Source organism: Taudactylus pleione, unplaced genomic scaffold, assembly GCF_031769625.1.
Source record: "Taudactylus pleione unplaced genomic scaffold, aTauple2 ptg000611l, whole genome shotgun sequence".
Lineage (NCBI taxonomy): Eukaryota > Metazoa > Chordata > Amphibia > Anura > Myobatrachidae > Taudactylus > Taudactylus pleione.
In genome coordinates, this window is record NW_028285013.1 from 3,001,416 (window position 1) to 3,073,504 (window position 72,089).

At 45.8% G+C, this 72,089-nt stretch overlaps 1 protein-coding gene across 1 annotated transcript; it reads right to left on the bottom strand.

Annotated features, from left to right (window-relative positions):
• Positions 1 to 1,247: 1,247 nt before the first annotated feature.
• On the bottom strand, positions 1,248 to 47,097 carry KDM3A (lysine demethylase 3A). The gene is made up of 27 exons (XM_088454273.1): positions 46,905 to 47,097; positions 45,668 to 45,846; positions 36,966 to 37,121; positions 34,621 to 34,731; positions 32,989 to 33,091; positions 32,457 to 32,581; positions 32,242 to 32,311; positions 31,506 to 31,585; positions 31,273 to 31,428; positions 30,929 to 31,089; positions 30,274 to 30,803; positions 28,336 to 28,537; positions 23,226 to 23,440; positions 22,974 to 23,126; positions 22,622 to 22,720; positions 22,381 to 22,508; positions 22,127 to 22,292; positions 21,784 to 21,953; positions 19,927 to 20,163; positions 18,749 to 18,920; positions 6,054 to 6,144; positions 5,297 to 5,427; positions 4,889 to 5,008; positions 4,658 to 4,797; positions 3,492 to 3,668; positions 3,143 to 3,277; positions 1,248 to 2,110 (listed from the first exon to the last, which is right to left on the bottom strand). The coding sequence occupies exons 2-27, from the start codon at positions 45,836 to 45,838 to the stop codon at positions 2,030 to 2,032; spliced, it is 4,080 nt and encodes a 1,359-aa protein (XP_088310399.1). The 5' UTR covers positions 45,839 to 45,846; positions 46,905 to 47,097; the 3' UTR covers positions 1,248 to 2,029.
• Between the last annotated feature and the right edge of the window lie 24,992 nt (positions 47,098 to 72,089).

Genomic DNA, 72,089 nt, shown 5'->3' on the forward strand with positions numbered 1-72,089 from the left:
TACCAACTTCAAGTCCTTGGTGGTCTAGTGGACGCGCAGGGTATGAGGGCCTGCCGCCACAGCCAGCACCTCCAGTCTGTCCCCAGAGACCGAAGGCACGGACTGCTAATACAAGGATCACCGCAAGCGGTGATCCGCTCTTACCTGTCCCCGCATGTCCGGCAGCAGTCCTGGGAGTCCCTCAGGGCCCGGCTAGCACAGGCCCCGGGGCCCTGCCGAGATTCCAAGATCTGTACTGGCGTCGCGGCCCGGCGGGGTGACGGAACAGCACGCAAACGTCCTATGGAAAGTCTGCCGCTGTCCGCTCTGAAGAGTGAAAAAGTGTAAAAAACTGATAAACTCATTCAATAAAATCAGCTTTGGGGCTGCTAATCAGCCCCTCTGCGCAAAACAGTGACTCGACACCAACTAGAACTGAGGTGCCTCTGGCTCGGGGTATAGAGGGCGGTTCCAGTGCATCCTGGGAGCAAAGCTTTTAACTGCGTATTGCCTGGGGATCCAGATATACCCCAAGATCTTTCTGTGGAGCCTATGGACCGTATTGCTAGCATAATTTAATGTCACTAAAGTGGTTTTAATTGCGAATTTCCACCATCATAAAAGCACCTGTAATCCCCAAAACAATTGACCCCTGCTTAGAGCACCCCCAGAACCTTATTCACTAGTTTGTGAACTTGTCCCCCCACTTTGTTTTTTCACCCCCATATTCAAAGTTCTTTTTTGGGGCGTTCCTCACTTTTTTTTAAGGTTTTTTTATGCAGTTATCCTTTAGGTGGCTGTCCCAAGAGTTCCGAGAGGTTTCTCCACCTTTGCACCCCAAAATAAAAATTTTGCACTTATCTCCTGCTATTCAGAGGCAAATGTTTTTCGTCTATTACAATGCATTGACTTTCCACGTATGCAAAAAGCGGATGGAACTGAATACGGAGATAAGTTCCCGTCTGGCGAAAAGTCGCAATCGGCGATACTTTCGCGGATCTCTGTTTTTTGCTAATTGAACACGGCCCTTTGTCTATGAAATCAGAGAAGTATCCATCCCCCCAACCTGTTGCAAAGGGGTGAAAACATGGTGGATTGGTCTGTACCCAACTAATACACCAGAATGTTTCATTTAAATTATTTTTAAATAGTGGCTTAGAATTGTGCTCTTAAAGTTTCCGCTAACAAACAGAGCAATGACACGCAACAGAAAAATAATGCATTTACATAATAAAAATAAATAAATTAAAAAAGGAATAATTCACAAATACGAACACAAATTACAGTTTATTATTTTTTTTTCCAAGTACTTAAGTACTAATAAAAAAAATACAAGTGAACTCAAAGACCAGTTATCTAACTGGGGCTTTTGTCTCCCCCCTCCCCTCCCTTATGGTCAAAGTAACAAACCAAAACAAATTTTAATTAAATTAAAGTCATACAAGTCAACAAAAAAAAAATTTTTTTAAATCAATGCATTTAATTACAGAATTCCAGGCACATCAGTGCTAGTTCTAAATCATTGTAAAATTATAAGATCCTGCTTATTTACATTTTACTTTCAGCATACATTCCAGTAATGCTTCATGGCTACAAGAGCTTTTATTTATTTTATAAAATAATAAAAAAAAACAAAAAGAAAAAAAACAACACATCCTTTTTTGTTACCTCCTTATGAGCTCAAAATATTAAGAAAAAATTTTGAAGGATATTTAAATCAGATTTACAGGATGTTTTTGGAGTGTTCCAAGAACAAGAGGTATTCTTTTGTACAGTCTAAAAAAAGTGTTTTGGTTTTTCAAACAAACGGTATATTTTCTAGTATGGCACCTCTGTAACGAGAGGAGTTTGTAGTAGGACAACGCAGCTCCAGGGAACTGAAACGCCATCGGGGTCTTCGCCATCTGCTAACCATCCCGGGGATTGTAAACATCTCCTAAAAGCGCATATTGGGTACGTGCTGTACGAGGTAATGTTCATCGAACTAGTGATGGATGCGGATAAGCTGCCAGAAGAAGTCCACCCAATGTATGGTGCCCAAGCTTCAGCGTTAAACCTTCCCAAGGCTGGCTTCATTTGCTTTCAGTATTGCAATTGCATCTTTAACAGCGTGATAGATGACGTTCTTCACCTGGAGGGTGACAATGGGCACAGTTAGATTACACAATAACAACATTAAAGCATATTGTAGTTATTGTCTGCTCACGGTGTGAGTGGAGCTAATATTCGCAAATGTAAAAGTGCAACAGAATAGGCCAGGTTTTATGGATATCCATGCTTGAGCCCAGATGGTTAAATCAAATTGACTGAGGTACTAATTAAAGGGGGGGGGGGGGGGGGGGTTCCGCAAGAATCGCAATTGCAAAGCTGCACGCAGGCAACTTTGCAATTACGTCCATGCTATTATGGCAAATGCAAGAGGTGTAGGACAGCCCTGCTGCATTTCAGATCCCAGCACTGCGATCATCAGTGGCCGATGTTCGCGATGATGGACGGCGCTGTGCCGCTGAGAAAGCCTGAGCTTACTCAGGCTGGCCGGCTTACGAAATCAGGACAGAGTCGGTTGACACAGTCCCTGGGCTAGCCACTCTCGGAAGACGGGGTGTACACATCTCCGTTTCCGGGGGCAGCAGCCACCCTCGCAGCGATCCTTAAATGTCTACAGAGGCATCGAAGGATCTGCATGCAACTACGCAGAACCCATTCTGTACACTTGTAGAATGGGTCCTGTGCACACACACATTCACAACAAATCGGGAACCTGCGATCAGCAGTGCACTACTGAATCAAGCCCTTAAGTCAGCTGTGCTCAAGCATGGATATCCTCAACACCTGGACTGTAATAGTGGAGATTGGGAACCTCTGCTAATGTCCTTACATACAAGCTTATTATCATAGCTATGGCAAGCCGCAGAGAGGCGGATTTCTGTACACCTGATATATCCATCTATACAGCAGATCTACAGTCATAACGGAAAGGAGAATAAATCTGTCTGGATTTTTAAAACACCAGCAGCAGTAATATTATACGCCTAGTAAAAAGCCCCACTACCACAAAAGAAGCCCAAGACAAAGGCCCTTGCCTGAATTCCCAGACACTGATCAGCCAAACACACAAGCAGCGGCCATAGGTGTAACACATTCCCCTGTAGGCAGTAGGTACCTGCAGCTTGTCCTCGTGGTTAGTGTGTGTATGGGAGAGATAGCGGAATTCCTGAGTAAGCCAGAAACAGTGCTTCACATGCTCCGGGGAAACAAAGTCCTCGGCCACCTTTATGCAGCTGTAAAGGTTGTGGACCTAATTTAAAAGAAAGAAAAAAAAAAAAAAAAAAAGTCATCAAAGTATCAAGTATGCAGCCGATATTTGGAACAAGAATGTGTACGTGCATAGCAAAACTTCAGAGAGAGAAACAATCAGCCCCCTCCCCTCCAACACAACAAGGGCACATTCCGTTTGCAAGTGTCATTGGAGAGAAAGCTTTATTAACGCTGGCGGTGCCATGGTCTTATACCTGGTGGGGGGCTCCGGCTGGGATGAAGACAGCATCTCCCAAAAACTGTACGATGGCCCAGCCCTGAACTCCGTGCTCCTGGAGCAGCCGCTTCCTCAACGTGTTGTCCAGATACCAACTCTGATCGTGGATGGGATCGTGGTCAGGAGGGTTCTCGTGGCCTTGTTCCTCCGCTATCTGTAGCAACACAGGACAGGAACTTACAGCTGACGCATCATAAGCGGTCTCAGGAATATCTGAAGGGGACTCCCGTTATCTCTTGGTAAATAACTCATTTCTCTGGCACTTCTGCTGGGGGCAGTGTTAAGCATTTGTGCCTTTACAGAATTCATCAAGTACTTAGTATTTGGACCAATATAAACTTCTAGAATTTTCCACCCGTCACTTGCTGGGTTACTATTTACCATCCCCCTCCCTCTCTGTGTTCCCAATTCCATAACCTCTCCTCACCCCTCTCTGTCTCTCATATCTGTGTGCGTGTCCCTCCCTCATACGTCTCTCTACAATCTTTCGCTCTTCTGTTCCCTACCAGACTCTCATTGTCTCTTCACCCCCATCTCGCTTTCATCTTTGTCCCTCCTGTTCCCTATCCGTGTTCCTCACGTCCCCTCCTTCCCCAGATCTCACTCCCTCATGCCCTTCCCCCCCCCCCCCCCCACGTGTGTCTCGCATCTCTGCAGCTATTGCACGGTCCCCTCAATGCATGTGAGCAGGAAGACCGGACCTCATTCCATCCCGTCGTTAGCAGACACCAGGAGCTCTGGTGGAACCGGGTGCCTCCACCTCAGCTCCATCGCACAAGTGCTAGTTGGACATTAAGCTCCATATATTGAGGTGAAATTTGTATAACTTTACTTCACAGCTCAGTCTTATATCAAACATTAATCAGGGGGGGGGGGGGGGGAGCTCAATTCTTTATGGTGGCAGCTTTGAATAAGATGATGATGAGCCAGGAGGAAGCATGCTGCCTCCATAGTATCGGTCTGAGGGGTCTACAAACGGGCCTGGTTACAATTTATCTATGGATGCAGGACAAACGTTCCTTTCTCACAACACCGATCAGCCACAATGTAACAGAGGGAACGTAAAATCGGCCGTACGCCCTCTCCACACCTGGTCGCCCATCACCACACAGCTGTGCGTTACTGCTCGGCATTGTAAGTTACCTTTTTCAAGAACTGTCGGATTTTCTCCGTGTCCTTTGCCGCGAAGATGTGCCACAAGGCGCCAGGCTTCTCCTTGAATTCCACAAATCGCTTTATGGTCAGCTCATCTGCGTCGCCATCTTGTACAGTCTTCAGCACCTCTGTTTGCAGATGAAAGAGTGGTTGTCGTCATTGGTGGGACAATATAAAAGGTAGTGCGAAAATATAAGAGACAGGGGGAATAGAGCATACCTATCTCCTGATCCCCCTCATCCTGTGGTATGCCCACATAGACCATTACATTGGCGGCATCAGACACATCCAAATGGAGATTTGTTGTCCCATATTTCCGATCCTCTGGAGTAATTAACCCTGTTGAAAATGGACAAATATTTCAAACATTATTACCATCAAATGCTTCTCCCTTGTAGCTATAGAACGCATTCATGGGGTACCGATCATGTAACTACAGTCCCGCTCTCACATGCAAAAACGGCACTACGATCTCGTATCCAATTTATCATCCTTAGAGCGCCATTATTTACATGCCATGATCGCCCCATGGCAATCTAAGCAAAGAGAGACGCCACTAGACGAGCTGAATCTTTAGCTGCTGCTCTGATACAGAATTAAAACATACAAAAGCCTAATCCTACTTACCATAAGCATTATACATTTTGGGTCCCAGATCAGGGCGGACGAAGTAAGAAGGAAGCCGAGAAGCCAGGTTTAACTTGCCCTCCCTCCTGGTGTATTCAGGCAGCGGGATATTGTTCATTAGGTCATCAAATCTGTCAGGAAGCCAACAAAACCATCACTAACTAATGCTGGGTACACGCGGGACGATCTGTTCAGCGAACGATCTCCCTTGAAATTCCTGGTGTGCTGGATGAACGATATTCTTCATCCACACACCTACAATTTTAACCAACGATGAACGACCAACGATCATTTTTCCATATAGAAATTTAACTATATGGCCTGCATGCATGCCCGATGGATGAGAGTTATCGTTCAGCGGGAGTGCGCATCGTTGGTCGTTCATTGCATACAGATGGAACGTTATATCATTGAACGATATCATTACCGTTCAAATCGTAATGATATATCGTTCCGTGTGCAAAGACAGAATACAGAAGAGAATAAGGGAGTGCAGATGTTGCCAAAGCAACCAATCAGATTCTACTTAACATTGAACTAGCACCTTCTAAAAGATAATAGCTAGAATCTGATTGGTTGCTATGGGAAACATCACGTCTAAAAACGATCACTTTAGTAAATATACTGTATAGCCCAAATACTTATAAATGTATGCTATTGTAAATAAATCCTTCTGCAAATAAAAAGGTGGACTAGCCTTTAAACCATGCAATTGAAAAATGAAAGTATACCGCAGGAAAAATAAAATAAACCCTACCGTGACAGCATCATATCTCTGAAGTCCTCCCCAGGAGGCCAATCCTTCAGTTTCAGCACCATTGCCTCCCCAGCATCAGTTTTAAGGCGTCCTGAAACAAGAAAAGAAAAACCCTGACTGTAGTAGCAGCACTACAACACTAGTTATAAGCGGCAGCCACTAGATAAAGCAAGCTCTATGTTAAGGTGGGTACACACTGGGCGATTAAAGTGGACGACTGAACGATAACGATATCGTTCAGTCGTCCACTTTATCGTCCATTTTTATCACAAAAACGATGAACGATAACGACGATGCGCGTTCCCGCGGGTCGTTCAGTTAACATGCAGGCCAACCTGATGATGTCGTCAGGTTGCTGCATGTTGGGGAATGGGGGAAGAGAGCCCGGCGCTGAACGATAATCGTTAAATGATATCGTTCAGCAGGTGTGCTCATTGTCATGAATGACATTGGGCACACCCTGCCGGGGACACACTAGACGATATCGCTCATGGAGCATATAGTCTAGTGTGTACGCACCTTAAATCTAGGACCACTTACTCAACAGCCAAAAAACATTAGCAACACTGTTTCTACTTCAGGGTCCATAGGGGGTCCACAGGGTTGACCTTGGGGATATAGCTGGATCAGGATCCATGGGCACCACACAGTTAAGCTTTTAGCTCCCAGGATGCACTTGGGTCCTCATCTATATCCCGCCCCCGAGCCACAGGCACCTCAGTGTAAGCTGGTGCCCGGCTGGAGTCGGTCACCGCGCAGGGGGGCTGCAGGAGCAGCCCCCAGAAGCTTTTTATTTATTTTAGTTTCTCTTTTTACTACAGACGGCAACGAAGGGCTGTCTGTACAGACGCCCACGCTGCCGCTCTGATCCCCGACTGGCGCCGCGACGCCAGTACTGATCTGGGGATCGCGGCGGGAGGACAAAGTCCGTACTAGCCGGACTCTGTCTACCTCCCAGGACTGCTGCCGGAGTCGCCGGGGATTCAGGTAAGCCGCGCGTCGCTGGCTAGCGGCGGCGCGCGGAATACCTTAAATGCAGTCCTTTAGCCTCCGGTCCTGGGGACAGACCGGAGGCTGCTGGCAGTGGCGGCGGGCCCCCCCATAACCCGTGGGACCACTAGACCACCAGGGATAACCGGCAAGCGGGAAGCCAGCATCCCTGGGGTTAATGGCCAGCCAGGGGAGGAAGCCTTCCCTGTTCAGCGGCTCCTCCCCTCAGCTCAGCGCGCTTTTCAGCCTGCATGTCTAGCGTCCCTGAGCTGCAGTTCACTCGGCCACTCCTCCTCTGAGGTCTCTGGCGGCCATTTTTTTCTACATGTGGCAGCGCAGATCCCTCAGGGAGCACGCGGACCGGTCCCCCTGTGTACCTCTCCCCTGTTAGGACGGCGTACACAGCACTATAGCCCTCCCAGACACTGAATCTGGGCGGTTGAGTGTAGTGTAAAGGTGCAGTGAGTATTTCTACTTCAGGGTCCATAGGGGTCCACAGGGTGACCTTGGGGTATAGCTGGATCCTGGATCCTCGGGCACCACGGAGTTAAAGCTTTTAGCTGCTCCCAGGATGCACTTGGGTCCAACCTCCCCTATACCCCGCCCCCGAGCCACAGGCACCTCAGTTTTAGATGGTGCCCGGCCGGAGTCGGGTCACCCTGCGGGGGGGGCTGCAGGAGCAGCCCCCTAAAGCTTTTTATTTAACTAGGTTAAATTTATTTTTACACTAGTTTTATTCTCCAGAGCGGCAGCGCTGGGCTGTCTGTACAGACGCCCAGGCTGCCGCTCCTTCTCCCTGCTGGCGCCGCGACGCCAGCACTGAACTGGGGATCGCGGCGGGGGAAGCCAGAGTCTGTACTAGCCGGACTCTGGTTTCCCCCGGGACTGCTGCCGGAAGACGCCGGGGAGATCAGGTAAGCCGCGCACCGCTGATTAGCGGCGGTGCGCGGGTTCCTTTTAAATGCAGTCCCATGCCCCCGGTCTAGGGGACAGACCGGGGGCGCTAGCGGTGGCGGCGGGCCCCCCCTCCAGCGGAGGCATACCCCGCCAGACCACTAGACCACCAGGGTTAATATCGCGGCAAGCGGGATGCCGGCAACCCGGGGGTTAATATGCTAGCCAGGGGAGGAAGCCTTCCCTGTCTAGCGGCTCCTCCCCTCAGCTCAGCGCGCCTTTCAGCTCGGAGTCTGGCGTCGCTGAGCTGCAGATACACGGCCACTCCTCCTCTGAGGTCTCCAGCGGCCATTTTCTCTGTGGCAGCGTGGATACTCTCAGGGAGCACGCGGACCGGTCCCCTTGTGTACCTCTCCCCCGACGAGGACAGTGTACACAGCGCTATAGCCCTCCCAGACACTGAATCTGGGAGGTTGATTGTAGTGGAAAGGTGCAGTGAGTATATCTTCCTGCATGGTATGTGACTTTTGCTAGTGCTGCCTGTCTGTGTCTTTTTTCTACTTACTGTCAGCCTGTACCTATCCCTTTCCTTCTCCTACAAGCCCTACAGGTGTGCGGGGGAAGGGTATTTCTACTGACCTCACCTATATAGATCACGTATTTGTGAGGTCCGTCACATACAGTTGTGTGCTACACGGTGCCATATTGTGGGCTGTTGTTCAGCACACTGGTGAGTGCGCACGTTTTCTTCCTAAGTCATGTCTGAGGAGGAGATTGAGCACTCCGGGGCTCCGGTATTGTTCTCCTGCAGGCGCTGTTCTGCAGGAGTGGATAGGGAGGATTTGTCACAGGACGGCCTGTGCGGACGGTGCCAGGCGGTCCCTGGTACGTCTAAACCTCCCATTTCGCAGGAACCACCATGGGCGATGTTTTCCCAGGTGCTGGTGTCCATCGCGGACCGTCTGTCGGTCCCGACTGCCGCCCCTACTAGGGCGTTGCCCCAGCCTGCCATCCCCCATTCCCCGGGTGTCCCACAATTATTGCAGACTCCCCCGGGGTCTCAGCCTGTTGGTCCCTATGCGGGGTTGCCAATGTATATTCAGTCCACCCCTGTGGCACAGCCGGCTGTGGTGCCGTTTCAGGCTCCTGTGACAGCTCCTCCACCCTGGGTGGATGCGCTTTCCCACACTGTCCAAGATTTGGCGGCAGCATCTTCGGCTTTTCAGTCGATGTTGCGCAGTGACGTGCCCTCCAGGGCATCTAAACGCACAGTTATGGCGCAGGCTGCGCATTTTTCGGACTCTGAGGGGTCCTCGGATGATGGTGAGGTACAGGATGACTCAGCCTCAGATGCCTCAGTCCAGGAGGTAGACACTAAGTCTTCCATCAATGTGCGGGCTCTGGTTAAGGCGGTGCGGGCTATTCTTCTGATTGAGGATGAGGCACCCGCTCCCAAGTCAAGGTATCCTAGTTTTAAAAAGGCTAAGGTTACTTCTACAGCGTTCCCCTTGTCTGATCAGTTGACTGATCACATGGCGGTGGCCTGGCAGACGCCCAGTAAGCGTTTCCTGCCACAGAAACGCTTGGCGTCCAATTATCCATTCCCGGAAGCGCATTGTAAGAAATGGGAAACTCCGCCTGCAGTCGATTCCCATGTAACACGCCAGGAGTGCTACTTTGCCATTGCTGTCTATATCCTCGCTGAAGGATCCTACGGACAGGAAGGTGGAGACTTGTCTAAAGTCTATTTATTCTCTCTCAGGGGCTGTAGCCCGGCCGTCCATGGCCATCTCCTGGGTGGGCCAACGCCTTGGAGGACACGTTTACGGATGAATCTCCGGACGTCCAGAGGGCGTTGTTAGGACAGATGAGAGATGCCGCCTCCTACATTGGAGAAGCATCTTTGGATGCTAGCCTGTTGACCTCTAGGGTTTCGTCGGCAGCAGTGTCTGCTCGTAGATCCTTGTGGTTGCGGTCTTGGAGAGCGGACGCGGATTCAAAGAAAGGCTTGGAGGCCTTACTTTTTAATGGGGAATTACTATTTGGTCCGGACCTGGACAAAATAGTAGATACCCTGGCAAAATCCAAGTCAGCCTTCCTCCCTTCAGCTACTACACCTGCTAAGGTCCGGAGCTCGGCGTTTCGTTCCTTTCGGGTTCAGGGCAAGGCAAAGGGTCAGTCCTTCCCGAGGCAGTCCGCACCCAAGACCGCCTCAAAGCCAAAGAAGCAAGCCTGGAGTGCTAGGCGCCCTTCTTCCAAGCCAGAAGATAAGCCTTCTGCGTGATGGGACGGGCCTCCCTCTGGGGGACCCCAGAGTGGGAGGCCGACTTCTTCAATTCGCCCAGTGCTGGCACAATACCACCACGGATGCCTGGGTGCGAGAAGTGGTCTCCCAGGGGTACTCCCTGTCTTTTCGGCACAGGCCGCCTTGCCAGTTTTTTTGCACAAGTCCTTCTCAGGACAAAACCAAGGCCTTGCAGGTTCAGGAAGCCATAGAGGCCTTGCTGACGGTGGGGGTCATTATACCCGTACCACAGTCTCAACGTGGGATGGGGTATTACTCTACGCTGTTTCTGGTGCAGAAACCCAATGGCTCTCATCGCCCCATCCTCAATTTGAAGTCCCTGAACAGGTTTCTCAGGGTTCCCAAATTCAGGATGGAAACTTTGCGTTCCATCATACTGGCGATGGAACCGGGGGATTATATGGTCTCCCTGGATATCCAGGACGCCTACCTCCATGTGCCTATAGCAACATCGCACCAACGGTTTCTGCGGTTTGCTATTCTCCACAACCACTACCAATTCAGGGCTCTACCCTTTGGTCTCTCCACGGCACCAAGGGTATTTACCAAGGTGATGGCGGTCATGGCGGCTCACCTTCGGAGCCAGGGGATACGGTTGCTACCGTATCTAGACGACCTCCTCTTGCTGGCAAGCTCCCCGGAGGTACTGCTCCAGCATCTCCACCTGACGGTCGCTTGTCTACAGGCGCACGGCTGGTTGATCAACTGGAAGAAATCCTCCCTCATCCCATCACAACGGATGGTTCATTTGGGGGCCCTGCTGGACTCTCGTCAGCAACGGATTTTTCTGACTCCAGAGAAGGTCTCCTCCTTACAGCTGCGGATTCACAGTTGTCTGAGCAGTGGCAGAGTGTCGGTGCACTCAGCGATGAGAGTTTTGGGGTCCATGGTGTCGGCATTCGACATGGTGGAGTTTGCCCAGTTCCATTCCAGGCCCCTGCAGGGGCTGATTCTTTCAGAATGGAACGGATTGCCACACAGGATCCGCTCTCAGATGCTGGTGTTGTCCTCGGAGGTGCGTCTGTCCCTAGCCTGGTGGCTGCAGACAGCGCATCTCCTGGAGGGGCGCCCCTTTTGGATCCCGGAATGGGTTCTGCTCACGACAGATGCCAGTCTCCGGGGTTGGGAGGCGGTGACAGGCTCCTTGTCACTTCAGGGTCGTTGGTCGGCGGAGGAAGCGATTCTTCCCATCAACATCCTGGAACTGCGGGCAGTATACAGAGCCCTGCAGTCGTCCGGCACCGCTCTTCACGGAAGGGCCGTTCAGGTGCAGTCAGACAACGCCACCACGGTGGCGTACATCAATCACCAGGGAGGGACTCGCAGTCGAGCTGCGATGTCGGAGGTGTCCCGCGTCCTGGCTTGGGCGGAGCGCTATCTTCCAGCTCTCTCGGCAGTTTTCATCCCAGGAGTCCTCAATTGGGAGGCAGACTTCCTCAGCCGTTACGATGTGCATCCCGGGGAATGGTCGCTTCATCCAGAGGTATTCCAACTACTCGTGGACAAGTGGGGGCTGCCAGAACTGGACCTGATGGCGTCCCGTTACAATCACAAGCTGCCTGTGTACGGGTCAAGGACAAGGGACGCAGGCGCAAGTCTGATAGACGCGCTGTCGGTGAAATGGCCGTTTCAACTGGCTTACTTGTTCCCTCCGATATCTCTGCTGCCTCGGGTCCTGCGCAAGTTCAAACAGGACGGAGGCACACTGATCCTGGTGGCCCCAGCGTGGCCCAGAAGGCCGTGGTACTCCGATCTGCGGAGCCTGTCCATCGACGCTCCGTACCTCCTACCTCAACGGCGGGACCTGTTGTCTCAGGGGCCCTGTCTTCACCCGGATCTGGGTCGACTATCTTTGACGGCGTGGCTCTTGAGACAGCCGTCCTGAGGTCTCGGGGCTTTTCTAGCTCCGTTATTACCACCATGCTGAGGGCGCGCAAGCCTGCTTCCGCGAGGATCTATCACAGAGTGTGGCACACTTACTTTCAGTGGTGCGAGGCCAGAAACTATGATCCCCAGGTGTTCCGAGTTTCGCGTATTCTGGCTTTCCTTCAGTCCGGTTTGGACTTAGGATTACGTCTTTCTTCACTGAAGGTACACGTGTCTGGTCTGTCGGTGTGGTTCCAGCGCAGGATCGCTGCTATGCCGGACGTACACACCTTTTTCCAGGGTGTTTTGAGAATCCAGCCTCCCTTTGTGCCACCTGTGGCCCCGTGGGATTTGGCGGTGGTTCTTAGGGCCTTACAGGGTCCTCCTTTTGAGCCCTTGGAGTCAGTGGAGCTCAAGTGGCTAACTTTTAAAACTGTTTTCCTCTTGGCAATTGCTTCTGCCAGGAGGGTTTCAGATTTGGGGGCGCTTTCTTGTCGTCCCCCTTTTCTGATTTTTCATCAGGACAGAGCGGTGCTTCGCACTCGTCCTGATTTCCTGCCTAAGGTGGTTTCCAGGTTCCACATTAATCAGGAAATTGTTGTACCAGCCTTTCAGTCACCTGATCTTTCGGCTGGGGAGACTTCCTTAGACGTTGTCCGGGCACTCCAGGTTTATGTGGACCGGACTAGTTCTGTGAGGAAGTCGGATTCTTTGTTTATCCTCTTTGGTTTTCACAAGAGGGGTTGGCCTGCCAACAAACAGACTCTAGCCCGTTGGCTTCGTTCTGTTATTATTGAGGCTTATATGCAGGAGGGTTTACCTGTTCCAGCCTCTGTTAAGGCTCATTCCACTCGGTCCGTGGGCCCTTCTTGGGCTGCTAGCCGTGGCGCCTCTGCTGTTCAGCTCTGTAAGGCGGCCACCTGGTCTTCCATTCAGACCTTTTTGAGGTTCTATGCGTTTGACACCTTTGCCTCTCAGGATGCATCCTTTGGGCGCCGGGTTCTCCTATCAGCACAGGAGCGTCCCCGCCCTTAGTTGGACTGCTTTGGGACATCCCCAAGGTCACCCTGTGGACCCCTATGGACCCTGAAGTAGAAAACAAGAGATATGGTAAGAACTTACCTTTGTTATCTCTGTTTCTACGAAGTCCATAGGGTCCACAGGGCACCCGCCCTGACGCACCTGGCTTCATATGGGCTCTGTGACTGGTCACCGGTTTTCCGTCTCCCATTTCTGTGAGTATGGTTCTTGTGTGTTCCAGTCTTCCTTCTCTCTGTTTCGTCTCCTCCTCCGGCCTGGGCTGCTTACCAACTGAGGTGCCTGTGGCTCGGGGGCGGGGTATAGGGGAGGTTGGACCCAAGTGCATCCTGGGAGCAGCTAAAAGCTTTAACTCCGTGGTGCCCGAGGATCCAGCTATACCCCAAGGTCACCCTGTGGACCCTATGGACTTCGTAGAAACAGAGATAACAAAGGTAAGTTCTTACCATATCTCTTGTTATCTTCCTGCATGGTATGTGACTTTTGCTAGTGCTGCTGTCTGTATTTTTCTCTTATTACTGTCAGCTTATATCTATCTCTTTCCTTCTTCCTTAGCCCTACAGGTGTGGAGGAGGGGCTTTTCTACTAACCTCACATATATAAATCAAGTATTTGTGAGGTCTGTCACATACAGTTGTGTGCTACACAGTGCCATATTCAGGACTGTTGTTCAACACACAGGGAAGTGCAGTTCTTTTTTCCTCTATTGCCATATATATTTTGTCTGTACATTATATTTGGTCATGTCTGAGGGTGAAGTTGAGCACTCCGGGACTCCAGTGTTGTTTTCCTGCAGGCGCTGCTCTGCGGGATCACATAGGGAAGAGGCATCTCTGGATGGCCTTTATGAGCGGTGTCAGTTGACTCCTGGTCAATCCAGACCCCCTACGACACAGGAGCCACCATGGGCTATGTTTTCACAGGTGCTGGTGTCTCTGGCGGACCGCCTTGCGGCTCCGTCTGCTGTCCCTACGAGGACTCTGTCCCAGCCTACCATTTCCCATTACCAGTGTACCCCGCAATTATTGCAGAGTTCCTCTGGGTCACAGACTGTGGACCCTTATTCAGGATTGCCTATCTATTTTCAGGCCACTCCTGCTACACAACAGTCTGTGGTGCCTTTCCAGACCAATGTGGCAGCTCCTCCACCATGGGTGGATGTGCTCTCCAGTTCAGTCCAGAGTCTGGCAGCTGCATCTTCGACTTTTCAGTCGATGCTGCACAATGACAGGTCTGCAGGGGCGTCTAAGCGTGCACATAAGTTGCATGCGGCGCAGATTTCGGACACTGAGGGGTCCTCAGATGAGGGTGATGTCCAGGACGACTCCGACTCGTACACCTCGGCTCAGGAGTTGGAATCTCGGTCGTCTATTAATGTACGAGCTCTGGTTAGGGCGGTGCGTGCCATTCTCCTAATAGAGGATGAGGCACCTGATCCTAAGTAGATATTCCCTAGTTTAAAAAAAAACAAAAACTAAAAGGTGACTTCGGCGGTATTCCCCCTATCTGATCAATTAACGGATCATATGGCGGTGGCTTGGCAGACACCCAGTAAGAGATTTGTGCCTCAAAAGAGGTTGGCTTCCAATTATCCATTCCCGGAGGCGCATTGTAGGAAGTGGGTAGCTCCACCGGCGGTGGATTCCCATGTCACACGCCTTATTAGGAGTGCTACGCTGCCAATACCGTCAGTTTCCTCGTTAAAGGATCCCACGGACAGAAAGGTTGAGGCTTGCCTTAAGTCTATTTATTCCCTCTCGGTAGCAATTGCTCGCCCGTCCATGGCCATTTCCTGGGTGGCTAAGGCCATTGAGGGTTGGGCCAATACCTTAGGGGACACTTTTCCTGAGGATACTCAGGAAGTCCAGAGGGCATTACTAGGACAGATGAGTGATGCGGCTTCTTATATTGGAGAAGCTTCCTTGGACGCTAGTCTGCTAACCTTTAGGGTGTCAGCTGCGGCTGTGCATGCCCGCCGCTCCTTATGGCTGAGGTCCTGGAGAGCAGACGCTGATTCAAACAAGGGCCTGGAGGCCTTACCTTTTAATGGGGAATTACTTTTTGGTCCAGACTTGGATAGGATCGTGGATAGACTGGCTAGGTCCAAGAAACAAGCTTAGAGTGCCAGGCGTCCCTCTTCCAAACAGGAAGATAAGCCTTCCGTCTGATGGGACGGGCCTCCGTCTGGGGGATCCCAGAGGGGAGGCCGACTTCTTCAATTCGCCCAGAGCTGGTTCAATACCACCACCGATGCCTGGGTGCGAGAAGTAGTCTCCCAGGGGTACGCCCTGTCTTTTCGGCGCAGACCGCCTCACCAGTTTTTCTGCACGAGTCCTTCTCAGGACATAGCCAAGGCTATGCTGATCAGGGAAGCTATAGACTCCTTGCTGACTGCAGGGGTCATTGTACCTGTTCCACAATCTCAGCATGGGATGGGGTACTATTCTGCTGTTTCTGGTACAGAAACCCAATGGCTCCCATCGACCAGTTCTAAATTTAAAGTCTCTGAACAGGTTTCTCAGGATTCCCAGGTTCAGAATGGAAACCTTGTGTTCCATAATTCTGGCTATGGAACCAGGGGATTACATGGTCTCCCTGGATATCCAGGGCGCTTACCTCCATGTGCCGATAGCAACGTCACATCAGAGGTGTCTGCGGTTCGCTCTGTTGCACCGTCACTACCAGTTCCGGGCTCTCCACAGCGCCGAGGGTGTTCACCAAGGTGATGGCAGTTATGGCTGCCCACCTTCGGAACCAGGGGGTACGGTTGTTAGCGTATCTGGACGACCTCCTATTGCTGGCAAGCTCTCCGGAGGTTCTGCTGCAACATCTCCAACTGACGGTGGCTTGTCTGCAGATGCACGGGTGGTTAATAAATTGGAGGAAGTCATCCCTGATCCCATCTCAGCAGATGGTCCATCTGGGGGCCCTCCTAGACTCTCATCAGCAGCGGATCTTTCTAACTCCAGAAAAGGTATCTTCCCTACAGTTGCGGATACGCAGTTGCCTGGATTGTGCCAGTCTTTCGGTACACTCGGCAATGAGAGTGCTGGGTTCCATGGTGTCGGCATTCGACATGGTGGAATTTGCCCAGTTTCACTCCAGGCCTCTGCAGAGGCTGATTCTAGCAAACTGGATTGGGTTGCCTCACCGGATCCGGTCACAGACGCTGGTGCTATCTCCGGATGTACGACAGTCCCTGAATTGGTGGCTTTAAACAGCTCACCTCCTCGAGGTTCGCCCCTTTTGGATCCCGGACTGGGTTCGGCTCACGACAGATGCCAGTCTTCGGGGTTGGGGGGCGGTGACAGGCTCCTTGTCACTTCAGGGTCGTTGGACAGCGGAGGAAGCGGCTCTCCCCATCAATGTTCTGGAACTAAGAGCCGTGTACAGGGCTCTGCAGTCGGCCGGCACCACTCTTCACGGAAGGGCAGTGCAAGTGCAGTCAGACAACGCCACCACGGTGGCGTACATCAATCACCAGGGAGGAACTCGCAGCCGGGCTGCGATGGCAGAAGTGTCTCACATCCTAACCTGGGCGGAGTGCCACTTTCCAGCGATCTCGGCAGTCTTCATTCCCGGAATCCTCAATTGGGAGGCAGACTTCCTCAGCCGTTACGACGTGCATCCAGGGGAATGGTCGCTTCATCCAGAGGTATTCCAACTACTCATGGACAAGTAGGGACTGCCGGAGATGGACTTGATGGCCTCTCGTCACAATCACAAGTTGCCCGTGTACAGGTCAAGGACAAGGGACGACGGCGCCAGTCTGGTGGACGCTCTGTAGGTCAGATGGACGTTTCAGCTGGCATATCTGTTTCCTCCGACATCCCTTCTGCCTTGGGTCCTGCGCAAGTTCTAGCAGGACGGAGGCACTCTGGTACTGGTGGCCCCAGCGTGGCCAAGACGTCCGTGGTACTCCAACCTACAGAGTCTGTCCATCGACGTTCCGTACCTTCCTCCTCAGCGGCAGGACTTGTTGTCTCAGGGGCCCTACCTTTACCCGGATCTGGGTCGTCTGTCTTTGACGGCGTGGCTCTTGAGACGGCCGTCTTAAGGTCCCGGGGCTTTTCTAGTTCCGTTATTTCTACCATGCTGAGGGCACGCAAGCCTGCTTCTGCAAGGATTTACCATAGAGTGTGGCACACGTACTTTCAGTGGTGCGAGTCCAGAAACTTATGATCCTCAGGTATTCAGAGTTTCAAGGATTCTGGCTTTTCTTCAGTCGGGTTTGGACTTAGGTTTACGCCTTTCCTCTCTGAAGGTGCACGTGTCTGCTTTATCGGTTTGGTACCAACGTAGAATTGCTATGTTACCGGACGTACAGACTTTTTTCCAGGGTGTTCTCAGGATTCAGCCACCCTTTGTGCCTCCGGTGGCACCGTGGGATTTGGCGGTGGTTCTTTGAGTTCTGCAAGGTCCTCCCTTTGAGCCTCTTGAGTCAGTTGACCTCAAATGGTTAACGCTTAAAACTGTTTCTCCTGGCTATTGCTTCAGCAAGGAGGGTTTCCGAGTTGGGGGCACTTTCATGTAGTCCCCCCTTCTTAATTATTTTCTCCAGGACAGAGCAGTGCTTCGCACTCGTCCTGAGTGTTTACCTAAGGTTGTCTCTAAGTTCCATATCAATCAGGAACTGGTGGTCCCAGCCTTTCCGTCCCCTGATCTTACAGCAGGGGAGACTTCGTTGGACATTGTCCGTGCTCTCAGAGTTTATGTTGATCGGACTGCTTCTGTTCGAAAGTCCGACTCCTTGTTTGTCCTCTTTGGTTTTCATAAGAGGGGTTGGCCTGCCAACAACCAGACTTTGGCCCGTTGGTTTTGTTCTGTTATTAGGAAGGCTTAGATACGAGAGCATTTACCTGTTCCAGCCTCTGTTAAGGCTCATTCCACTCGTTCTGTGGGCCCTTCTTGGGCTGCTAAACGTGGTGCCTCAGCTGTTCAGCTGTGTAAGGCAGCCACTTGGTCTTCAGTTCAAACGTTGCTAAGATTTTATGCGTTTGACACCTTTGCCTCTCAGGATGCATCCTTCGGGCGCAGGATTCTCCTTTCTGCACAGGAGCGTCCCCGCCCTTAGTTGAACTGCTTTGGGACATCCCCAAGGTCAACCCTGTGGACCCCCTATGGACCCTGAAGTAGAAAACAAGAGATATGGTAAGAACTTACCTTTGTTATCTCTGTTTCTACGAAGTCCATAGGGTCCACAGGGCGCCCGCCCTGACGCACCTGGCTTCTAATGGGCTGTGTTGCTGGTCACCGGTATTTCCGTCTCCTTTTTCTGTGAGTATGGTTTCTTGTGTGTTCCAGTCTTCCTTCTCTCTGTTCCATATTCTCCTCCGGCCTAGGCTGCTTACCAACTGAGGTGCCTGTGGCTCGGGGGCGGGATATAGAGGAGGACCCAAGTGCATCCTGGGAGCTAAAAGCTCAACTGTGTGGTGCCCATGGATCCTGATCCAGCTATATCCCCAAGGTCAACCCTGTGGACCCTATGGACTTCGTAGAAACAGATAACAAAGGTAAGTTCTTACCATATCTCGTTTTCAGCATTAATAACACAATTCCCATTGCTACTGGAATATAGAGAATGCACCAAAATCCTACATACTGGATATGTCTTCGAAGCCGTCCCAGAAATCCCCAACAGTGGCTCCCGTGATGATGTCATTAGTTCTGCAGTTCACCAGGTCAACCTCCTGGTCCCCGAACTCTCTCCTGAAAGATTCCGGCCTCCACAGCTCACTATTCAACTTATTGTGCACACCGGAAACCATGACGGGCTGGAGGGGAGGAGAAAATAACGTTAATAAAGTGTTTTATGCGTTGAGACAAATGGCTGTTCTGCGTCCAGTTCCATCTTCTGGCTTTCCACGTCCAGTAAATGTAGAACGGGTGTGATATAAGAGATAGACAGTAATTAGACAATCACCAGATGTTAGAAAGTCAATAGTTAGACACAGAAGTCAGACACACTAAAGTTAGACATGTAAAAAGTTCGACAGGTACAAAAGTTCGATATGAAAATGGTTGACAATTATAGTTTGTTTTTTCTTCACCCTAATCCTCCCTCCTGGTGCCTAATCATCTGGGTAAGTGCCTAACCCTAACCCTCCAGTAAGTGCCTAACCCTAACCCTCCAGTAAGTGCCTAACCCTAACTGCGGGAGCAAGTGCCTAACCCTCCAGTAAGTGCCTAACCCTAACTGCGGGAGTAAGTGCCTAACCCAAAAATGTCGAACTTTTGTACCTATCGACCTTTTTATATGTCTAACTTTAATGTGTTTGACTTTTGTCCCTAACTACTGACTGTCTAATATCTGTCTGATTACTGTCTATCTATAGTACGGAACCCATGTAGAATAAAGCACAGTCAGTGTCAGACTGGGGCATGAAGGGCTCACCAGGGGAATGCAGTTGTACGGGCCCAGGCTTATGGGGTGTGTTGTCACCACCCATTATGATTGGCAGGAGGGAGAATCTTGGTGTAGGCTCTATAGAAGCGTACAAAGCACCCATGTTGATCAGTGATCCTGCTCCACCAGGTAAAGGACCCTCTATCAGAGTAACAAATAATGTGAGTACACAACGTAGAGGCAGGACGGGGCCCTCAGGCAGTGTGGCCCGGTGCATTTCCCCTGTACCCCTATGGACCAGTCTGACCCTGTGCACATGGTATGGCATGAAAAATTGTCACGTTATTTCTGAGACATAACTACAACACACTAATTATAAAGGTCAAACACACACAGACAGATACGCACAGCAGAAAAGTAACATGCAAATTTACCTGTCCCTGTTTCCAGCACTCCCGGAACACGTTCCAGTTGCTCTTATTGCTGGGATCTTGTAGACAGAGTAATCTATTGTCACAGAGCCAGTAGTGCGGTGTATTGAACCCCATTAGGCTGGGCTGCACAGCAAGTCCTTCTGGTTTTCTGACTTGGTCACTAATGGGCTTTGTTTGTACTAACGAAGCAAAGATGTCATCAAGCAGCTTCGGCGTGCTCTTCTCACTGCTCTCTTGCTGCAGAAAAGGAAGAGATCACCGGATAAGCAGGTTCCAAAGCATTTTCAGAAGTACTAAGTATGTGAAGAAAGTGGAAACTTAGAATTCCACAGGGGTGGCGCAGGATCTGTGGGGCATAGAGGCTCCCCCAAGAGATTGGCACTTTTTTTTTCCTTTAAATAATAAACTGACGGGGGCTCATCCACCTCTCTCTCCCCTAGCCTGCCTGGAGTCAGTGGTTCTAAGTGGCTACATGAGCAGGACGCTGCCTCTACAGCCAAGCCTCACAAATGCCAGACGCACCTCTACAGCTAGGCCTCCAGGCGCCAGGGCCCAGCCATGGACTGTGTCTCGAATTCTCTTACAGGAGGAAACTAAATTAAGACTGAGGATTCCTTGTACTTGGATGAGGACTCCTGGTGGCAAGGGGTAGACAACTTGGTGCAAGCTATATTGCAGGCCCTTAGCATTCAATACCATGAGGGGGGCCTGTTACTTTATCTTCTTGAACAATGATAAGTCTGAAGTAACAAGTCCATTTATGTTCCTTCCTTTCTTCAGCTAGAAGAATTCATTTGTGGCATGGGCCAAATCTGACAAGGACCTACAGGTGTTACATAGACCCCAACGCAGCTGCTCTTAGAGACAGGAAATTGCAAAGCCATTAAGTCTATATTTATTGTGGCTGAGTCCCGTCTTAGACCCATCCCAGTACTGACTCTGGGCCTGATTCAGAGCCGGACGCTCTGACCAGAGCACTCGCTCTGAATCAAGGCCCTCCTACCTAAAAATGGAGTGGCCTCTTGGACGCTCGCATAGCTGTGGGTTACCACCCACAGATTATGCGAGCGTCCATGATGATGGTCGCGATGGTCAAGACCATCGCGACCATCGAGCTTGCGACGAGACCCTGCGGTAGAGTCACGTGGCCGCAAGCTTTGGAGTGATTTTGGCTCTATCAGAGCCAAAATCACTCCCACTGACATCACTAGTGATGTCAGTGGGGCCGGACCCAGACGGTAGGCGTTCCCATGGGAACGCCTCCGTCTGGCAGCCACGACCCCGACATGCCCACCAAAGGGAGCGTGCTGTCAGTCACCATCGACAGCACGCCCCCTAGCGTTAGCTTGGCTGTCGCTATTCGGGTCTCGTGCATGCGCACGACGGAGCTCCCTCTGTCGTGCGCATGCGGGCACCATCGACCCGCTTGCGAGCGTCCTACGCTCGAGAGCGGGTCTGAATTAGGCCCACTGTTTAACAAACAGTTTGAGGATCTGCATCTGGGAGACACCCAAGTATCTGGGAGATGTGATATGGAGACTAAAGTTTACCAGCCTCAGGTGTGGCTGTGCACGCCAGATACTATTGGGTAAGGCCTGGGAAGCTGAGGAAGAGTCTGGGGGTTCGACTCCCTACCTTTTACAGGTAAGGTCTCTCTCAGCCCTAAAATGTATTAAACTATTAGTCAGGCCACAAGTGGTCCTTGTTGTGCCTAATCTCCTGGCTGAGCCGCGATACCCCATGATTCCAGCGTCACCAAATTTAAATGAATGAGAAAGAATCATAAAAGCGCAAGAATAGTGATGAGTAAATCACGAATAAAGGAGTAAACAAGACCAGGACAAGCAGGATCCCCACCTTGGTGCTGGAAGAATTGAGAAGGTTCCGTAAAAACCCAGAGCTGTTACTACTCATAGGTGACAGAATGGAGCTGCTGAACGTCTGTAGGCTGGAGGCAGGCTTCCCGAAGGTGGCAAAAGAGGGCAGTGCTTTACTTTCTGTTTTCAAGGCAGATGTGAAGAGGTTATCTGTAGGACGCACGGAATCAATAAGACGACTTAGGGAGGGCGTACTAAACAGCATTTAAAACGGACTAAAAAGGGTCCATACACAAAAAGAAGGTCAGTGTACTTTAGCTTACAAACGCCTATAGAGCATTTCATATTCTAGGCTGATGCCAGATCACAGAATATACATTTACCTTTGTTTTCCTTGTTCACATTAGTGTTAGGCATGTTCGTTAGCCAACTTAAAGGGCCGGAGCCTAAAGGCGAGGGCGTTTTACTAGCAGCAGATAAGGAATCCTGCGCAGGAACCTTATTTGGCTGCAGAAGGGTTCCGTTGGCCGATTCAGGGCTTGAAGAACTCTGTAAACAGAACAGTAGTAAGTAAACCCCACATTTAGCAGCGAAGTATAGTATAATATAATATATATACGCAGACACATATACATACCTGTTTCACCTCTTCTTTCACAGTTGGTTTGGATAAAGGCCTTTGGTGCTTGCTGGAACACTGACAATTTGATTTTATTCCCCACCTTCCTCTAACAGCGTGAACAACGTCACAAACGTCATACAGGGCTGCGAGAGAGACAGAGGAAGACTTAAGACATACTGAGACAGGGAAGGTGGGGGGTTACACACAAAATAAAGGTGCAATGCAGAAGAACGATAAACATGGAGTAACGAATTACCTTTTCCCGGGACAATTTGCGTTGGCATGAGATTTTCAGGCTCATGTAACTGTCCCTTAACACACTTTAACCAGGAGAAAGATTCATTTCCTTCATTACCTATTAAACAAGACAACAATCATTCCTCAACATACCTACTGCCCACCGCTCATATGGAGAGAAATAATAAAATCGCCTACACAGAAAATCCATGCTATATATAGGCATACCATGCTATCCCTTTAAACCAGGACACTCAGGAATTACACAGGTTCCCTGGTTTAATCAGCCGCAGAGCCTGTGTGATTCATGAGTCCAGGTTTAAAAGGGACAGTGTGGTAAATATGTATCATATAGAAGACGTCTCACTTACCATTGCTCATGCTCTTCTTTTTCATCCGATAGCAGTCTACACACACGCCAAAGCCACATTTGGGACACACCCAGTGGAGATTAAAGATGGTGGTGTCACAAACATCGCACATTTCTCGCACCCCCCGCACAGCGCGCTTCCAGCCCACTTGTTCTGCAGCGGAGAGATGGACTTTAGTCATTTGGCAAACAAGAAGAAAAAACAAAAAAACAGACTGCGGGTGGCGATAGACCACCGTCCGGAGGCACTTACTTTGTGGGTCCAAAGAAGCCATCAGTTCCTTTTCAGACATGACGAGCTTGCAGAAGTGGTCCCCGATATTTGCCAGAATGTACTTGGCCGTGTCTAGGTCCAGCCCCACAACGTTGTTCACTAACGGCAGCCACAGGTTTATTGCTTCAGCGTCATATTTATTAGGCGTCAGGAAGCCTCCTTCCCGCAGTATTCCATGCCTGTTAAAGTGTAATCTGCAAACGAGAGACTTGTATTATTCATCACATGCAAGGTCTACGAATCAATCTATAGTTACAGCAAAAAAAAAAAAAAAAAATTTATAAAGCAGATTCTTAAAATGGAATGTTTACAAGTCAGTTTCTGGATAATCCTATGGCGTCTCTACAAAGGATTCTATGCAAAGAACCATCTGACAAAAACTAGAATCTTTGGATGCAAAAACATTGAACCTGTAAACCTTATGTGGCCGGCGGGGCTTTCTCTGCCAGCTGGTACAGACTGGTGTAGGCCTGTCTTCTTGAGCAACCCTAGCGGGCTTACTTCAACACCTGGGCTGTAGGGATTACCCTCTCACCATCAGTGTATGCCTGTTGCAGACTCATCCATTGCGCTGTAGGAAGGTAAATTGCTGATAAAACCAGGCCCCTACAATGGGCTCAACCTCAGGAAAGCCAGAAAACGGAAGAGTGTTTGCTGGTAACTTATGACTACCAGATAAGCGCCAGAGGCAGGCGACTTTGGAAGCAGTAACATGTTGATAAACGCAAATAAAATGTCTTTAAAAAGACAAAATTATTCCCAACTATAGGTATTGGGAATAAGCAGCATACAGGTGTTATAAAGAAGTCAAATGTAAAAAAAACTCTAAATGGTCCAGAGGATAAACAGAGCCCCTTTAAGCTGGGTGCACACTACACAATATATTGGACGATTTGTCGTTTTGAGGCGAATCGGGACAAATCGTCCAGTGTGTATGCACTATTGCGCGCTCCCATGTGTTATTCATTGCATCTTCAGATCTGAAGATCCATTGGCATGGATGCTGGAGGGGAATGATATATCAGGTGGTCGTACACCAGATCGTGCAGGGTGTACGGACCGTCCAATATATATCGTACCATCGCTGGTTATACACATTGTCTAGTGTGTACCCGCCTTTACATACAGTAAAGGAAAAAAACAAATAAAAATACAGAAGGGGTAATCCAGCCCGTCCCATAACCAATCCAGCTAAATCAATGCACAGCATTCAGCTGTATTTAACATTGTTGCCAGTGAACGGGAGGGAATGTTCTCCCATAGACAGCATGGGGAGAAAGTCCAACTCTACAATACTTGAAGTAGAGAACGTGTGGTGCGTTCTCTACTTCATCCGCCTAGACTACTTCCAGAGTTGGGGCAGCAGTCTCCCTGAGACTGAAGTTGGGGTCCCTGGGACTTCAGTGTTACAATTAGCTGGTTTAAACTGCCAGCACCTCCCAAGTTTATTCAAACTCAGGAGGCTGAAGGGGAAGATCCTCCAGCAGCTCACTCACACCCCTTTTATACTGAAATCCCGAATCTTACCCGGGATATCGGATTGAGTTTCCAACCAGGATCAGACCCGGGACAAAACAAGAGATATGGTAAGAACTTACCTTTGTTATCTCTGTTTCTACGAAGTCCATAGGGTCCACAGGGTTGACCTTGGGGTATAGCTGGATCTGGATCCATGGGCACCACACAGTTAAAGCTTTAGCTGCTCCCAGGATGCACTTGGGTCCGTCCTCCTCTATACCCCGCCCCTGAGCCACAGCACCTCAGTTGGTAAGCAGCCAAGGCCGGAGGAGGAGACTAAACAGAGAAAAGGAAGACTGGAACACACAAGAAACCATACTCACAGAAATGGGAGACGGAAAACCGGTGACCAGCCACACAGCCCATTTCAAGCCAGGTGCGTCAGACCAGACGGCCTCACAAATAACGGAACGAAGCCAACGGGCTAATGTTTGTTTGTTGGCAGGCCAACCCCTCTTGTGAAAACCAAAGAGGATAAACAAGGAATCAGACTTCCTAACTGAAGCCATCCGGTCCACATAGATTCTAAGTGCCCGGACCACATCTAAGGAAGTCTCACCAGCTGAAAGATCAGGGGACTGAAAAGCTGGCACAAGTTCCTAGTTAATGTGGAACTTCGAGCACCGCTCTGTCCTGGTGAAAAATCAGGAAAGGAGGGCGACAGGAAAGCGCGCCAAATTCAGACACCCTCCTGGCCGAAGCAAAATGTCAGCCACTCGAGCTCCACCGACTCAAGAGGCTCAAACGGAGGACCTTGCAGGACCCATAGAACCACCAAGTCCCAAGGAGCCACAAAGGGAGGCTGGATCCTGAGAACACCTTGGAAAAAGGTGTGAACATCCGGCAGTATTGCAATCCACTGTTGAAACCACACGGACAAGGCGGACACATGAACCTTCAGAGATGCAAGGCGTAAGCAGAGGTCCAATCCTGATTGAAGAAATTCCACGATCCTAGAAACTCGGAACACCTGAGGATCATAATGTCTGGACTCACACCACTGAAAGTAAGTGTGCCACACCCTGTGATAAATCCGTGCTGAAGCAGGCTTGCGTGCCCTGAGCATGGTACCAATAACCGAACTGGAGAAGCCCCGAGACCTCAAGACGGCTGTCTCAAGAGCCACGCCGTCAAAGACAGCCGACCCAGATCCGGGTAAAGGCAGGGCCCTTGAGACAACAGGTCATGACGCTGAGGAAGAAGGTACGGAGCATCAATGGAGAGGCTCCTGAGATCGGAGTACCAAGGACGTCTGGGCCACGCCGGAGCCACCAGCACGAGCGTGCCGCCGTCCTGCTTGAATTTCCGCAGAACCCGAGGAAGTAGGGATGTCGGAGGAAACAGATACGCCAGGTGAAACGTGCATTTCACCGACAGCGCGTCCACCAGACTTGCGCCTGCGTCTCTTGTCCTTGACCCGTAAACGGGCAACTTGTGATTGTGACGGGAGGCCATCAAGTCCAGCTCCGGCAGTCCCCACCTGTCCACGAGTAGCTGAAACACCTCTGGGTGAAGCGACCATTCCCCGGGATCCACGTCGTGACGGCTGAGGAAGTCCGCTTCCCAATTGAGGACTCCGGGGATGAAGACCGCTGAGATAGCTGGAATGTGACACTCCGCCCAAATGAGGATTCGAGACACCTCCGACATCTCTGCCCGACTGCGAGTTCCTCCTTGGTGGTTGATATACGCCACCGTGGTGGCGTTGTCGGACTGCACCTGTACCGCCCTTCCGTGAAGAGCGGGACCGGACGACTGCAGGGCCCTGTATACTGCCCGCAGTTCCAGGATGTTGATGGGGAGAGGTGCTTCTTCCGCAGACCAACGACCCTGGAGACACAATGAGCCGGTCACTGCCCCCCAACCCCGGAGACTGGCATCCGTCGTGAGCAGGACCCAGTCCGGGATTCAAAAGGGGCGCCCCTCGACCAGATGAGCTGTCTGAAGCCACCAAGCCAAAGATTGCCGAACGTCAGGAGACAACACCAGCACCTGAGAGCGGATCCGGTGAGGTAACCCGTTCCATTCCGATAGAATCAGCCCCTGCAGGGGCCGGGAATGGAACTGGGCAAATTCCACCATGTCGACACCATGGACCCCAGAACTCTCATAGCCGTATGGACCGACAGGCGGCAACGGCTCAGGCAACTGCGTATCCGCAGCTGTAGGGAGGCGACCTTCTCCGGAGTCAGGAAGATCCTTTGCTGACGCGAATCCAGCAGGGCTCCCAAATGAACCATCTGCTGTGATGGAATCAGGGAGGACTTTTTCCAATTTATCAACCACCCGTGTGCTTGCAGGCAAGCGATCGTCAGGTGGAGATGTTGAAGCAGTACCTCCGAGGAGGTCACCAGCAACAGGAGGTCGTCCAGATACGGCAGCAGCCGTACATTCTGGTTCCGAAGATGTGCGGCCATGACCGCCATAATCTTCGTGAACACCCTCGGTGCCATGGAGAGACCAAAGGGTAGCGCCCGGAACTGATAGTGGTGTTGAAGGATAGCGAACCTCAGATACCGCTGGTGCGAAGGTGCTATCGGAACATGGAGGTAGGCGTCCTGGATATCCAGGGACACCATGTAATCCCCCGGTTCCATCGCCAGAATGATGGAACGTAACGTTTCCATCCTGAACTTGGGAACTCTGAGGAATTTGTTCAAAGACTTCAAGCTGAGGATAGGGCGATGAGAACCATTGGGTTTCTGCACCAGAAACAGAGACGAATAATACCCCGTCCCTCGATTGAGGAACGGGAACAATGACCCCTGCTTTCAGCAAGGACTCTATAGCCTCCTGGATCTGTAACGCCTTGGTCTTGTCCTGAGAAGGACTCGTGCAGAAAAACTGGTGGGGCGGTCTGTGCCGAAAAGACAGGGCGTACCCCTGGGAGACCACTTCTCGAATCCAGGCACCTGTGGTCAACTTGCAAACTACCAGAGTTGGATTCCCGATGGATCCATTTACACAGACAAAAATCCCGGGTTGATGTGTGTTCACGTGCATCAAGCCAGGATTTTCAGGTCGGGGTAAAAGGGGTATAATCGTAGCTGTCTGCTTTATTCAGTAGCAATCATCATTTTTCACCAAGGATGTGGGGACCACCATGAAGAACAATCAGCGCTTTGTTACACAGGGATGGGGTCCAGAGCAACCAACAACCTGTCGTGGGCTACAGTTTATCCTAGCGTCGTCATAGGGTGTACCCAGCTCGAGTTTGTCCCTTCTTTACCTAGAATCATCGCACCCTCCCCTTCATTTTCTTATGCAATGTGTAGTATAATATGTAACATGGCACCAGCATACAATAAATCTGCACTCTCTTACGTTAAGTGGCTCACAAGGGCCAATAATTTTTTCCCTCGTCCCTGAAGACATTTTAATACTAATTTTCTACCCCAATCTGGAGTTTACATTTCAACTCAAATAATTGTTAAAAGTAAACTATTGCAAAATACACTTAAATATAAGGGAGGAAGGGGAGAGGGAAGAGAGCCTAGGGTTTCAACTTTAATTAAAAGTATGTTCCTTATTTCTATTTTCTGCAGAGTTGTTGTTCTCGGACTGAGCTCACCTCCGGAAGTGGAAAAAGCGGCAGAAGACTGCAGAATCTCGCTGTTCTTTGCTCCGCCCAAAGCGGTCCAGGCGACATTCTCTGCACTTGTGAAGGTGAGGAGCAATGTCATTACAGGATCCATCCTGCACAAAGCAGTCCCCGCTGGATAGCAGCCTTTTCAGATTCTGTGGGTCCATCAGTATAGATCTGGGGTATGTAACTAGAGAGACAGAAAATTCCAGTTCTGTATCAGTAACAATATAAAACACAGCCAGGTACAAGAGGCACACACAAATGTAACCACACCATTCTGTAACTCGGATAAAGTTTCACATTAATGACAGATATGCTTACTTTAGATCAAAGCAAGCAACGTGGCTGCTCGGCAACTGCTTACCTGGAGCTCTGTGAGGTCCACGGTGTGCTCACAGATCTGGTAGAAATGTCCCTGCACATCGTAAAGGTCAGGTTTCCCCACCCTAGTACATCTGGCAAATCACAGATTCCACCTCGCTATAGTTTGTTTTGTACCATAGGAGGACCTAAAGATAATTACCATAGAAGGACCTAAAGATCAGAGTCCTTTTAATATTGTTTTTCAAGGCCTTAACATCCAATAAGTGGAGATCTCTACCTCAATAGATAAATGGTAGCCTAGTTTAGGCATCACAATATCCTGTGACTGACAATGGAAATGGTCAGAAAGGAAGCAATTTTTAAGTGATAAACTTCAACTACGATATCTTAAGTTGTTCTAAGGGAGGGTTGTTGAAATGCAATGAATACTAAAGTGGAGGATAGAAGCATGATCAAAAACGCAACAGTAAAAACGTAAAATAAGTTCTGTGCTTCCATTAGAAATGAACCTTCTTCTGGGAGAAAACCGCGTAGAAACATAAACCTTACCAGAGAAAAGAAGGCTAAAAAGGGAAAAATGTCAGTAACTTCATCTTCGCTCATCAACTGACATAAGTTGTCCAGTCCCTATGATAAAAAACGGGCCAGCTTGGAGCATGGTCCCCGCCACACTGATAAAAAAAAACAAAAAAACTTTCCTAAGGATCATAGCTTTGACTACCATGCTAATACCCAATGGTAAAAGGTTGCAGAGTTAACAAAATGTATGTATACCATGGCGGGGTTGACCAAGATACAAGGTAGCATCACCAGCAGAGGCAACAGGTGAATCAGTTGAATGATCTACAATTAGGGCATCTACATACAGATTCGTGGTTCCTTTGCGCAGAAACGCTCCACTCTGCGGTTAAACTGGGAAGCCATATCTACATCAACTCTCTGCAATCTGTTGGGAGAAGTCCTTGATTTCATTGGCTTCCCAGTGGTCAACCTCTGGTATGAACACGGCCAATATGGCCGGAACATTTTGTCCCGGAAACTTTTTTTTTTGTTCCACCTGATTGACAAAAGAGGACGTAGTGGCATTGTCTGGTGGACTCGAGTTATCACTGCAACGGTGTGGTTCTAATCCAAGAGAATATCTGAAGCTTGGCTTCCACCCTGAAACAGGCAGTGACTAATGACAGCACACCGGTCTTCATAGCTGGTGTCTCATGAAAATTGACGGAACAGGCAAAGGCAGAACTCCCTGTTAAGTCAGTCGTCTGGGTTACCAGAGGAGAGACTAAGGTGTTCTTGGTGGAAGACTGATCCGGTTATGTGGAGAAAGGACTGTACTATTTGTCCCACTATGAGACCATGGGTATAGGTGGAACAGGAGGAGTCTGGGCACCAATTAGTTAAGCTTCTTCTCCCAGCAGCCCCGGCTCCTTTCCCCCTACCTTTGCTCAGAAAGGCCAGTTTAATCTGGTGCCCTGCAGGAGCAAGGCACATTTCTAGAGACTGCTACAGCTAGGCTTTTTCTCTTCATTTTATTTTTTCTCTATTTAATCTTTAAATCAGTTTACAGAGATGCAATACTGCAGAATGTGTGCTTACCCCCTTCACTTTTACTGGGACTCTTGGATGGAATGGCTACTTTATTGGGCTTGTCAACATCCATACTTTGAGGCTTGCTTTTGATTTCATTGGCGACCAAGGCTTTAGTGGCCACAGGTTTAGTCTCCACCGCCGGAGTCGTGCTGAACACAAGAGGGCTGTGAGCAGGTGGCCGCGTCAGGTTTTTGAAAGCCTCCGAGCCGCCAAGGCGTGGCGAATCAGTCACGGAGAGGGTGTTTTTTTCAGGGAAACGCTCCACTGAAAACTCAAAGCCCTTTGGGAAGACAGTTGAAGGTTTTGTAAAGGCTGCAAAGAGGTTTTCGGCTTTAAATCCATTTTCGCCGTTGGTTTGGTTGCTCCAGGATGAAAAACCTGCGCCCGATGACAAGGAGGACTTTTCTGCCATCCCAAATCCTAGCATTTTATTGCCTTGTGACATTGCAGCACTGAGAAACAAGTTTTCTTCACTATGCGATTCACCGTTCAGAAGAGAAGAAGAGGTTTCGCTTGGTAAGTTCTGGGTACATTTCCTGCACGGAAAGAAGTAAAAATAAGATAAATGCACTCTACATTTTCATTGAACATTTACAGCAAAACAAAGTGCATTATAAACCCTTAATAATTAACTGTATATTTTCCCTTTAACTGTCCTCACCCTGGAGGTGTTGCAGCACCAAAGCTTGGCGGAGAGTTTGCCTGTGGCGGTGTGGCATGGGAAGTCTGGCATTGGCTGGTGGGTGTTGTAGCCGTACATCCTAGCAATGCTTCTCCAAATCCAACCGGGACAGACTGCTTGGACACCAGACTTGGAGCCACCTACAAAAGTGAAATGTAAGTTATGCTACAGGCAAAGGAATAAAATCAAAGCTTTCATTAGAATTGCAAATAAGTGCTAAGTTTAGCATAACTGTCAGGTAAGCAGGACACGTTTCATTTTGTACTATTGTAAACACAAACATTCCAAATTCTCCTACAGACAGCTGGAAACGGTCTACTCACTGCTTGATCGGCTTTTGTACTCTCCAGAGGTGGCTTCATAATACTCAGAAGGGGGTTCCCTGAGGATTTGGGGTTGTCCACTACCACCAATGTCTTCCCATCATCTCTGGAATATGTAATGAAGCTCGGCTTCTGAATGTTCTCCTTTGCAGGAACCTAACGGAGGCAGTATATGTAAGTAACGCACAGATATTCATACAGTCAGATTAAAGCTTAAATAAGAAGCTTTTGACCTGTTCAACTTTGTTCTGCTTTGCTGCCGATTTCAATGGGACGTTCGCACTCGGCCGTTTCTGGGGCTTTTTGATCCTTACTGAAATAGTTAGCAATGGTTAATGCGGGAATAGATTGTCCTTTTAACAAATGCAATGTTACAAAGTAGAGAACTTTCAGCAGTATCACTACATTTATTGAGATGCAGCCAGGGCACTGGTGCCTGGCTTGAAAGGGCACCCCATGATCAGATGCGAGTTCCACGTGACTGCCCAGGTACCTTAAGGGTCCCATACATCTGCAATGGATTGCCCCAATTCCCTTTTCCAGGGAAATCCAATATGTTGGACAATCTCGAAAAAATGCTGAGTTTCCAGACGGATTGCCGATCAATGTTCGCGGATTGCCATCAAATCAGGGAATGGAGGCGCTGGTGTATGGCCCGTAATACATTGCTATACAGTTTTGTATTACAATTGACTAAGGACCATGCAGCCAGTTGGATCACTGAGGGGGAGAAAACCATCCAAAGAGGACAAGGGGGAGGTACCAATCAGATTCTAACCATCCATTTACAGAATGTACTAAATGAAAGCTATAATCTGATTGGTTACTATGGGGCACCACCTCCATCTGACGCCGTACCATCTAGCGAGACAGATAAGACGCAAGGGAATTCTAGGCGCAATATTCATACAAAGATCACATTTAGCCGCCTCTGGTACTTTATAAGTGCCAAATAAAAACAATTCTTACCTTTATCAGCGTAGTTGTGCACAATTTCCACATTTATGAGAGCTGGGTCAATAATCTTTAAATCGGGGACCTGAAAAATAAATACAAAAACAGTGTGTCCAGAGCAGTCATGAATGAGATCGGGAATCAAAAACAGCTATAAGAAAAAAAAACAAAATAACACAGACTATATAAAACATCGGTAGCAGGATGGAGAGCACTTCGCAGATATTCACCTGTTCGCATTTAATCTGCAGAGTCCGGGTATTGCTGTTGGCATTCACCACAGATGCATTGAACCACTGGTATCCTTCGCTCATACTGTACACCTTTATAGAGGTACCAACTAAATTTTTGGCACCTTCAGAAAGGAAATAAAATAAAATAAATAAATAGAGACCTGCTGCACTTCTATCAATACACACAAACAGCACAGATTACACGTGACAATAATACACAATCATAAATTCAAAATACAAGAAGACTAAAACACGACCCGAAAGTCTTCTATCCGTACTGAACTACCCAGCATCAAAGTCTTGGTCAGGTAACATTAATGGATGCTACCCACCCAATATCATGCAGGCAGCCCATACAGAGTATGATTTATTGGGGCTATAGGAGAAACAGAGGATACATCTAGGAACATCGTATGGAAGTGCATCCCTGAATTTCTGGAAATCAGTCTAATATTTTTTCTTCACAACCCAGAAATGCACACTTTGCATGCCGGAACCGCGCCAACACTACGCAACATGTGGGGCTCACCTTGCAGTACGCGGCTCTCATCCACATTCTTCCTGATGAGTTCCTGGAAGGATTTATTGAAGGTTTTGTTTCCCTGCATAAACTGCTTTAAGCTCTCACGGTCCTGCAATACAAGTACAGGAAATCACTCAGCAGGTTGTGGCTGGGCAGCCTGGGCAGAGAGGGTGCCCGCTACAGACAGGTTACCAGACAGCAGCTATGCCTTCCCTATTCATTAAATGGAAAAGCATTAAGAATGCCAGCCCTAAAGCTAGATCTAGGAATTTATTTTACCTCGTCCCACTGAACACTATAGGATCACTGCATTACCTGAAACCAGGCAATAAAGGCTAGATTCACTAAGTGGAGGCTGAAGCTGTTTCGACCCCAAAAATAGAACCGCATTAATACTTTGATTTCATGTTATTACAGTTTTAAATTCAGTGGTAAAACCCGCAGAGAATTAGCGGCTTACAAAAGCAGTCGGTTAGTAAACACGAGCCAAATGGTACTGTAATAGCACATTGCTGCAGTCCTACCCTCAAGAATAGCACGACTTGGAAATGATTAAATACCAAGCTATAAGTGAACATATGTGCCAAAATACTATAACCCTTAGACTCAATATTTAGCATTTAATGGCATGTCGTAAAACAAATGAACACTGCATTCGTATCTTAATTCATCTGTCATGCACTGACCCGATCAGAACGCTTCCCATACGAGCTGCCCAATGCATGAAAACGGGACGTGCACAGGAAGGACTCGGTAGACTGTACACACTGCGCAATGGGACAGCACGGATGGTGTAATGGTTAGCACAACTACCTCACAGCGCTGAGGTCTCAGGCCCTATCTGTGTGGAGTTTGTATATTCTCCCTGTGCTTGCGTGGGTTCTCTCTGGGTACTCCAGTTTCCTCCCACATCACAAAAATTCACTCGTAGGATAATTGGCTCCAAAGAAAAAAAAATAATGAACCCTCATGTGTGCACCCATGTGGTAGGGGATGTAGATTGTAAGCTACACTGGGGTAGGGACTGATATGAATGGGATTCTCTTTGAAGCACTGCAGAATAACCCTCAAACCAATTCTGGACTGTCTACGGTTTAATTTATCTTTGTGCATAATGATAGGATTCAAAAAAAAAAAAAAAAAACACCCTTTGCAGATAGCAAAGCAGAGATTTGGGGGTAGATTTACTAAAGTGCAGGTTTATAGAAGTGGAGGTGTTCCCCATAGCAACCAGATTTTACTTACCATAGCACCTTCTAATCTAGAATCTAATTGGTTGCTATGGACAACATCTCCACTTCTTTGAACCCACAAAAGCACAGTCACATCACAGGTGCTTTGTAATGCATAGCATAATAATATATGAGAAGTGTTCAGAGATTTTTAGTTTTAAATACAAAGTAAGTCCTTTTTAAAGGAGGGAACAGATAACACTATCCAGGGCACAGTGGAGAGAGGGGAATTCAGCAGCTATATCTGAGCCTCCAGGCTGCAGTCTGCCCTCTCCTCCTCCCCTACTGCTGCCATACAGCCGGTGAGCAGGAAAACGCCAAATCAGGTTCTCTTTATAGATGTTCGGTAAATGATGTAGATAAAATGGTGCTTAATCTGGGAACAAAAACGACAAAAAGGAATTACCTGCACAGGCTCCACGACATCTGTATTCATAAAGACCTTGTTTTTGTCCCCAAGAAACTGTATGCATGTGAAGAGATCCATAGAGACTTTGCTCACCAATATTTTATATTGCTGTGTGCAAAAGAGGAAATACGACAAATATACAAAGTTATTTTAAAATGTAATGAGAAACACCACAGGTGTCAACAAGCACAGAGCTACATGCACAGAACAACACTAATGGAGCATACACACGGTCAGATTTGTCAGATGAACGACTGAACGATTAAACGATTTGAACGATTTTACCAAAGTTTTGAACGATTGAACGATTTTTGACTGCATTAAAATGAATGGAATCGTCCAAGTCTGACTGCAAACCCATCAGATGTCAGATATCGTTATCTGACAAACGGGAACGTGCATCGTTGATCGTCCATCGTTCAGGCATGTCAGATATGAACGATTTTCCTTCAGATATGAACGACTGAACGATTTTTAAATCGTTATCGTTCATATCTGAAGGAAAAATCTGACCGTGTGTATGCACCATTAGGGATCGATTAAATTAATGCCGGTTACACACTAGACCAGGGGTAGCCAACCCTGTTCCTCGAGAGCTACCAATAGTGCATGTTTTCCAGTTCTCCTCACAGAGGCCATGATTCAGAGCCGGACACTCTGACAGAGCGCCCTCTCTGAATCAGGGCCGGCCTATTTTTTTTAATTTTTTTAACGGCCTCTTGGCCACTCGCATAGCTGTAGGTGACCACCCACAGCTATAGCAAGCGGCCAGGAAGATGGTCGCGATGGTCAAGACCATCGGGCTTGCGACGAGACCCTTGTGGTAGGGTCTCGTGGCCGCAAGCCCCAGAGAGATTTCGGCTCTAACAGAGCCGAAATCTCTACCACTGACATCACTCATGATGTCAGTGGGGCCGTCCCCAAACTGAGGCGTTCACATGGGAACGCCTCCGTCTGGGCAGCCAACCCCCCCCTGCCCGCCCACCAAAGGGGACGTGCTGTCACTCAACATCGACAGCACTCCCCCTTTGGTGCGAGACCCGGAGCGACGGCTTGCCCGTCGATATCCGGGTCTCGCGCATGCGCACGACGGAGCCGGCTCCGTTATGTGCACTGGCCCACCATCGACCCAGTTGCGAGCGCACAGCACTTGCGACCGGGTCAGAATCAGGCCCAGAATCACAATTGAAATAATTAGCTGCACCTGTGGATCTTTTAAAATGTGTTAGGGAGTAACGAATACACCTGTGCACCAGCTAGATGGTCTGGAAAACGTGAACTGTTAGTAGCTCTCGAGGACCGAGGTTGGCTACCCCTGCACTAGGCGATATGTTATCCAAACCAGCCGGATAGGACGACGTCAGCAATATTGTCTAGTGTGTACCCTCAATGTCACTGATAATACGCGCTACAGAGCATCGCCAGCGACATCGCCCATTGGACCTGCATGCAGGTACGACAGGCGACAGTCATCAAGGGCCATGTTGCCGAATGTCCAATAGCCCTCACTGTCGCTCCCGATATTGGCAAGAGTACATGCACTTACCGATGCCGGGACCCCCGCTGGGTCCCGTTGCACGATAGGTCGGCTGGGTAAACATAGTTAAATGGATGATTATACACCGCAATATTCCCCTGATGGATATTGTTTCCTATCGCGGCAATGAGAAATGGTTTTGGTTTGCAATTTATCAACCTTCTCTTCCCATGACAGTGGCCCCAGTAAGAGCCTGTCCTAGTGAAGAATAAATAGCAAAGTGATCAGCTCACTACTGCCAACCTGGTTTTCCTACCGGCGTGGCGGCAATCATGCTACAAGTGTGTAAGTATGAGCTGCTCAAGATGGGATTCACATCAAAGATGGTGTCGGCCAAGCAGAGCTTTGTAAGCTCTATGGGTACTGCTTCTGAAACGGACTATAGAAGAATCTCCACAGATATCTCTGGTATAAATAGCTCCCATACTGAATGTGGTAATAACTAAAAGGACACTTTCAGGCACAGACAGGATAAACAGTTAATAGGCCTCTTAGACACAAGCTTTTCCCACAACACAAAATGGAGCTATTCAGAGACCTATATGCAAACTTGAGCATGAATGCCAAAACCCACATCATACAAGTGATGTTATCGCACAAAATGCCTGAATCTGGCTGCAAGCGATACCAGCCCACCCTCCCCCAGCGCAGACGAAGAGCCAATCTTCACAAATGTTCCAGGCTGTGCAACCGCACCCTGGTCCAGGAACTAGAGCATCACTACTGGACCACAGAGAGGTTGCAAAGCAAACAGAGAACTGCACAAGCCAACATAAAGCGTACGCCGGAGACGATGGATACTCACCAGTCCTGGGCACAGCACAGACATGGTGGGGTTACTGGGACAGATGCGATGTGCCATTGCCAAGCTGTGCTCCACCAGGAACACCTGGACTTGAGAGCTATACATCTCAATCCACTCTCTCTTCTCCCAAGGTTCATCGTCAAACTCCACGCAAACCTGTAAACCAAAAATGCATGAGAAACTGACTGCCATAGGACATGGAATACGGCTCTTTGTGCAATGCACCATTGTAAGGAATACAACACACTAGATGCCATTCAGAATTATACATCACCAGCTGTACAGTCATCACTCCTCCACACTAAGCATAGACAAACATAACTCATGTCATTTTCTGATACTGCAGAGTGCAAGGAAAGTACCTTACAGCCAAGAGGAGTACAATCGTCCCAGCAATTACCAGACTGCTGCCAAATTTCTTATGTAGATAATTACTATACAACACTCTCCTTGAACCAGTAACAGGGAACAGTTCTATCTGCATCCTGGGTCAAAGCAGCAAAACTGTGTAACATCAGCTGGAAATGTCTATCTTCAAGAGTCAAGACTACGATCCAGAACAACCGTATGGGAGAGGAGAAGCAGGGGATGAGTAAGCCCAGACTCCATAACAACATTAGAATTAAGGGGGGGGGGGGGCAGAAGCTATCTGGTCAATCACTAGGCAGCTTCAACCTTTGACTTCTAAACATGGAATTACTTATTACACAATTGAATGATGAATAACAAAATGCTGTACCAGAGTAAAAGGCTGCTGTAACTCATGGCAGTCCGAGATGTTGCTTTGGGTTACTGCATATGTTCCCTCCGCCCCCTCTCCCCTGCCACATGCAAGCACTGGTAAGTAGTCCACGCTGCAAGGCTGAGAGATAAACATTGCGTGTTACAGCAGGAAGGCTGGAGCCCCCTCCCACTCTGCATGGTAACAATAAGGGAGGGACTGGGGGAGGGCAGTCTCACCATGTGGCTGCTTGTAGTATTATTTACATGCACTTGTACACAAACCAGTACGGAGGCCAGAAAACAATGGGCGGTGACTATGCATTGACCAGAAACGTCCCATCTTGTGCTTTGTCACGCTTTGGGAATATTTCTGTCATCACATCTGCGCTTTGACCCAAACTGAACCCAACAAGGAAAACTCTACGCTGGCCCAAACATGGTCTACACCAGGGGTCTTCAACCTTGGCCCTCCAGCTGCTGTGGAACTACACATCCCAGTATGCACTGCCACCTTTTTGATATAACAGCATGCTAAAACTATGGCAGTGCATGCTGGGATGTGTAGTTCCACAGCAGCTGGAGGGACAAGGTTGAAGACCCCTGGTCTACACAATGATCGGACAATCCATCTGCTCAGATGGGGCTCACAGTTTATCCCCATATCAGCTGGAAGTGGTTATTCAGATTTATGCCTGCAGCAGCCTGACCATTAGAAAACATGTTTTACAGGACTAGTAACCAAACTACAATAACCTATTTCTATGTAATATCCATCCACGTTTTAGCAATTACTAATTTAATCATAATATGCACAGCTCAGAGTCCGTGCCTGCAGCCTCACGCACAGGTGTATCATTGAATACTGAGTTACCTTTAATAAGGAGGATAATACAGAAGGGGACACACAACATGATGGACGCACGCATCGGCAGAGGGGACACATTGTGACCCCGATACCTAATTGCAGCAGAATATCTGACAAAGGGCTCTGCATTAAAGCACAGGAAGGGGAGAACGAGGCCAAAATCCCTGCACCCATACGAATGTTCCTTTACATTGGGTGTTAATGGAATTTACCTTCATGTAAAGAACACTGGTGACAAAGCCAATATAACCTAAGCAGGGCAGACACCACGATGAAGGGGCTGCTTACTAACATCCTCACCTTCTCCATCTACACTGAATGTCTCTCTACTCATGGCTACACCACTTATGCAGAGATTATAGAGAATAAAAGGATAAGTACTCAAATAAATACTATCAGCTTACTGCTTTTCATAAATTATAAGGGGGGTGTGTGTATTGTATAACAAAACCACTGCTCCATATTTAAATCTATTGAATTGCACAGCTGCCGGGCTAATCCGCTCGGACCCTCTGCTCCCCTCTCCCCAGTAGCCGTACAACGCCTAGCACACATTCCTTTTATAGTATGCAATGCCAGCAATCCTGTCTCCTCCCTTCTCACTCCTGCTATCTGGCCAGGGAGGTGGCACCGCAGACCCACTGCTCATACATGATAAGAAGGCCCCAGCACTGTAAGAAGCCATTAGGTATAGCAGTCCTGACAATTACAGCTCCTCTTACCCAGCTTTTCCCTCCAATGAGAAATAATTAGATAGGATGCATCAGCTTTAACACCCTCTAGTTTATCAAAGAGCAAGGAGGACCAGATACACAGCAACAGGGGCGACATAAACAAACATGGTCCATGTGTAGGAGCGTGCTGCCATTGACTAACCTGGGTCACATATGACAGGTGACATCACTTCCATTAGTGCCTGCCAGCCAATCACAGCGGAGCAGAAAGTGAAAGCACCGATCACAGAGGCTGAGGCTGATGGTGGGAGGAGTCACCAAGAGCTAGACTGGAGAGTAAATGCTGTCGGCTGATTATCCCAACATAAACCCCTATTTCAAGGGTAAGTCACTGACTTTAGGACTCAAATATGGCATGATCACCAAGGCTCCGCAGTGAGCTACAAACAAAACACAGAAATACATCCATGCTCACCTATATGGTGTATGGGCTAACATTTTACAATGCACTTAAATTTGCATTTAATTACTTACTTTTAACCATAGCAACATGGTGTAACTTTATATAATGTATTAATATGACAACCAAGTTCCGGCCACTGTTACACTACATCTTACTTCGACGTGAGAACTGGCAACGGCTAGCTCATACTATCCAAATACTAGCCATAACCCACACAAGGCAGACAACAATGGGAAATGCAAACACTCAAAACCGGTACCCAATCACTGGGTGGCATGGGTATGCTTCACACAGGGACCCACAGGTACAAAGGTCATACGGATATTTTCCTTTGGTTGCTATCGGTCACGTTATACAGTGTTTACAGTTCTGATTTCCATTTCCAGAATACGCCAACATAAAAAGTATGCTTTATAATAAGAATGCTTATGTGTCTAGAAATCTAGTAAGGAAACTAACATGAGCAACAGTGTACTGTGTAATACGCAGTCAGACATACACAATGAAGCCGTGTTTGGCAGCATTACATCCCCTAACATAACATGACTCACAAGTTAACAAGCCAAACGCTCCCCTCCCCTCCGTGTGCTGATAAAACCACTTGCTCTCAAGTTTACACACCGCAACACAACCCCCTCCTCGCAGAGGCAGACAGCACTTACACACAGGAGTGTCCAATGCATAACAGCTGGGGGAGGTGAGAGACGCCTGCAAAGGACACTCACAGCAGACAATGGCTCACTACTGCCTGCGATCAGCCAAGAGTACATGCCAAGGAGACACGGCCAAGGAACGCTGACTTAACTCTTGATAACCAGATGTAACATTGCAGAACCTTAAATTAACCGAACAGCACCTAACGCTGGGGCAACGGGAGCCAAACCACCCATGCAGGGTGTACACTGCACTGGAACTAAACCGGTAGCGAGAGTCACCCATACCCACACTACTATCCCCAAAGTTCTGGGGTTTGTCGGAGATTTTTAGTAACTATTTAGGAGTTTGCTCATGGTAAACAAACACGCCATCTCTGTGGGGTGAACATGGCTATATATAATTTATACACAGCGTACGGAGCCTACCTTCTGCAATTGAAAATCAGATTGTTGCCACAGGGACCAGAGTTTTGCTAGGTGTAAAATACACGAAGAAAAAGCTCACAACATGAACACAAAGGGCGGTATTCAATTGTTTTCGCGGTCCGGATCTCCAGTCTAAAGTGACGGGAGATCGTGGGCGCTATTCAATTGTTCCTGCTTTTTGTGCTGATCGCGCCCAAAGTGGTAGAGTTTAGCTGCGTAAATCAGCTACCCCCGACCAAAGTGAGGGGCGCGATCACGAAAATTGCAGTTTGGGCGCCCAGAAAGGGCACTTTTCACCCATTTCACTTGCGAGCTGAAATGGAGAGCTGGCAGCTGATCGCATCCGACAGGAGCAACAATTAAATGGCTCCATCGAGCGCGAAGGGGGCTGGAAACCATTGAATTCCGCCCCAAGGGATCGATTCAATTAGCTCACCACGGCCATTCAGTGCGGCTATACGCTATGCTTACTGTAGCTCTGGCCCCGCTGACTTATGTTTGCCAAGTGGCTAATTAAGCCGACCACAAAGTATTTTGATATACTCAGCCATCAGCAGATACCTGCACACAACCATTTTCTGGGGTGAACCATTATGTGAGGTTATACAGTCACCACTTACATGTCTGTCTGGGTAATATAATAACAGTCTTGTTTTATTACAGTTTGTTCCTAATTGTAAGGCGTGACGGAATATGCTGTGCTATATAAGTAATAATAATAATATAGCATGTCTATATAAAATAGTAGCAAGTGACATAATGGAGACCTATGGCAATAGGTGGACTTCTCAGCTCAATAAACAGCAAATACACGCTAAGACAATGATTAGGACTGGGCTAATTCCAGGAGACACCAAATGTGCCTAAACATGAACTTCTGGTGCTAAAATTTGAGTGTCATTAGGATGAAGGTCAATGGGTTCACAACTGCACTGGTTCTTCATCAGAAATCTGTTTATTCACATCCGGCAATGATCTTTCAAAGATATTACCAAGCAGTGTCCTCTTATAACATGCACTACTGGGTAATACACATACATATCAGTGTCCAACATTAAAGGCACCTATTATAGAAAAACCAATGCTGTCTGGAATTCTCTGATTTGCTGGGTATACTGTCTTTATTTAATATCTGTAAACACCAGAGTAACTTTAAATTTAATTATATAGTCAGATCTTATTTCCTAGCTTCATGGGATGCTGTTTTGGCCTTGCTTGTTTGTATTAGAATTTTATGACTTGTATCTGGTGTGGGTGAGGGTAATGAGGGTGGGTGTAATCAGTGACTACACATGTTATGCTTAACTATATAATCAGTAGGTCACAAGGCTTTAGGCTTGTACAAGGCTGCTAGGTTTTATTTCAAAGTGGGTTTTTTCTAAGTGGGACTACATGTACAGCATAACTTAAAGAGTTAGTCAGGAGTTAAGCAGGAGGAAGACAGGAGGACAATATTTTAAAAGAACTCTCTATAACTTGGAAAAAAGCAAAGGATCTTCTGAGCTTCTGGAAACCCTACTACTCAGCAACCAGCTTCCATTATAACCTGGACCCACCTTTTGCCAACACCCTGCTTCAGCATTGCAAGCAACTACCTGCTTACTGAACATTTAATACTTGTATGTTTGCGTTTCTTCTCTACATTGTTTAAATCATTCCAATACCACTGTCAATTTCTCTTTATACCACTGTAGTATCTACCATTGTTTCACACCTATACCTTTTTTTTAAAAATATATATATTCATACTTTAGACTAATTCTCAAGTCTTGCTACTTTAACAGCTCTACACTCCTTTTTTGGTTATAATTTACTATTGTAGTTGTGACTTTACATCTTCCAGCACTGTTCTTTCTTTTATCTGATTTTGACCTTTGACCTGTACTGCTCCCTCATCTCACACTCATTACTACTACTGACTTTTTCACCCCCAACCGCCTCATCTACACGATGTCTCTTTTATTCTACTCCACCCTCACTCAGCCGCTACATTATTTTCTCCTCTACCACCAGTTTTCACCTCTTTTCTCTATCCATAGTCCCCTCTACGTTCTCCCCCTCCTCTGTCTCTCTTCATCACATATGTCTCTCAACTGCATCTCCCACAACTCCAGTATTATTCACTTCTCTTCCACCATGGTCCTGCTGCACCACCACTAAACCCTGCACCCTCTCTTTTCTCCAAGTTACCTATCCTCTCCCCCCCCCCCCACACCACACTAAACCTCCACCTGACCCACCACCTGCTGTCACCCTTCCTCATTCAGAAGCCAGTCACATAACCCCACACTCCTTATTCCCCTTCTCTAGATCAATATCACCTCCACACTGCATCAACCCTAATAATCTCATTCTCTTCTCAGCTCTTAACTCTGTCCCTCTCTCCTGTTCCCTCTGGAAAGCCAGTTTTGTCTATAATAAACTGGTCTCCGTTCATGAGCACTTCATCTGCAATGCCTTGATTCTCCTAGCCATCACCAAACCCTGGATTTACCCCTCTGACACCACTGCTCCTGCAAAATTCCTCCATCACTTGGCTTCCTGGCTCTTAATCTTCAAATGGGCCATCAAGACCCATTTCTTCCTCAATGCTTTCCAGCGCTCATCCTAACCCACTACTCTATGCTCCTTCCTCACTATCTAGCCCATCTGTGTCACCCCTGTTTGTCTGACCCTCCCCTCAGAATGTAAGCTCTCGCAAGCAGGGCCCTCTTTCCTCACGTGCTTCTTCTTGCCATACTTTTACTTTCATTCACAATGGCACCTAAAACTGCTTACTGTCACCCTGCTGCTTATTTAGGTGTTATGCAGCATTGTTTATAAATCATGTACTTGCACTGCATTGTCTGTACTGTTAATAGCTGTTGTCTTGTGTGCTCATTTGTTTCTGTACTTTGTAAGGCGCTGCGGAACCCTTGTGGCGCCATATAAATAAAGGATAATAATAATAATAATAATAATTAAATAGGCGTGGAAATAGGGCTGCATCTGTTCCTGCTTTTAGAGCGAGCACTAACCAAAGCTACAACATACATATAACATCAGTGTGTATACACAACAGGTGAACTTAACAGAACATATGAAGTGTGCCATTTATTTTGGTCCCAAGAACCACTAAGTTGTGTGTTGAAGACCATGGTGGAATCATTTGTGGTCGTACAACCACACTCAATCATGCTACCCTCTCTTAACCAATGGTTACATTTTGACCAGTGATAGTAAACGGCATAACTACCCAAGCATGCAAATAGGACGTAGACCAACTTCAAGTCTTCCGGAACCTAAAACTGCGAAAGCCGTAACGTTTATCATCTTGTTTCCAAGTAACATCCCCAATACAATGATGTAAAAATATTCCCATACTCAGATTTTCAATTAATGCTACATGCATGTGACAAGTTATGACAGTCTAAAACATCCCTACAAAGCCTCAGAGGTCGCAAGCAAGTCTCAGGGGTATGAAATAGGGACAATGCCCTAACACCTGTGTCTCCTGTGGTTACTTCTCTGACTGGGTGCAAATGTGTTACTCCGTTCCGAAATGTAAAAACCTATCCAAAACATAAAATTGTAGCACTGCTGCTCTGTAAATACATTGGATGAATTAATTTTTGCTAGGATGTTCCCAAAATACAAGCCAAACTTAACACCAGATGATTGACTTGTAAAAGCATGTGCGTGTGTTTACATCATTGCTGCAGACAGATTGGACACAGGCTTGCCAAGGAGTGACATACGTAAGCTACACGCCCTTTTATGACCCATTGTACAACAACCAATCAGAGGCCACCAATGACAAGTGAAGTTTAGATAAGTTTGCACACGTGCCATGGGCTGTACAGAGAGTCTTGTGGAACGGCACCATCCCACACTCCTGATTTTCTACCACTCCCCTAAAACAAGTCCATCTGTTGACATTACAATTCCATCATTTCTATAGTGCACAGGTTCTCAAACTCGGTCCTCAGGACCCCACACAGTGCATGTTTTCCAGGTCTCTTCACAGAATCAACAGTTACATATTTATAACCACTGTGGATCTTTAAAAATGTGTCACTGAGTAATGAGTACACCTGTGCACCTGCTGGGTGACCTGGAAAACGTGACCCGTGTGGGATCCTGAGGACAGTGTTTGAGAACCACTGGAATAAGTGTAAGCACTGGTTTCTGAAACAGATCATCAGGCAAGGCTAATAAGTGCATGCTTCCAAATACACATATTATAAACCTAAAATATATATATTTAAATGAGTCAGTCAGCAACCTAATAAACACACTGTTCAGGGTTAACCAAGAGGAATATGCTGTACAGACTTGTAGTACATTGCACGGTTTATTTTATGATGAACACAGACGAAACTCAATAGGGTTTGGCGATTCCATCCCAAGACAGCCATGGGCGACATTCTGTACGCGTGACAGATTATGGAAGCAAATAATGTCACATTGCATCCATGTTCTACACTGACCTGGCCATGATGTGGACTGTGGGACAGTTCCCGTTTGGAATCAACAATCCCTACTGAAAATTGCTATCGTGGCTCCACACAAGTAGTGAACAGTGCTTGGGTGCCCCAGATCACAGCACTGAGGTCATGGCCCACTTATGAGGAGTCATATGTTCTCCCAGTGTCTGCAAAGTATCCTCCAACACTCCAAAGACATACTGGTAGGTTAAATGGATTCTACCAAAATTAACACATACTGCAAAATAGATCAGTAAAGTAAAATGCCAGAAGTGAATAATTCCACAATCATCCCTGCAAAGGACAATGGCTAAACTAATTGGGAGCCTTCCTCTGGATCATAATGACCGGACAGAAAGCATAACAATGTCTCCGTAACTTCACAGTATAAACACCTTAAAAGCAAGGTGAACAATAACAAAAGCGTACCTTTAAATCAGGAGAGTTGATATCTTTGTGGGAGGCTGCTCGGACGATGCCATATTTCCACGGCCAGTCCAACACTAGAGCGGGGTCCAGCTGCAAGTCGTCCTCCAGCACGCCGGCAAACCTCTGCCCAACCAGGACGTGCAGACTCTCTTGGTGCTTGAGCACCATCATGGTTGCACCTAAGCGTTAAAGAGAGCTCGAAATCAGCAACTGATCCCCTCCCAACTAAGAGGTGTAATATAACTCATACATTTAACGGAGCGCCCTTCTATTATGCCACAAGGCAGGGGAAATAAAGGCGTCACTGGTGCTATGTAACCACTGTATGCAGGACTCTAGCCACTCTACCCAGTCTAAGCACTTGGGTCCATGTGAGCACTATGACAGAGGCACGCCCCCTTCATTACCTGACCAATGACAAGTCACAGACTTCTGCTGGCTCAGTATTTACATCGAGAAGTCACACACATGACAGGATTCTGGGGGTGTACAGATACATTGATGGGACATGGCTACGTGATGGAACCTGGGGGGAGATATGGATACATTAACAGGATATGAGGAGGTGGGCACAGATACACCGATGGGATCAGAAGGGTGTATGGTTGATGAGATCTTTGTAGGGGGGGTTGCAAATACACCAATGGAATCGGGGGTGGTGGGCATTAACACATTGTCATGGACTTGTGGGAAGGGGGGCGGGGGGGGGAGGATACTAATACATAGACTGCATCTGGGGAGGGAAGGGGTACATACACAATGATGAGATTTAAGGGGTTGTAATTACACACACACACACATATATATATATATATATATATACACACACACATATGTATATATACAATTTTGGATGATAAAAATTATAGTATTAATGGGACTAATGGAGAGGACTCGTTAATCATAGGATGTATGACTTGCAGGATGTCCCCATGATGGCATTTATCTGGGAGAAGTTGCACACAAGGGCAGTGGGCTGCATGTAGTAACTAGGCAAGGGAGGGGGGGGGGGGATACAGGGATTGCTGCCCCTGCCCAGCCTTACACATCCCCCACACAAGCCCAGGAGAGCTAAACGTGTGCTAGAATGTACATGCACTGTGTGTGTGTATCTCTGCATGCACGTCCCATGAGAGGGTGAGCACATACATGACATATGATCCATGCTCCCTGGAGTCAGCAGTTCTAGCCCGGCGGACCCCGCATCCGTCGTGGCCGGTGGTCGGGCGCTACTCACCGTGGTCTCTCTCTCATCCACCGATGCTGGCACTAGTCAGTCAGCACAGCGGGCTCCCCTGCCCCGTCTATTGTCGCTCCCCCGCCCGCAGCCACCTTAGCTCAGCCAGCCAGATAGATAGATGCAGTAGCAGCTGCGGCACTAGCCCAGTAATGTGTTATGTGCACTATGTATGCAGGCGGACAAACACTGCACGCTCACCTTCCACGCCACGCCCCCTTTGCGCGGCCATTGGCTGAGAGCAAGAGGAAGGCGGGGCGGACGGGATAACTCCTGTAGGCGATTGGCGGAATAGCACTGCCCATCAATCGCGAGTTGCCCCTCCCCATTTACCCGTCTCTCTAGTTCAAGACAGTTAAAGCGATCCCCTGTAAAACACAGCGCTGGGGGGAATCCACCAGCCAGTGACGACTTCCACACAGCGTATCCCTCCGCCGCCTAGCTGCACGTCACATCTCCCTGGGAAAATAGTCCGCCGTCCCCCAACTTCCCACTACCACAGCTTATTATGATCCCGCCTGGTACAAGCTGGGTGGCCAGGGACAGATATAGGACGCGGGCAGCCCCCTCTCTCCGCGCTGTGCCCAATGTCACTGCGACAGAGAGGAGGGGTAAATAGTTCCGTCGGCGGAGGGAGCGGCGTTGCATGTAGGCTCGGAGTACGTGCAGCTCTGTGCATCCGCAGCTGGGGGAAGTGTCAGAGAGAGGAGGGGGTGGGGTAGGAAGGCAGCTGGCGCCGGGGGGAGGTTCCCCCAGCAGCTCCCATTACTCATGTCAGCACCAGAACGAGGCTCTCTGCCTGCATTTTTTTTGGCTGCCATCTTGTTTCACTCGAAGCGTTTGGCAATAGAGACGCACGACGACCCATGGGATGGCCATAGACACACAGTAGGCGCATTGTTTGGAGGCGCAGAGCTCGTCCTTGAGCAATGGCTCTAAAGGAGATGGCCCAACCCTCCACCTCACTGTCCCTCGGAGTTACCGGGCAGCACCGTGTGGGGGAGCTAGGCGGCCATTTTGTGGTGTCATGCTGCGATAAAGTTGATTTGTAATGGAGGACAGCCCAACCTCCAATGCATGTCTGGCTGACTGGAAAACCTTTAATTCTCTTACTTTTCCACCAGATTCCCAATTTAGCAGAAGCAAAAGTCAATATGAAGACTCCAGGGAGATATATATATATATATATATATATATATATATATATATATATATTACAAAGACAATGGTACATGTGCAACTACACACTAAATAATGATCATATACCTTCTAAGTGGAAATGGAGCATAAGATAATAAGTTGGACAGCCCAACTTCTAATACATGTCTTGTTGACCACTGACTGGGAAATTTGGTATTCTCCATATTTTTTTCACTTGATTCCCTTTTTAGGAGAACCAAATGTCAATCTGAAGACTCTTTTGTGTGTGTGTATATATATATATATATATATATATATATATATATTACATTATTATTACATCTTCAATAATACCGTGTAAGGGTTGGAAATGGAACATAATATATAATTATAGATAATATATTTTTGTAAATTATCTCTACATTCTTATTTTTCTACATAAATTGAAATGTTATTTTGATTTTTATATATATATATATATATAGAGAAGATTTTGAAAGGACATGTCGATAATTTATTGAATATTAAGTGACAAGATATTTAAATATAGTTTGTGAAATATATATTTCTTTTGATTTAACTTGACCTATATTTTGCTCATGTCAACAAGTCGAGTACTTATTGGTTATAAACATGATCCGTCAAAAGTTTTATAAATCTATATATTAGATACCTTTCATAGCCAAAATGTATCTCTTAGGAACTCTCCTAATGTATAAGGAGTTATTAAATTATAGATGTTTATACCATGATACTTTCGATAAAATGTATATAAACTTTAGATGTATTAGTGACGTCGCCCGAACATATTGGCAATGGCTTGAATGGCAATGACTTGACCATAAGTATGGTGAAGTTTCAATAACCAGAAACAAATCGCTGCACTAGGTATATACAGTATATAGTGAGCTTATGATTAAATGATCCACCCACACAGTATAGTGTGTGTATATATATTCAGGTATGTATATTTCATGTGGTGCTCCCAAAATAGGTGTTCATTGTACACATAAAGAGAGGAGAAATAATATATAGAATGGGGGACTCGGGGGATCTCTAAAGTTGGATTTCAGTAGTTATAGCAATAAAGCATAACTTTTAACAATTTAAAACATAACTTAAAAGATGAATGCAACATAGTAGCAATTGTGTGCTCTATCCTTTATAGATTGCATAGATTAAAATAACAAAAATCACAATAATACACATACAAGTGTGCTTATCATGCAACTATTGATATAAATGTACAGGTATCCTGGAGAAAGAAAATTAATTCTAAATGATATAATTTTAATGCCAGGCTATATTCAAAATATTTTATGTAATTGGGCTCACATTTCAGTGATCTGGTAAGGTATTTTACCCAGAAATGTTTATATATGATGTATGCATAAACACCATGTTACTTGATTGGTATAAATCCCTATAATTATCTTAAAACACATAATGGCATACCCAACCACTATATACTGGCAAATTAAATTTACCATATGAATGATGATCTTCTAAGGTGTGGAAATGGAAAATATATGATTATATATCATTTAATAACAACAATATAAATAGACTTTAAAAGGACATGGTAATAGTATTTCGAATTGGGTGACTAGATAGACTATTTAGATATTACTTTTTGGAAGTTTTATTTATTTCTCTTTAACTTCATCTGTATTTTTCTCTTGTCAAAGCATTTCAAATTTTAATTGGTGCCAATTCAGTAGGTGCATCTATTTTATTAATTTATTTTAGATATGCATTATATACATATTACTTTTTGGAAGTTTTATTTATCTATCTTTAACTTCATCTGTATTTTTCTCTTGTCAAAGCATTTAAAATTTTAGTTGGTGCCAATTCAGTAGGTGCATCTATTTTATTAATTTATCTTTAGATATGCATTGTTATGGTTAGTATACACTGTCCATTTTCAAGGTGGCCATATTTGAATGGTCTAAACCTTATTATTAATTTAATATAAGTCCATTTCCAATTTTTTTCAGCAGAATTTTTTATTCACGTTAGTAGTCGTTGTCATACTGTTTATTCAAAATGAAATTACTAAGAACTTATAAACATATATTTAATATATTTTTTCATATATTCATGGCAGATATTTTTTGTAGTGTATGGATACACTTTATACACTTGAATTGCAGTAATTTTATGGTTAACAGAAATTTGTTGTATGGTACCTCTAGTGTATGTTTAGCCCTATATAAGCACCACCAAAGGAGCAGAAACTTTATCCCTGAGGAAGTTTGGATCAAATTAAATGCGTTGGAGGTTTCCTATTCAGCATTTAAAACCACCACTACCATCGGAAGGATTTCTGATATTTTCGAGTTCCCATTGATTCCAAGAGAAGTTGCAGAAATGTAATATACCCTTCTTTTTTAAGTCGGGTGATTGTATTTGACTGGTATGCTGTTTACCAAGTTCTAATACTGTATGTGCTTTTAATTATATATTTATAAAGTTTATTATTACATTGAGAGTTTTTTTCCATTTGTTTGGTGCTGGCTATATTCCAGATACCCCCAAGTGGCTACATATTCAGACAAGCAGAACTATATCCAAGTATGCACAATATTTATCTAATATCCCAAAAAATGGATCTTTTATATATTACACTATGAGCACCTTCTTGTCTTGTTGTTTTATGTTTATCCATTGCTTGCAAGGATCATACAGGAAGGGCAGCATTTATAAAAGTATATTATTAATCTGTTGTATTTAACCTATTAGCGCATTGAGGCCTTATTGTTTAGTTATATATTGTTAAATGTTGCCAATATTGAAAGCACATTCTTATTTTTTTCACATAAACAATTTAAAGTATATGATTATATATCATTTAATAATAACAATATAAATAGACTTTAAAAGGACACGGTAATAGTATTCCGAATTGGGTGACTAGATAGACTATTTAGATATTACTTTTTGGAAGTTTTATTTATCTCTCTTTAAGTTCATCTGTATTTTTCTCTTGTCAAAGCATTTCAAATTTTAGCTTTTTTGCCACCTTATTAGTGCACGGTCATATTTTGTTAGTTACTTCAATAAGAATACAAGAGCAATGCTCTTTGGTTATAATCCCGATGCCTTAAAGCAGCATAAATCTACAGATTAGAGACCTTTTATAACCAAATTTTACCTCTTAGGAACTCTTCTAATATTAATATATATACAGTATATATGGAATCGGAATGAATCACCGCCGGACCTAAGCCCGGCAGATGTAATACCAACGCCGGAAGTCCAGCAGATGATCCCGATGGGGAAGGTAAGTAGGCTATCCCTAACCCTCCCTTAAGGGTGCCTAATCCTAACCTCCCCCTTAAGTGCCTATCCCTAACCTCCCCCCAGGGTTGCCTAAACCTAATCCCACCTCCCCGCATCCTGAACCTAACCCTCCCAGGGGGGCCGCCTAAACTTAACCTCCCCCGGTGGTGCCTGACCCTAACCCCTCCTTGCTCTAGCCTAAACCTAACCCTCCCAGGGGGGTGCCTAACCCTAAGTCCCCCCGGGAGTCCCTAATCCTAACCATCCCCCCCCCCCGCGGCTAAGTGTTCCTGACACCCGGCTTACCTGCGATCGATATGCTGGGCATCGGGATTTTGGCGTGGGGCTGATGATAGACCTCAGTATTTAGACGCCTATCATCAGTCCCATGCCAGGATTTCACAGTCGGGAAGCCAGCGGCCGGCATTTCAACCGCCGGCTTCCTAACTACATCCCATATATATATATATATATATATATATTTAAAAATCCAAGAGTGGATTGGTATATAGAGAGAGAGAGAGAGAGAGTAAAGGTAACGATGGCAGGCGGCACTCAAGTGGTTAACTGGAAAAATGAATGACACGGAAACTCCACAAGTCTTTGTCAACGTTTCAATTCCACAATCAGAATTTTCATCAGGACATGATGAAAATTCTGATTGTGGAATTGAAACGTTGACAAAGACTTGCGGAGTTTCCGTGTCATTTTTCCAGTTAACCACTTGAGTGCCGCCTGCCATCGTTACCTTTAATCTATATGAAAATTAGGAAGGCACCTGAATCTTATTGTATTTTGGTAATAGTGCCGAGAACCCTGGACTAGTGTATATATATATATATATATATATGCCAAATAGCCCGGCACTCCCACAATAAATACAACAGTCAACGGTGCCCTATGGAAAAGTAAGTTATATGATCCACATAGAACAAACTGCGGCACTCGTTGTTAATCAATCAAAATAGAAAAAGCTGTGTTATATCATAGCCGCCGTTTCGTGGTTCGCACACCCCTTTGTCAAGGTAAACACAAATAGCGGTAAACGCCGCTATTTGTTCTATGTGGATCATATATATATATATATATATATATATATATATAAAATACTTATAGATGTTTGTACCATGATACTTTCTCTTACAAAATATGTATAATCTGTAGATTTATTAGTGATGTTACCTGGTCATATTGAATGGTAATGACTTGACCATAAGTATCATCAAGTTTGTAAGTTTTAACAGCCATATTTTGTCATTATTTATAAGGTGCCACAAGGCCTCCATATCACCGTACAAGGGGAAAAACGGGCATGCTAAAAGGTACAGACTAATATAGAAGACTAAGGGGAGAGGGCATGCTCAAATGACTTTACTGTCTATAGGGGAAATAAGTGGACACAATGGAGAGATGATAGCAGAAGATTGCCAACACTGCAGCGCTAGGAGGAGGGGTGTTAAATTCCAATGAATTACAACTTTCTAAAATTTATTTCATTTGTGATCATTCTGGAATTGTCTTGTTGCTTTTGTTTTAGGATGAAATAGCTAAAAAAAATATATATATTCATAACCCCCACATCAAAGTACAGAATGTACTAAAATGGAAATTAATAAGTAATACTTCTGTAAAAAGCATTAATTGTAATATATAAGTCAGAAAGCATTTAAAAAAATCAGTTTAGCACCACATAGGTAAAGTCTGCACAATAGTCTTTGAACCCCTGTTTGCATATTGAATTATTAATTTGCCATTAATTACTGTTGGTTTCAAGTTGAGTATATTCTTATTTAGGTATTAGAAATTTAAACTTTGGTCAAAATCTTAAAATATGACAAAAGCTTGGATTATTAATTGCAGAAAAAAATAGGTTGCAAAAAAAAATTACAGCAAGCCAGACTAACTAACATGTAAAACTGTCTTAAGTCAGGGCTGGCGGTCCAGAGATTCCTAACAAATACTATATTGTGGCCCTCTCCTTACTAGCTTCTATAGACATTATGATAAAACTTTATGATTTTCTAAAAAACAGGCAAATGCTTATAGTAATACAATATTTTTGGCCAAATACTTAAAAAATATTGGCCTGAACCATCATTCAGAATTTAATTTAAATTTTGTCAATGAATTATAGTTATACAAAAAGCAACTAGGAGTATTCATTTAACAACATTTTGTATATATATACTGTGTATGTATATATATATATATATATATATATATAATATAACATTGACTTTTTCTTAGAAATGAACAAATATACAATGTACAAAATATGATTGGCACAGGTGCAATTGCAAAGCTCTTTCTGATATTTCATCATTTTTAATTGTGCAATTTTCTGCATTTAAAGCAGTCTTACTGTTATTTATTGATTTAATAAGTTTTTAAAGCAAGCTTAATAAAGGATCGTTTATGAAGCAAGCTTAATAAGGAACAATAGTTATTTATTGTTTTAAAAAGTTTCTAAAGCAAGCATAATAAGGAACGATAGTGTTTACAACAGCAATTTTTACACAAAATTTATATTAGGACAACAAGCAGCATGATGAATTAAGTTGAAATAATTATTAGTAATAGATTGGCCAATCTTTGTAATTAACAACATGCTGCCAGTCAATTAATCAATCTGTTTGCCATATTGGAGGTGGTTTAATGCTGGGTACACACGGAACAATCATCAGCGATAACGGTATCGCTGAATGATCTCCCTTTAAAAATCCTGGTGTTCTGGATGAACGATATTGTCAACACACCCAAAAACCACCAACGACCCACGGATCAACGATCGCAGATCCCTATGGAGAGATATGATATCGTCCAGGTTGGCCTGCATGCATGGGCGATGGTCGATATTGTTATTGTCCAGCGGGAGCGACCAGTTCTTGGCATACACAGGGAATAATATGAACGATAGATCGTTAAATGTTATCGGTCATATCGTTGAAAAATATTGTTCTGTGTGTACGCATCTTTAGAAGGCATATGGTTCCACGTTTCACACAAGTCAGTTTTAAGTTCAGTTATATTAAAAAAAATAAACAAATCATGGTTTCTTAAAGTTCTTTCAATTTAATTCCAAATATGCTTTATGCGATTGAAATAAAATGATTAGCAAAGCCATTTTAGTACACCGATTATTGAAGAAACATAGGGCCTGATTCAGAGCCACTCGTAAGCGGCAGCTCGTTCGCTCCGAGCAATGTTTGCCCAACTGCGCATGCGTACGGATCGTTGTACGCATGCGCGAACCAGTCAGTGCGGCCGAAATTCATGTGCTCGCAAAATAGCGAATGCCTGCTAATTTGAGTGACAGGATGAGGCGTATGTGGGTGGTAACAGGGGAAGGTGCTTGAAAACGGGGAGTGGAGATCCGATCGCAGGCGTGCTTAAAGGTCAAAACGGGCGTTTTATGGGTGTGCATATTTAAAACTGCAGCGTCATTGACCACGTCACTGGGTTTTTTTTAAGCCAGAACTGCTTGCAAAATTGTGGTAGCAAAAACCAACCACAAGAATAGCGAGCAGCTCATACCCTGGTCGATGTACTCGATTAATCTAATAAATAGCGGACATAACGTAGGATGCGAGCGGCCGGGGGCGTAGTTTTCCAAAAAACGACCGCAAGTTTTGTTCGCTCGTTCAGACCTAGAGGCGTGAACAGACCGCAAAGAGCGAACGGTTCATTTGAATAGCCATCCCTATTTTCAGGACGAGCGAGCGCTAATTGCGTCCGGCTCTGAATCAGGCCCATAATCTTTATTCACTTGTCTGGCATGGTTGCATCAGATGCTCCTACCTTTAGACTTAAGAGGGGTTGCAATACGTTTCTGAGATCATGCATATCAATACCTACTGCATCTCTGTGCACAGACACTGGGATGCATGAGCTGTGCAACGTTTTAGTAATTTAGACGCATGCACAGTTGAAAAGAATTGAACATTTGTGAAAATATCAGCATTACATCCTACTCAGAATCAGACTCAATGGGGTATATTTACTACAGTGCTGGTTTTTAGAAGTGGAGATGTTGCCCATAGCAACCAATCGTTCTAGCTATTGTCCTCTAGAACAGGGATGGGGAGCCTCAAGACTGGGGGCCGTATAAGGCCCCCGGAATCATTTGGTATGGCCCCTGGAGCTTTTTTCTGCTAACCTCATCTTGCTAGAAAGGCACCCTGCAGCCAGAATCTATGCAGCAGTGCCATCTGGAGCGTTCTTAGGACGCTTCAGATGGTCACACCGTTGCCCTTACAGCTCCCCGAAGCATACTCAGGATGCTCCAGGCATTACTGTAATCATCGGCGATTGCGCCCCCGCCCCCGTGTGATGTCACACGGAGGGTTGTGGCCTGCATCGGGCCCGCAAATAATGTTATATACAGGTTGAGTCTCCCATATCCAAATATTCCGAAATACGGATTTTTTTTTTGTATGACTGAGATAATGAAACTTTTGATTTTTGATGATTCAATGTAGACGAACTCTGTCTAAGGCACAAATTATTAAAAATATTGTATAAAATTACCTACAGGCTATGTGTATAAGGTGTATATGAAACATAAATGAATTTCATTTCTGTACACAAACTTTGTTTGAACAACAATATTATTGAATATATTATATCAAATTACCTGCAGGCTGTGTGTATAAGATGTATATAACACATAAATGCATTCTGTGTGTATATTTGGGTCCTATTCCCAAGATATTTCATTATGGTATGCAAATATTCCATAATACGGAATATTCCGTTATCCAAAATACCCCTGGCCCCAAGCATTTTGGATATGGGAGACTCAACCTGTATATCAAAATGGCCCTTGGCAGAAAAAAGGTTCGCCACCCCTGTTCTATAAGGTGCTAGATAAATGTTAAGTAGAATCTAATTGGTTGCTATGGGCAACATCTCCACTTCTAAAAACCTGCAGTTTAGTAAATATAGCCCAATGTGTTTGTATGCTATGGATAGGGTAGTTCAGAGTTCACTATAGCAATTTTTTATATCACAGGTAGCACTGATGAAAACAAAAGTCACACATCAGACACAATTAAATATCAATTGTGCTGTTATTAATACATTATTATTATTTTTTTTTATAATAGTGGCTGAGTGTTTTAAAATTATCTCCTTACTAATGTTATGGGATTAATTTTCCGACGAATGAATAATTAATCCTGTAACATAAGAAAGGAAAATATTTTAGAACACCCGATCATTTTCCGGCACATCCTGGGTTGACCCGTGTTATTCTGTGTGAAATGGGCCTAAAATCCTGGGACTTCGATCCTGGTAGTTACCAGGATTTTCCCAGAACAAAACACGGGTTGCCAGCTGTGTGAAGGGATACAACCCGGGTTTTTTAAGCCAGGTCGCGGTAACCGGCAGTGATTGACTGGGCACTGACTAAGTGAACGAGTCTGTCTGATTGGCTCAGCGGGCGGGGCACTGGCGTCTGATGTCACAATTGTGCTGCAGATATACAGTCACAGCATGGCACATTGGAAGGAGGAGAAAATTAGATAGTTAATTAGAGAGGGAGGAGGAGATCCACAGATAGATAAAATTCTGCCCAATATCAGTGCTCTCTTCCTGCACAAATACGGCGTCGAGTATTAACCCTCTCCACCAGAAATTGCGCCTTTCTCCTCCTAGCCGTAATTACCAGCATCAGAGGAACCGCCCCATGCAGACTCCGGGGACGCTTGGACAGAGGGTTTGAGCGGCCACAGACTACACAAGCCTGAGTAGGCACACGGCACTTGCCGCTTGTGTGCACGGCTAGCTTGTTTCACTGTGACCCCTATTGCAACTTACACACTATAACAAACGGTACATTGTGGACGAGACACTTGCATACAGGCTGGAATTTATCTTGGGAAAAATAGAATCCTGCATCAAGTCTGTGTTATTCCATCTTCCTGTCAGTAACATTCTAGTAAGCTCCACATATACAGATCCAATATCGTGGGCCTACCGCATGCCATTCAGCAAACTTGATTACTTTACATGATCCCAATATACCGTGCTGACTGTGAATTGCAACAGAATATTTTTTATTATTACAATAAGAGGTTACTTTATTACAAAGTTGCTTCTACGGCTTGCAACACAACTAACAGTGGGCCTGATTCAGACCTGCTTGTGAGCGTACAGATCTCGCAAGCGGGTCGATGGTCACCCCACTGCGCGAGCCCTGTAGCGAGAGAAATTCTCTCGCTCCGGGACGCATTACTACAAAAGGGGCGGCTGTCGATGTTGATCGATAGCTCGCCCCGTTTTGTAGGCGGGGCGGGGGGTTGGCTACACAAACGGAGGCGTTCCCGAATGTGATGTCGGTAGGTGGACTTCCTGCTCTATTAGAGCAGGAAGTCCACAGGGGCTTGCGACCACGAGACCCTACCACAAGGGTCTCGTCGCAAGCCCGATGGTCGCGATGGTCTTGACTATCGTGACCTTCACCTGGCCACTCGCATAAGCTGTGGGTGGTCACCCACAGCTATGCGAGCGGCCAGGAGGCCGTCTTTAAAAAAAAAAGGGACGTCCGGCTCTGAATCAGGCCCAGTTTTTATTGATACAGTGATTCTGCTTCATGTCCACATTGCATCAATTTTTTGTTAGGTTTTTTACAATTGTGGCCACAATTTATATATAGCTGTTATAATTTATGTGATTTACCTTACAATAGTACTGTATTTATTCATTATTGGCATTGTGTAAAAATATTTATGTATTTTTTATTAAATTTATAATTATAGCTTATGAGATTATGTCCATTGTGTCCTAGGCATATAAATTGGTATCTTATCACTTTTTTAGATATTCAGCGCAGTTCACATACAATTTAAAGCACCCTATATTCATAAACCCTCACAGGAGGTTTAATTGATCTGCTGCAGTATATCTTGAAATTGACGGGATCTCTTAGACTGTCCTATTAGAAGCGCTTAGGATATTCTCTAGCTTGTCTCCTCCTGACATAAGACTGCGTCAGGGAACATAGGACCTGATTCAGAGCCGCTCGCTAGATGTGATCACTCGCTCCCAGTGTATGCAAATCCAGGGCACGCCCAGTAAGGCAGGCGATCGCACGGCAAGACATTAGCATGCCCACTATGTCTTGGCGAGCGATCACTTTGTGTATGCAGATGCCCACCAGCCATTCATAAGACGCCCACTTGCGCACGTCATCTCCTCGAAGTGCATGAAAACATTGGTACATCGAGCACCATCGTATGTACTAGCAGCGCTTGAGGTTGACTATACCTGGCCGCAAGCACTGCGATCACTTCAGTGTAAAATACAACCAGGTGACGTGTACAATGACGCTGCCTGTTAATTATGCACGCCTATGAAACGGCGTTCAAACACAGGCACGCCTGCGTTCGTACCTCCACTCCCCCGTTTCTAGCGGCCTGCCCCTGTTACCACCCACAAACGGGCTCTCCTGTCACTCATTCAACTGGGCTGTCTATGCTGGGCGAGCGAGCGCTTCCTAATCTGTCGCAGTGGTTCGCGCACGCGCATTGTGATGCATACGCATGCGTAGAATGCAAATATCGGCCAGCTACGAGCGATCGCATCCTAGCGAGCAGGTCTAAATCAGGTCCATAGTGTTAGCAGCTGCAGCAGGCTCTCAGCCCCACAGCCTCTTACAGTAGGTGTTCCCCAAGGTTCTGTTCTTAGACCTCTCCTATTCTCCTTCTATACTTCCTAGGTGAACTCATCAGCTCTTTTGACCTCCATTATCATCTCTATGCTGATGATACTCAAATCTACCTTTCCTCCCCTGATCTCTCCCCCTCTCTTCTGACTCGTATCTCCAACTGTCTCTCTGCTATCTCTTCCTGGATGTCCCAGCAATTTCTTAAACTTAATATGTCTAAGACAGAGCTGATCGTCTTCCCACCCTCCCACATCACCTCACTTCCCACTATTTAAGGTTCTCACGCTTACAAAGCCCTCACCCAATCTTCCCCCATATACATCTCTGATCTCATCTCCCTTCACTTTCCTCTCCGCTCTCTTCGTTCAACTAATTAATTACTGCCAGCTGATTACTTCCTCCCACTCCCGCCTCCAAGATTTTGCCCGCACTGTTCCCCACCTTTGGAACTCTCTCCCACTCCCCATCAGACACTCCACCTCTTTGCAATCCTTCAAACGGGCTCTCAAGACCCACTACTTCATCAAAGCCTTCTAGCTATCATTCTAACTCCCTGATACATGCTCCTTCCTCCCCATCTACCCCATCTGTATCACCCCTGTTTGTCTTCCCCTCCCTTTTAGAATGTAAGCTCTTACGAGCAGGGCCCTCTATCCTCTTGTGTTTCTCCCTACTTTAGTTTTATCTACTTCTTACTCACCACTAGGGCACCTAACACTTGGTGCTTATGCTCTGTTGCTTATCTGGGTATTATGGTAGCTAATGTAGCAATATATATTATCCATGTCCTGGTCCTGTATTGTATTGTTCTGTAAGTCGCTTGTCTACAACTTGTTTATGTACTGTGTAAGGCGCTGCGGAACATTTGTGGCGCCATATAAATAAATGATAATAATAATAATAATTTGCTGTGAACAACAGCAAAAAACAGCAAGAACTCAGGAACTCCGGGTTACTCAGTAGTAACTCATTGGCCATGGTTAATGCAATGCAGTGAGCAGTCACCAACCACTAGTCATGACTTCATCTCTGTGTGCCCTGAATAACAGTCCATTTCTTATGACACACAGTGTATTGCAGGGATAACCCCCCGTGCTCTGGGCCTGATTCAGAGCCGCTCGTAAGCGGACGCACGTTCGCTCCGAGCGATGTTCGCACATCTGCGCATGCATATGGGTCGTAATGCGCATGCGCCAACCAGTCATTACGGTCGGAAATCGAGCGCTCGCAAAATAGCAAGTGCCTGCTAATTTGAGTGACAGGATGAGGCGCTTGTGGGGTGGTAACAGGGGAAGGTGCTTGAAAACGGGGAGTGGTGATCTGAACGCAGGCGTGCCAAACGGTCAAAACGGGTGTTTTAAGGGTGTGCATAATTAACAAAGCAGTGTCATCGACCACGTCACTTGGTTGTTTCTTAGCCTGAACTGTTCGCATGATTGCGGTAGGAAAATCCAACCACAAGCACTGCGATCAGTTCAGACGCCTTTTGATGTACTCTATTAATCTAATAAATAGCGGAGATGACGTAGGATGCGAGCGGCCAGGGGGCGTCTTTACAAAATAGCGAGCGCATGTTTCGTTCGCTCGCTCAGATATAGAGGCGTCAACAGACCGTAAAGAGCGAGCGCTCAATTTAAACAGCCGGCCCCTTTTTCTGAACGAGCGAGCGCAAATAGCGTCTGGCTCTGAATCAGGCCCTCTGCGTGAAAGGGATTGACCCAGGAAAACCCCCGGTTAAATGTGCTGAGTGAAAGGGGGGGTAGGCGCTATGACCCAGGATTTTGAGATTTTTTTGTCTGAAAGGGGTATGAGCCACTATTATAAAAAAAAAAAAAAAAAAAAATGTATTTTTATTGTACAAATGATATATAATTTTTATTTTGTTAAATATCCTCAATTGTCATTCAGCATACATTGAACTGATATAGTAGTACTTTTCCTAATAGCTGATGTCAGTCAATTTGTGTGAATGCACAGCTGCAGTAAAACAGCTTCTAGGGCTGCATAGTCTGCAGCCCCTAGAGGCACATATAGCCAGCGATTTGCACTACATGGACTTTCTACTGAAAGCTCTTGCTACTAATCTCACTCTGGACTGGCTGTCCCAGGGGAAGGAGATTTCTCCCCCTGAGACTGCCGGTTCTGTGTAAGATAAGCAGGAAGAGCTGCCAATAGCAAGCCACTACACAGCCAACGTCTCTTCCTCCTTATGCAGCGCCGGTCTGCACAGGGTCCAGGACTATCTCCTGCTCTCTGCTGGGTCTGCTCTGCACTAGTGAGGACAGAGCAATTGTGCTCACGGGAGTGGGGGTTGCGGGACCGGAGGGGGGGCAGCTGGGGCCAAGGAGGCTGCTGCGACTGGACCCTGAGCTCCCTGAGGATGGTGGCATAGTCGGATTTTTCCTGAGGGGGGTGGGGTGTTAAAATCCCCTTGGTAAAATCTGCCACTGGATGCGACCAAGCTAGGCTTTCCGTGACATAGTCGCATCTGATGTGACCGGCTCAGAGAAGCCTGCTTGCTGGTGGCTGTTGGAAGCTAATTGACCAGCAGATGGGCTCAGCCCATCCAGTCAGCTCCCTCCTGTCGGCCAGGCTTCATAACGGGCAATTCCAAAAGGATCGCTCACCCACAGCTGCAGGAAGACAGTCTGCTTGTCGCCCAAGCTCAGGGAAGTTGCATTTTCCCTTCTCTCTTCTGGCTACAGTCACTACCAGGGGTGCAGCTGCAATTGGGGATCCTGATTGGATTGTCCACCAGCCTGTACCACAGCAAACCCACCTCCCTCTGCTCTCTCCCCGTCCCAGCCAGTTATCATGGGTGATCCTTAGGATTGACCCCTGTTGCTGGCTGCTTTTGCTCCAATAAGTGTAGGTAAAATTATGTTTTAAACAGTTAAAAATAAAGTTTATAATGGATGTTTTTATATATAAATATATATATTTATTGATAGAAGAAATCCACACTCACATCCATAGCATGTCACAGTAGGGTGCTCCACTATAGAAACATACCTAGGTTTCCAAATTATAGCCAGGTAATTGGTTATTCAACCAAATGATGGCATTCACAATTGGAAAGTTCAGTTAAGCTATTTTATTCACAAGGAAGTCATCATAATCGGTCGACGTTTTGGCTCCGAAGGGACTTTATCAAGAGCAGTACTAAGAAGATGTCAGCACAGCAAGCAGACAGGCGGCATACTGACACTGCCTCTAAATACTACTACAAATTGAATAATTGAAGATCAATCAAGGAAATGACATCATAAAGTCCCTAGCTGGAACGCACCTAGATGCTAACTGTCATCTAACCAGCACTTATATCAAAATAGTATAAAACTATATAGGATTAAACAAACCTCACCAACAGCCCATATATTCATGCACTTAAGCATATGAAATAAACAATAATTTCACCCACTTTACATCATCTGCAGATATAGCTGCACCGGGCTCCTTGAAACTGGAAGTGTGACCATACTATTCGGTACTGTAAACATGAATTCAGTATAGTAAACAAACCGGAAGTACGTCATCGCACTATATGGCCAGGAGCAGCAGTACATCAGTGGAACGCACCCGCATTCCAAATACCGGAAGTACGTCATCACACTGTTCGGTAAGGGAGTGTTAGTACCTTGCTGGAACGCAAAAACGCTCCAATTATTGGAAGTAAGTTATACTAAGCCAATAAAAACATAATATTTTAAGCATAAATGGCCAGAATATAATACAATTGCATATAACCTATAATAATATAACATTACACGACCTAGCTAATGGGAGCTCCAAAGAGACCACAAATGTCATAACACCTGTGATAGGATCACTGGTAAAGTGGTCTGTGGCAGGTACATTTGTCCCAGATTCCTGTCTTTTGTGTTTTAAACCCCCAGGAGAAAGTCTGCAGTGTAGCAGGCTTGAGTTTCGTTTTTTTGAAAAGCCGGTTTGGGACCTGGGGGTTGTGGGTGAGAGGAGAGGAAGGGCTCCACCTACGGCCACTCCAGGTTTTGGTTCTCGCAGCCTGGTAACAGGCTTGATTGGGTTCCCACCTGAGGGTGGCCAATATAAGCCTAGTGTGTTGAGGGCTGATTGTCTCACCTGGGAGAGCAGGCAGGGAGTTTGCTCAGACACTTGAAAAACCTATTTATGAGTACTGTGCTGTGCTTTGTTGCTGGCGAGGGCATTAGGCCCTGCCAGGTTCTGGTAGTGAGGGAACTACCTGTGAAGTTAGTGCCCCGACAGGGCTAGGATTTATATTTATGTTTTCTTTATGTTTCTGACATTGTACAATAAAGACTGGCGCCGACCAGCTTGTACTTGCATCCAGACTGGTGTGCTGCTTCCCTGCTGCTGTGTGTGTGTGTAAGGAAGGAGTCCTCTACCCAGGAGAGGGACCCCCTAACCTAACTGTGTCACACACCTTACAAACAAGAACACCAAATAGTGTTCAAAATGAAACTAGAAATAGTTAATACAGATTATAAAACTCATACTGTGTATAGGTGTTTAGTAGGGGATTCCGATGACGGATATGGTCGATGACCACCTAGATTCAGGAGATATAGAGCACCCACACAAACTGACTTTTCTACAGCCCCCTCCTCATCTGAAGGTCAGACATCCAATAGTACAGACAATAGATCTGAAAGGGAAGATTTTTTAGATCAAAGACCCCTAGCTTATTCACCTTTCCAAAGAGGAGGAAGGTCAGGAGTCACCAGCGGAGGGGTGGGGAGTGGAAGAAGAATGGGTAGAAAACCGAATAACTAAGCCTTGTATTTAACCTTTCATCCTATACTCTAAGTGAGGCTAAAATATCTCTCCTCTCCCTGGGACTGTGTCACGCTTGTGTTTGGTTGTGGAACCGGAGTTGGGTTAAGAAGTAGGTGGTGTGTAAGCAAAGATGGCAGGCCTGAGGAGACCTCTTGACATGTGGATAGATGCGTCCCCACCGGGAATCGAACCCGGGTCTCGGCAGAGAGATGCCAGATCGTACCCACTAGACCACCAAGGACGTCAGTGTTGTTGATGGTATGATGTATGTAGCAGAGAAGAGTCTAACAGTAGATTAACAAGGCTGGACTAGGTTATTACTTTTTATTAATAAAAGCACCCTTCTTACTTGGTTCTGTAGTCCAGGACACTTGAGTGGCAGATCTTGGCAGAAGTATTTACCAGGCTTGGACAGGGTTTTCTCTGTAGTCTGGGAGCACTTTAAAGATGACAGGACCGGATACAGACCGAACACCGGAATGGATGGTAGCTACGGAATAACGGAACCAGGGAAGCAGGAAAGGCTGATATACCTGAGCAGACAGGTGGATGCTTCACACAGGTGTAGCATAGATTCAGCACTCTGGAACAAGCTGGAATTACCTGTGCAACTTGAGATGCTGATTACACAGGAGTAGAATGGCATAAAAAGTTAGTGCCGCAAATAGAAACAGAACTGCACCAGAAGGATAACAAATGAATGTGTAACTGGAGCACAGGCAGGAGACAAAAAGTGCAAAATCCATATTTTGGGGTACAAATGGGGGGACTTGGTTCAGAACACTTTAGACACCCCCCCTCCTAATGACTAATAATTATCTTAATTCACCTAAAAAAAGATGTAATTTTGGGTGAAAAAATTTAAAAAGTGTTGGAAATTGGATCTAAAGTACTGGGACGGGTATTTGGGGTGCTGTTTGGATGAGACAGGTGTTTTTAGGATTGCAGGAGACTGCAGCAGGTGTATTTTTGAAAAAAATAAATAAATTCTGCACTTTATAAACCCCAAAATATACTAGTATCCATTTACATGTACCCCCAATTTAACTACAGCAAATATTTTTCATAAAATACATTTCTTAATATAATTTTTCCACACTTATGCAAATATGTATATAACAGCCCTTTGACTCAAAATAAGATTTCTAATTACTTTCATTATGGCTAATAATACACTGCTATATTGATTCCCCGGGTGAGTTAGGCTTCATTGGGGGTACAGACTGATTTTACCCCCCAAAAAACTGACCTTTTTGCCAGTTCTGTTATCCGCTGCATTCACCTATATGTGTTTTCGCCTGTTTTACAATTGAATAGGGTGAAAAGCGGGAGCGTGATGTCGAAGCTGGATTAGTGGCTGAGACAGAATCAGCGTAAAAATTAGCGTGCGCGACGCCATCTTGCGAATGGCAGCTAGACTCCATTTTAGAAACAAGAATCTGCAAGACGCCATTTTGCGACCAGCGCCATTTTAAGTTACAACTCATGAGCTAAGTACAGATGGCAATGTTTTTGATAATCTTTTTAGAAGCCATGACAGGCCCATTCTGGGGACAACCTTGCATAGAGAAATACCAAAACAACTAGAAAAACAGCCTCCTGGGAAAAGTAAATAGAATAGACAATACACCAGAATACTGTGAGTGTTTTACATACAAATTGGGAATCCCTGTATATAGACAAGTATAGTTGTGGCAATTGTAAAATAAACCAGACATTGATCTACACAATTGAATTTGTCTGAATCCTAAACAGGTTTTAGTTTCACTCTCAGACAGAATGGCCCCAGCTTCACAGCTGGGGGTCTCCACCTTGTTTGAGAAGTGAAGCTCACTGCCCATAACACATTTGCATTGCAGTTTGAAACTGTTAGTAAGGAATGAGATATGTGTGTGTGTGTGTGTATATATATATATATATATATATATTTATATATATATATATATATATAATCCATCATAAATAGAATCTCATGCATAAACACCGCACATTACGCACAGTAGGGAATGCACAATATCCTGCATGCGAATGCTGTTTATTAGCTGCATGCGTGCACATCTGCCCCAAATCAGATAAACCTAACTAGCGTCTTTTCCCATATCCCTAATTCTTACATAATGCACACTTACACAAAAGGTTCCATAGCTATAAAGTAAAAGATCCAAGTTTTATTCATTTATTACAAATGCTGTGAAATAAAAACTATTTTGGTATCTAAGGTTTAATACGTGATAAGTAAGCCGTGTTTGATATTATACTGATCCACACTTTATCCACGGTGTGAAGATCGGAACATGCGTTCGCAACTTATGGACCGTAAAAACATAAAGAACCAAAATGTACTTTGTAAAACCAACAGTCTAGATTTGCATGAGGTGGGAAAACGAAGGCAACCAGCTGTTGGAGGCTGGACTGTGGCCATTTGAATCAACCTGTTAAATGCCCTGTAACAAATGCACCCGCACTGGGAACCAATGGGATCAGCAACAAACTCCTCTGTTGTGTTTATTTCTGGGGGGGTGTAAATATGTGTGCTCTGACCCTGGGTTTCTAGTCTATTCTGCTGATTGTTGATTGACGAAGGTCTCTTGCTGATGCCGGAATCTGGTCCCAGAGCGCTTGCGTATGTATGACTGTATCTTGGGTTTGTATAATTTCTTTGCGCTAAATTGTACTTAGATCACAGCGTGTATAATCTGTACTTTGGTTGAATAATACTTTGTGCTTTGGAAACACATGTTCAAGGTCTAAAGTCTTTATTTTACTGTATGACTGCGTACGCAAATAGCTTAAATCTTAGAGGATATAGGCAGGTTTTAGAAGGTATAGGTAGGAAGGTATATAGCCAGTATTCTTAGTTGGGGGCTCATAGTGAAGTCAAGAACCTAATCACACGATATGTAAACGGATATCTATATCTCAGCAAAGGGTGGATAGTGGCCACAAGCAGTCTTACCTGCAACCGTTCGATGCTGAGAGATCGCTACTCGTTATCGTGTGACCAAGAGATGCTGACTAGAATCCAGGGACAAGAGAGGAAGAAGTTTGTTTTCCTTTGTTGATAGTATTTTGCATTTAAAAGGGGTGTCGCAGTATTGCGCACGTGGCTAAGTCACATTTTTGCGCGCAATAGAGACGCACTTTTGCATACGCAGCTAAGGGTACGTCATACGGTTGTGTGGTAGTCGCATCATTATGTATGCGACTAGTCGCACAATAGCATATACGCATTTTCCGCTTGTGCTGCCACGTGTTTAAACAAAGCCATTGAGTTTACATTATCAATTGTTGCTAATATCTGGGTTAACGTGTATTTTTCTGCGCAGGAAAAAAGTGTGTATCAGTGAGTATTTGTTTAGGGTGTAACACGGGACCTAAATGTTAAGGGTATCGTAGGACCCTTAAGTGCTAGGGGCAGGAGTTGGCCTAGTGACTTGGTAGCAGCTTACCGTTTACTTTACACAAAGCAGGTGTATGGGTTGTTATTTTTGTTAGGGTTCGGCCCCCAGCGTGATTATAGCATTCAGTAATCAATGTGTGTGATCTGTTAGGCTTATTTGAACACTATAATTGAACCTCATAATTTTGGTTAGATTATGATTGTGAGCTGGTGGGAGGGTGGACGAAATCAACTGGAACACAAAGGGTACTTTGCTGCCCCCTAGCAGTTGAAAGGTAGTCAAAAAGGGATTGCTGAGCAGAAGCGGCCTTTACTTCCGTAGGTGAGTGGAAGCGTCTAGAAGTCCTCCATAGGGTTTGCGGATACACCCTTTTTCAAAGGCGTCCGCAGGTGAGTGAAAGTATCTTAATTGTCTTTCACCAGTTTAAATTTTTATTGAAAAACGTAGGAGTTGTCCCAAGATGGGAGCCACGCAAACAATAGAAATGTTAGACAATGATGTGCTGCTAATGGAAGCGCTGCTTGGATTGGCCCGTCGTATTATGCATACTAAGTACGGTACTTATGCAATAAGGTATTGTGACATATGGTTTAAAATAACGATGAAGAGTGTTAGACCGTTTCCCAGGATTGGTAGTTTTGATAAAAATGTATTGGATAATGTCCGGGATCACATCAGTCTGATGCGTTCTCGAGAGAAAAAAGTTAAATATTATGGTATATTGGTGGGTGGTGTTAAGGGCCTGTCTACCACGCAATATCGACGTGACAAAATTTATCATGGATTGTGTATTGAATAGTGACGTTCCCTTAACAGACCAAGTAAACCAAGGTTACATTACCCGTATTATAACTCAATTGGGTGTATATTTTCCAGTAGTAGTTAACTGGAACAAAATTTTCACCATAAAGCAAAAGGAGAGTGAATCTGCAGAAGATTATTGCGACCGGGCTTTGCAGGCTATCACCCAGTACACTGGGTTAGATGATATTAAAGATAGCATTCATCACAGGGGAATGATTGTCACCATACTCTTGGCTGGCCTTAAAGAGAACCTAAAAACCCGGGTTCAGATCTCACAGCCTGGCTGGAGGGGAGTCACAATAGATACCCTCATAGAATCCACCATAGAACATGATAAAAACATCTCAAAGAAGAGAGAGACACAGAGCGAGAAACTAATGGCTGTCAGTATTCAAGCTCTGGAAGGAATGACGGTAACATCACAGCCAGCAGACACACCTGCACCTGAACAGTTATACTCCCTCACTAATCCTACACCACAGCAAACACAGCCTTATCCCACTTATCCTACACAACCACAAGTCCCATACTACCCACAATATTCTTTTCCTCAATATCCTTACCCATACCCACCACCTTTCTCTCCTGCTCAACCCACACAACAATCCTTCCCACGGAAGTGTTTTAATTGCAACCAGCCAGGACACATAAGTAAGAGCTGCACGGCAAAGAGGGTAGGACCCCCAAACCAGGGAGTACCTGGATATCCCCATAAGGGATATGCACAGAGACCAGCAAAGTCCAACAGGCACCAGCTCCAATTGTGGCCGTTAATGCTTTATTGGAGAGTGGGAGCCAACGCTAGGAGTCGGGTCATACTTGTGGTCTGCAGATAGACAGATTGACGGGAAGTACTAGGGAAAAACTGGTAATGGTAATTGATGTAACTGATACCCAATCTCTGTTCTGCTTTCTTCCCTGTGCCCTAACACCTTGACTGTCAGTATTTTTCTTTTCCCACCTAGGGGGAGGTGTACACTACACATGGACACGAGTGTCCCATGGGTTCATAGACAACCCCAGTATCTTCTCCCAGGTCTTATATGACTGTTTACAATCTTTTCAACCTGCCAATGGATCTGTTCTAATGTAAAATGTGGATGATTTATTGTTGTATTTAGGTCATGTTTAAATGATTTTAAACTGTTGTGCTTTATCTCTCACACACAGGACACAAGGTCGCTAAGGACAAACAGCAGCCATGCCAGGCTAAGGTCAAATACTCGGAATACTGTCCAACCCAGGGGCCCAGGCAATATTTAGAGCAGTAGATATTGATAACTGAATTTAAATTGCAGGAATTTGTGTACAAATACATTATCCCTAGAATAATTGAATATAGGAGGGATACTCATTTCACAAGTAATGTCTTTTATAACCTGTGTAAGGTGATGGGTATTAATATCAAGATCATCCCAGACCATCTGTCTACCTGTCCCCCTTTGAGATACTGTTTAACAGGCAGCCTCATGTGAAAATATGATAATGAGGCTACTGTGCAGTGTCTCACGAAGATGAGTAAGAACAACTGAAATTGAAAATGTTATTTTCCAACATGTCTAATGCAAACTGTCATGATGTCAAACCTGGGGATTTTGTTATGATCCAAACTTTTTTTTAGCTCAGGTTGTTTGACTGATCATTGGGAAGGTCCGAATCAGGTGTTGCTGAAGGTGGCCGAGAGAGATACCTGGGTCCATTCCACTCACTGTAGAAAGGTCAACCAACCGGTGGAGATACGGGGTGGAGTCGAGGCAGATAACGTGAACCTGTCGATTGTGAGCCTGTTCCGGGAGCTAAAGAAATGTGTAGATCAGTGCTTCCAGCAATGGATTGCTCTGCTGTGGTCATCCTAGTTCTTTTTTCCAGAGTTTCTGTCGTGATGATCTGTTTGGGGATACCCAGTTTCTGTGATGGAGGACCGATAGAGGAGATTGGAGCTGATGGCAGTGCTGATGGAGTGGAGTCAGGAGGAGGAGTGCTATGCCAAATCAGGGGAGTGTCTGACCAATCTTAGTACCGTAATTGTTATGTTATTTGGGAAGACTGCTTCCAGAAATTATGACCCTTACACATGGTGAAATGCTTGGTATAAAAACACACCATCACCATATCTTCACACACAGTATGAATACAGAGACCAAAGAAATATGATACCTGGTGACGTGCATAAAGCCACTCAGTTAATTAGTGAGACAACTGGCTTTCAAGTTTTAGTCGCATTGGATCCCACCAGGATCGCTCAGGGTACGCTAAATTTTAGATATATCCAAGATCTTGCTAAATTGATAGATAATATCACCGAGATGTATGACGACACCTTCAGGTATACAGGTAGGGAATTGCAAGCGTACAAGAAAGAACTGGTGCAACACATACTAGTGCTAAATTATTTAACAGCTGTCACTGGAGGGTATTGCGTAACTTTGGCCACCCAGTTTGCAGTAAAGTGCTGCACATATATTACTAATAACACCAGTGACCCCAAGGAGGTGATAGACCAGAAGATGGATGAAATTCTGCAGCTAAAATGGGAATTTCGGAAGAACCATAAAGCTTCAGTGGCTGAAGTAGAGGAAAAGGTAGAGGAATGGTTGTCATGGTTGAACCCCGTGAAGTGGTTCTCAGGTCTAGGGGAGTGGGTCCAGGAAATGATCGCAAGCATAGGTAAACTCCTGATCCTTATATTGGTTGTCATCATAATAATTGGCATATGTGTCAAGTGTGTTCCTAATGTGTTGAAGTGTGGAAAATGTAAAAATAAGGTAAATCGGAAGAGCGAAATTATGATGGTGGTTAGTAGTACCCATATGAATACTGAGGTAAATGTAGAACTGCATTACAACCCTGAACTAGAAATACCATCATATAATGTATTATATTTAGATGTTCATAAAAAGTATTATCAAAATGTTATTTTAAAAACACCTCAAATAATGTAAGTCCCTCATTTCCCATCAAAACTTCCTTTATAGGACTGGTGCATCCCCACATCTTTCACATGTTCTCCCAAGGTCCGCCGTGTGCGTATAATGGTAGTTTTATGTCCCCTCCTAGAGACACATTATTGATGGATTAAGAACCACCTTGTGCCATCCCCTAATAACATTAAGTAATATATAAATGTATGCCTAAATTAATTTTAAATCAGAGTGTGATAGCATGTTGTTCGCTATCACAGGGTGGACTGTCGAAGCTGGATTAGTGGCTGAGACAGAATCAGCGAAAAAATTAGCGTGCGCCACGCCATCTTGCGAATGGCAGCTAGACTCCATTTTAGAAACAAGAATCTGCAAGACGCCATTTTGCGACCAGCGCCATTTTAAGTTACAACTCACGAGCTAAGTACAGATGGCAATGTTTTTGATAATCTTTTTAGAAGCCATGACAGGCCCATTCTGGGGACAACCTTGCATAGAGAAGTACCAAAACAATTAGAAAAACTGCCTCCTGAGAAAAGTAAATAGAATAGACAATACACCAGAATACTGTGAGTGTTTTACATACAAATTGGAAATCCCTGTATATAGACAAGTATAGTTGTGGCAATTGTAAAATAAACCAGACATTGATCTACACAATTGAATTTGTCTGAATATTAAACAGGTTTTAGTTTCACTCTCAGACAGAATGGCCCCAGCTTCACAGCTGGGGGTCTCCACCTTAAACGCTGTTTATTAGCTGCATGCGTGCACATCTGCCCCAAATCAGATAAACCTAACTAGCATCTTTTCCCATATCCCTAATACTTACATAATGCACACTTACACAAAAGGTTCCATAGCTATAAAGTAAAAGATCCAAGTTTTATTCATTTATTACAAATGCTGTGAAATAAAAACTATTTTGGTATCTAAGGTTTAATACGTGATAAGTAAGCCGTGTTTGATATTATACTGATCCACACTTTATCCACAGCTTTCCGGTATGAACGGTGTGAAGATCGGAACATGCGTTCGCAACTTATGGACCGTAAAAACATAAAGAACCAAAATGTACTTTGTAAAACCAACAGTCTAGATTTGCATGAGATGGGAAGACGAAGGCAACCAGCTGTTGGAGGCTGGACTGTGGCCATTAGAATCAACCTGTTAAATGCCCTGTAACAAATGC

Bases quoted from the DNA above. Each gene is read 5' to 3' on its own strand.
- KDM3A (XM_088454273.1), bottom strand. From the start codon at position 45,838: ATGATGGTGCTCAAGCACCAAGAGAGTCTGCACGTCCTGGTTGGGCAG. The intron at 31,429-31,505 runs GTCAAAAGCTTC...TGCCTCCGTTAG, and splicing joins AGCAGAACAAAGTTGAACAG to GTTCCTGCAAAGGAGAACAT. The intron at 30,804-30,928 runs GTGAGGACAGTT...CTTTCCGTGCAG, and splicing joins GGTGCTGCAACACCTCCAGG to GAAATGTACCCAGAACTTAC.